Source organism: Lepidochelys olivacea (genome assembly GCF_965140295.1).
Source record: "Lepidochelys olivacea isolate rLepOli2 genome assembly, chromosome: 1".
Classification (NCBI taxonomy): domain Eukaryota; kingdom Metazoa; phylum Chordata; order Testudines; family Cheloniidae; genus Lepidochelys; species Lepidochelys olivacea.
In genome coordinates, this window is record NC_140411.1 from 156,862,312 (window position 1) to 156,934,400 (window position 72,089).

General features: G+C 41.8%; 1 protein-coding gene across 1 annotated transcript; it reads right to left on the bottom strand.

Annotated features, from left to right (window-relative positions):
- Positions 1-2,619: 2,619 nt before the first annotated feature.
- On the bottom strand, positions 2,620-31,805 carry NDP (norrin cystine knot growth factor NDP). The gene is made up of 3 exons (XM_084625572.1): positions 31,558-31,805; positions 19,469-19,824; positions 2,620-10,333 (listed from the first exon to the last, which is right to left on the bottom strand). The coding sequence occupies exons 2-3, from the start codon at positions 19,640-19,642 to the stop codon at positions 10,106-10,108; spliced, it is 402 nt and encodes a 133-aa protein (XP_084481698.1). The 5' UTR covers positions 19,643-19,824; positions 31,558-31,805; the 3' UTR covers positions 2,620-10,105.
- Positions 31,806-72,089: the final 40,284 nt, after the last annotated feature.

Here is a 72,089-nt window from a genome sequence, read left to right on the forward strand (position 1 = left end):
TGTCACACACGTTGCCCAGAGTCATGGTCTTTCGGAGTAGGATGCAATTAATGGCCCTACACACTTCCTTGAACACGCATCCAACAGTAGACTTTCCCACTCTGAACTGGTTAGCGACTGATTGGTAGCAGTCTGGAGTAGCCAGCTTCCACAGTACAATTGCCACACACTTCTCCAATGGCAGGGCAGCTCTCATTTTCATGTCCTTGTGTCGCAGGGCTGGGGCGAGCTCATCACAAGGACCCATGAATGTGGCTTTCCTCATGCGAAAGTTCTGCAGCCACTGCTCATCATCCCACACATGCATGATGCTGTGATCCCACCACTCAGTGCTTGTTTCCCAAGCCCAAAAGCGGTGTTCTACTGTGGTCAGCACCTCCGTGAATGCCACAAGCAATCTTGTGTCGTAGCTACCATAGGCGCCAACTTCACCACTTTCCCCTGGGTGCTCGACCCCCCCCCCGCCCCGGGTCCCACCCCCACTCCACCCCTTCCATGAAGCCATGCCCCTGCCCACCTCTCCCCACCCATTCCCCACCCCCATTCCAACCCCTTTCCCAAAGTCCCTGCCCCAACTCCGCCCCCTCCCTGCCCCTATTCCAACTCCTTCCCCAAATCCCCACTCTCGCCCTGCCTCTTCCCCTCCTCCTCGTCCTCTGAGCATGCCACGTTCCTACTCCTCCCCTCCGCCCCCCCCAGAGATGCTGTTGGCAGCAGCCGGGTGGGAAGCACTAGGAGGTAGGCGGAAGAGCAGGGACGCGGCACGCTCAGAGGATGAGGAGGAGGGGGGGTGAGGGGAGCTTGGCTTCCAGTGGGTGCAGAGCATCCACAAATTTTTTCCCGTGGGTGCTCCAGCCCCGGAGCACCCACGGAGTCAGTGCCTATGGTAGCTACTACGAGTGGTGAGATCAATGTCAAACTCCTCTTGCTTCTGTAGTTTAAGGAATAACTCCACTGCCTCTCATGACATGTTAGTCAGAGCGAGCAGCATACTGGTCAACAGTGCGGGATCCATTCCTGCAGACCGAAGAGGCAGAGCACGCAGTACACAAACCGTTGAAAGATGTCACCAAATGCAGATGGAAGCACAGAGATTGCTGGGACACGAAGCAATGCATCATGGGGTATTGGGACAGGACCCAGGATGCCCCGCGACCCCCTCCACCTTCCCACAACTCTTAGCGGTGGAAGAGGAAGAGATGCTCTGTGGGGTAGCTGCCCAGAGTGCACCGCTCCAAATACCACTGCAAGTGCCACAAGTGCCATGCTATTGTGTAGACAGCTGACAGTGTGAACACACAACAGCGGTTTCCCTTCTGCACTCTCTGAGCGGCACTGTAACTTTCAGTGATGTAACTCTGACAGTGTAGACATACATTGAGACATACAAACTGAGTTAAAGCCACTTTAATTCTAAATAAGAGTGTCCACACAGGGGTCCAAAGTGAATTAAGCGAAAGTGAATTAAGAGCACTTTAATCCTAAATAGGATCTTCCATAAAGGGGTTTAATATAGTTTAACTAATCCACTTTGAAAGTTAATTCAGATTAGCTTTCCTGAATGCCTCCATGTAGCCAGGCCCTTAACGTTAATTCAGTTAGGGCTTGTCTAGGTTTACAGTTAGTGCAGGACAGACTGGGGTATAAATTTACACCACGCAATGACTATCCATGTGGAACCGACTGCTCCAGAGTAAAAGTTTCCTAGTGCACTTTGATCTACCCTGCTTTGAAATGGGAGTAGATCAAAGCACACTAGGGTACTGTTAGTACGGGGCAGCAACATCCACGTGGGCAGTTAGTATGCAGCACACTAGTGTAAGGTAGATTTACACCCCAGTCTGCCACACATGAACTGTTCCTCTAGAAAAGCCCTTAGTGTTAATTAAGGAATCTTCTTGGGACAAGTCCCATACTCCATGTTCAATAGAACACAGAACACACTCTTATTGTCCCCAAATACACAGCCATTAATAATAAACTAAAGGAATTAGAGATCACTGTTCCTCCTGTGCCATCTTTGCCTTCCTATGGTTATAGTCAATGGGGAAAGAGCTGCACTTTTTAATATCACACAGGAGTTTAGATGAGGCACGGTTTCCAAATGCCCAGAGCAATAATTTTATTACAGAAGCAATAAACCATGCAAACATCCTGAAGTTATTAAAACAAAAATATCTGTGAATTGACTATAAGGAAGTGGACTAGAGAAAATATAGATTGTGAGTGTACCCACTAGGGACATGAGACTTCCTACAGGGTAAGAGTCTAACTCCTTTTCTCACAGTAAGTAGTGCCTTACTTCTTGAACAACTCACCTGCTTTCATTGAGACCGTTCAATAAGTTAGGTACTAGAGAATGGGAGCAAGGTTGCCCGGATTTGGCCCATACTGAAATTCGATGGATCAGAAGAATGGCTTCTACACTGATGGGCACACAAAGAGCCTGCGTCTCCTCTCAAACATCAGAAGTAACTGGATTAAAATCAGTGGAGTTATGCGGTTTAAAAGCAGTATGAGTGAGACCAGAATCCAGACCCAGTGAGCCGCCAAAAAAAACCTGCAGCGGCAGCTCTTGTGTAGCCACAGGAGACGGTAAGAAACTAAAATAACAACATATTTGAAAAATAGTTGGAGGCCTTCCTTTATCTATAATAGTTTAACATACAAACACCTTCCATCACAAAAAAAATCACAAAACAGGTTTTCTACTTTTACAAATTGTCAACAGAGCACACAAAACATTTACTGGTCTATTGAAATAAATACTATCATCTCAGTGACTGCGTGCTCAGGCCTGCCCTCCTGTACCCTGCTACATGTACATTATGCTGCAGCCATCTTGCTATGGCAACTGTGAAATTCAAACTTTATAGCCTGCGAGATTTCCCATATTTGAAACCTCAGTGCCAAACAGTGATGCTCCTGACAGGATAGTATTATGCACAAAGCCACCTCCAGGTGACCCAATCTGGCAGGTGGTTTTGGTCGTGGCAAGTCATTTTGCTCATGCAGCATTTATAACTCACAAAAGTGTAATTATTCTTTTTGCAAAAGCTCCTTAATTGTCACATGTTGTTATAGCTTTGCAACATATCTGGCAGATAGCAATACAGTATATACATGTAAATGTGTTATGCACATAGATCCATTAACCTTATTGGCGTATGTAAACATCCCTCTTTCCAAAGCATTTAGAGCATTGTGTTTATATGGATCTAAGTATTTTACGAATGAGCATCAACATTAACCTCTTGCTCCCTAAACCAAAAGGGTTTGAGCTGCCTGAGGTTGTATTGCTCCCAGATCATGAGAATCTGAGCCTCATGTTGCTCAACAGTGACACCCGCTGGTCATTGAAGCAAAGCATTGATAGAGCTAAGAGGGAGCTGCCGAGAGACGCCTCGAAAGAACAGACTCAACCATCTAAAAAATTCAGTATTACATATAGCAAGTCTCATTTTTAATGTTACCAAATTGCTTCTACATAAAACAGTGAACTGAGGCTGATTGTTCTTAAGAATCTTACTACTGCTGCAAAATTACAATATTGAAAACCACATATTGATTTCATATTAAAGGAATGGATGCTTTTATGTTTTCAGATGCTTTTTCTATTTGAAAGTAGAGTGCAGACAAAAGAGCCTAGTCCTGATGGAAAATTAGAAAATCATAAAATCCATGTAGCGCTCATGGTTACAGATAAAGGCAAACTGATCTATCTATAGACTAGCTCTTTAACTCTTCCTAGAAGAAGAATATTTGTAAACAGGGGCATCATTTCAGCAAAATTCTGGTGGGAGGCATTCTATGTGATTATGTTATACCCTGCAAAGCTGGGGCTGGGGGGGGGGTGGGAAATGGAAAACATAATGAAGCAAATAGACCTATGAAAGTTGAGGGGGCAACTGCCCCTGAGTCCCCTAGCAAATGATGCTCTGGTTAGTAAATTACTCAGGGAGTTTTATATTTTTTTTAAATTTTGTTTTTTAAATGAGCCATGTTGTTATTGGTTAATTTTGGTCAGCTGGCTAAAGGAAGGGTTGATTTTTGTCACAGGTAAAAGATTTATGGTGTTTCTTTGAAATCCCTTTTAAATTCCTCACAATGTTCCAAAATGGTCTGTTATCAACATTGGTATTTCTGGAAGATGCATTTCTCTGTGACGCCCCAATAGGAATGCTTATTCCTACCAATAAGACCCTTGAATGCTGGAGTACTGTCTTCTGATTTATGTAAAGCAGCTTTCTCCTAGCACAAATCACTGAAGGGCCCATATCTGTACAACACCCTGCCTGGCTAAGTAATTTGGAGGCTGTTGATTACCTGTCCAGAATTTCTTTGAGCCACATGTAAAGATTTTGACCCATTCCTCACAGAATACCAGGGATAGACTCATTATTCACATTTCCGACCACCCCTTTTTGCACTTGCACCATATAAGAAGCTGACCTACAGCTAGTTTAAAACACTCTGTATAGCATATTTGTAAGGGCACCTGTTACATCTGTAGTAGTGTAATATCTCTAGTAAAGTTGTCAATCACTTGTGCTGCACTAAGTTTTTTGTTTCAACCTTTGTGTTTCAAACATCTATCGAGTCAAAAAAGGTAAGAAAAATACAGGAGCTCAATATGCTCATGGTGATCTGTTTCAGTCTCCTGCTGGTACTCTGAATTTTTTAAGCTGTTTGGATTTTCTGAAAAATACCTATGCACAGAGCTAGAGGGCAAGTTCCCTGCTACGCAGAGCTCTCTTTTCTTTAGGGCCTAATCCCATTCCTCTCAAACTGCATTGCAAACCTTCCATTGACTTTAGTAGCATAGGAAAACGGCACTGAAATACACCAGAAAAGGACACACCAGCATTCTAAGTAGCTCTTCTTCCCAAATCAGATTCTAAAAAGCAGAAGTAGTACTGACGAAAGACACACACAAGAGCAGGAGACTGGAATATTCCATTGCTGCGGTAACTTCTATTTTTTATTCTTCTTGCCTGTTCACAAAAACACATTTAACTGAAAATTATACACCTCCGTCTGTGTGTCAGTGCAAATCTGCTAGAGTTGCCCTGTCGCACACCTGTCTCTGAGATTATAAAATGTTTTAATTTGTTATTTGATGGATAGTAAGAAGTGCTCATTTAGGTCCTGATCTGAAGCCCCTTAATGTCAATGAACTTCATATCAGGCCCCTTTATTGTACTTAGCATTGGACAAACAGCAGACACAGGCACTTGATTATGCCAAGCAGAGACAGACAGGCTCAAGGGCTCTTATTTGTAAAAGTTCTCCATGCTCACAAGCCAAGGAAAAGTGTAATTAATGTCCCTGTGGACATCTTCAGGAAAACAGTGAGCTCTTAAGTTAATTGTTATTATTTTTATAGGGACTGACCCATCCAAAGCACTTAAACATGCATGTTACTTTAAGCAAACGAGTGGTCCCATTGAAGTGGGGCCATAGTACTCAACATATGCTAGATTATGGTATTTTTATTCTGACACGTTACAACTTCTTTTTAACGGGGTCTCTGATATACAACATTGGCTTATAATGCACTTCTTACACATAAAAAATCCTGATGAAGCTGTTTACTATAGTTCTCTTCCATGCTTCAAGTTTGTGTCTTTCTCTGTCTGGGCTCCATTAGTAACTCATTTTAATGCAATTAGCCCAATTCAAATTGAACTATAGCACTGCTGATACAGTAGTATATGGTTTTAAAAAGTAAACTAGCATGATGCTGTGTACTGCACCATGGTAGATGTGGATACAGAAGAGATTGTTGGGGGTCTGATTTTGTGGCCCACACATTAGGAACATGATGAAGAGAAAGGAAGAAAGGGGAGGATGAGACAGGAAAGCAGAGAGAGGTGATGATGGCCTTTGGTTGTAGGAGCATCACTTGTTGGGCAAACCACAGAATGTTCTTGGAGGAAGCTGCCCATCCTGCAAGTCTGGTGGATCCTTCTTCAGTAAGGGTCAACCTCAGTGGAAAAAGAAAAACCACACAGACACACACATTCAGATGCTGAGGAGAGGACACTATTGCAAAGAACCTGCCCCTCCTCCTGCCCCTCAGCATTATCTAGACAATTGTCCCTTTCCCTTTCTGTTCTCAAGGAACAACATTATTATAGAGGTACTTAGAGTGTAGTCAAACCTTCAGAACATATCAGAGATGTATCAAGTACAATCTCATGCTAAGGAAAAGTCATTTAATTTTCATATTTTCTCACACGAGTCAAATCCTGTGGTCCTTCATGTTCAAAGATGGTTGCTCTATATGGGGCACTTGAATCCATATTGTTGCACATAACTGATGATTTGTGTACTTTGTTTAGTTGCCTAAAATGGATATATAGGTGTCAAAATATGGATTTAGGTGCTAAATTTTAGGCACTCATTTAGTGACAGCTACAGTCTGGCTGTAATGATAACCCCCAGGGATGTTAGAGGAGGAAGAATGAACTGTATGACCTTTTTCTTTCTAAACATCATTCAGCCACTGAGTTGTCATGAAGTCCACTATTAATAATCATTTCAATTGTCTAGGACTGGACAATTCCCATGCTACATGAAAACTGGGCCTTCGGCCCTTATCTTCTGAAGTCAATACGAGTTTTACCTGAGGAAGGGCTAAGCAAAAACTGAGTAAGAACTTAAAGATTTTGCTCAGAGTTTGTTATTTACCAATTCAACTTGCTTGCAAATAGGGTTGGCGCCTTCAAGTCCCAACTCTGTTATATTTATCTGACTCTGTAATTAAGTAAAAAAAACTTGAATTGACTCACAATTATTTGCCTGGCAACAGATTTTGAGGTCACAAGGAGATGACTTCACTATAGGATCAGGAGAAGGGGAAGGAATTTTGGGTGTGAGAGAAAGCTTTTGTTAAACCACAAATATCTTCTGAGACCAACTGTCGCAATAATAGCTCTTGCATTGTGATGGAAAAGGGACACAGGACTAAATATATCCCAATTTTTTCTCTCACTATAAATATTCTCTTTTTTCTAAGTTGGCTCTGGTGTGAAAGTCTTTCTTTAAATCCTTCCCCCTGCCCCCTTCTTACCAAAGAGAGAGAGAGCAACAGCACAACCAATGACTTTTTCAATGAGGTATTATTCATCAATCCAGTCCTGTCTAGCTTGAGACATTGGCTACTGTACAGTAAAAGCTCCAAGCAGCAGATCCTCAGCCTGTGTAAATTGTCAGAGCTCTAGTGTCTTCAGTGGAGCTAAGGATCTGCCCCTTGATGTCATGTGGTGGGGGAAAGGGGAGAGACACTGAATACCAGCAGCTGCCCTTAAAATTTTTCCAATACCTTTGATAACTAAATAACATGACTTCAGCTCATGCAGAATTCTCTATCTTAAGTACAGGGATACTTTGTATATTTTGAGGTAATAGTATGTAGTTATCAAAGACAAAACTGAAAATGTATTAGGGCAACCACTATAGTTTTAGATTATTAATGGTTCAGATAATCAAGGGGATTTTCTACATAATTAATATGGAGACATGGTCCTGTTTTGGATAATGAAGCATTTTAGGTAATGAAGCTTGGACACACAAAAATGTTCCTGAAGGAGGAGGGGGGGTCTTGTACAAACTAGTTAAGTGATAATACTCCGTACACACTCCTATCTGTCATGTTCAAACTATTCATCAGATATGAAAAGAATCACCATCAGAATGAAATAATGAATCACATCTAATGATCTCATTGTGGTCCTTCAGGCATGGTCCTGGCATTTGACTATGAGCTACACAGCTCGTAACAATTTGATTCACGCTTCATCCACAGCTCTAAGAGTTCTTATTTTAAACTGGCCATCAATGACAAGATACTCTCCAGCAGACAGGGGATACTCTTTTCAGTCTATACCATCTATCTATCACTAATATCTATAAGTGTCTGTGTACATTTGGCCCCAATCATTTTCTATTTTTACTGAATTACATCCTGCTCCAGAATTCAGCTGAGTATATGCCTGCCATTTGTCTCTACTTCCCATAGTGCTCCTGGGACGGTAATGGTCAAGGACATTGGATCTGCCTGGTCAACCACAATAATGCATATGTAATCCATGGAAATGCTCACTTCCCAATTTCAGGCCACTTAATCTGTTTCTTTATATTAGAGAAAGACCTTGGGGAGTCCTTGAGCATGCTCAATGGAATTCCTGTGATGTAATTGCCAAAAGCCTGGTTGCTATATATGGCAATTGTTCAAGACAGATTAGATGGTATACAACAGATGGGCTGTATTCTGGACTTGTCTACCCACTCCCAACCTCTGCCCCTCCTATTCATTATTGTGCAATGACGTTCAGATTACTGCTGGAGTAACACTGGACTTTATGCATATTCCATGTGGGTGTCAGTGTGGATTTGAAGCTGGACTGAATCATGGCATTATGAGCCATGAGCTCTCTACTTCTTTGGTTTGACTATCTCACATGGAACACCTGTTTAGGTTGATCTGGGTTCAGGGAAGAGATTCTGTAGCAGGTTGACTATCCTACTCAGTATATCGCCATTAAAAGGAGCCAAGATCCAAATAAATTTATGTAGTTTCCATGTTGTGGAAGGCTATGGGTATTTATTGTTCAACTGACCCTCCCAAAAGCTAAATGTTTAAGAGCAGGGCCAGCTTTAACTACAAATAAAGTAATCTGTACCTTAGGGGCACCGTTTTTGAAACTTTGCAGAGATGACCCATGCCTTCCGATGCGGGGGGAGGGAGGTACAGTGAGGGCAGTGGCTTCAGCAGATGTTACTGAGCATGCTCAGTCCATGTAAGCATGCTCATTTGCTCAGTACAAGCCAAGCAGCAAATTGGGGGGCCATGTGACCCCCCCACACACACACACATCATCTCTTTTTACATGCCAGGCAACCTCCTAACTCATGGGCTAGGCCTATTTCCTTGTCCAACAGTGGTCCTAGAGGGGAAGGCAACTGGTGGTCGGATCCTCCCTTGCAGAGAAGCAGCATGATCCAGTAATTAGTACACAGCTGGGATTCAGGCTCTGCCAAGGCCTTGTTGTAGGCAGATCAGTTAACTCCCCTGTGCCTCAGATTCTTTATCTTTAAAACAGGGATAGTGATACTTACTCACTTTGGATGAAGTACTTTGAGATCTATGGATACAAATTATTCCTACATATTGTTATTATTCTGGCAGCTCTGGGATCTGTTCCTCCTGAGGCCAGCCCAGTTTAAGAAGAGATTCTGTTTAAGAGGCTCCATTTTTAAATTGTAAACCAGTACTTAGTTTCTAGTTTTTAATTAGTGCATTTTGTGACAGCTACAGTCTGGCTATAATGATCACCCCTGCGATATTAGAGGAGAAAGAATGAACTGCATGACCTTTTTCTTCCTAAACGTCACTCAGCCACCAAGTTGTGAGGCAATCCACTACAAATAATCATTTGAACCGTCTAGAGATGGACAATTCCCATGCCTCATTCGCTATCCAGTTTACTTTTCAATTATTTATTCATAATTTCAGCTAAACCACAGTTAAAATTGTCCAGAACTTGTCTGCCAGATCAAGTAACATATATCCCTTACCATCAACGCAGTTCATTTTAAAGGGCAATATAACTAAGAGACGGAGAATAAAATGACACAATAAGCAGTCATATGCAGGAATGGAGCGATTCTGCTTCCAAATGTCAACTTTTGTAGAATATAGTACCTCCAGCAGATGGACCCCCGTTGTTCTCTCTCTGTGTCTTTATTGTTCACTGGCAAAAAAAAAAAAAACTCCCATCAGTCCTTATTCAAAACTCCCAGAGCAGAAGAAAGGCTGAGCCTGAAAATATACCCCCCAAAGTATCCTTTCAGGGGGAAAAAAGGGTTCATGTCTCCAGGGTTTTGTCTTCAGCACAGACCAGCAGATGGATGTCTTTGTTTTCACAATCAGCACAATCCAGGGCCCTGGTGTCTTTCATTTTCTACTTCTCAAATCCAACCCAGCTTGATGAGTCCTGGTTGTAGGAATACTTTAATAGTGTGCTGGTGAGCTCTCAGTGGCTGCGATTGCTTTCTGGGAGCAGTGTCCCCCCCTCTCCTCATTGCAACTGGTGTCCCCCTAGGAGTTGCACTCTTCACAATGGCAGGATAGGATGTAACGGTACGTAGCAGTGAGCCTCATGCCACCTGAGCAGCGCAACCTCATTGCTTTCAGCTTGGAGGTCTGGGGCCGGCAACAGTGGCAGGTAGAATGGAATGGTTGTTTTAGGACTGTGCTGAAGGAGACCATCGGCTCAGAGCGTGATGTCTGACTGCAGCGTCCCTCGCAGCGAGCCAGCAGCACCATCTGCAAGTTAGAACAGAGAAGAGTTAGGAAACGTACACACTGTGTTAGTGTGTGGCCAGGGAATACAGACATGGAGTTCAATCAAATGTAATTGAATTGAAGTGTCTCAGGATTAACTGGGAAACACCTGGTGGTGGCTCTTGACTACCTAGTATGATGCAGAACAGTAATAATGGACTATGTCCAGTCCAGATTGTTCAATGTTAAGTTGTATTTTATGTACAGTCGTTTAGAAGAAAGCATCATCAGCGTCCTTGAGTTCTGGACATCATCATCCATTGGGGATTTGGGGCCTGGTCTTCAGAAAGCCAGGGCTTGTGTTTCAAATACAGTTGTATGTGCAATTACTGCAACTGTGCCTTGGCCTGAGCTCTCTGAAAATCAAGCCCTGAAATCATAACTGACCAATCAGGTCGTGACTCTTAGTTGGCTAATATTTAGCATTTCTAGTTAATAAAACAGGTGGTCACCACAGCTAGCTTTTATGGTCTGTGCATCCCTTAGAAAAATAAAGAAGAATTTCAACTTTCTTATTTTTTAAAGTAAGTTTCCAGACCTTTTCTTTGCAAAGATCTCCTTAAAGAGGTAAATCAATATAATGTAATGAAGATATAATGTAATGAAAATATAAACCAATATGAACTCTTTGCTGGGTTTGAAAGCTTATCACTGACTTTTCCTAACAATATTAAAGGCCCACTGGTCTTTCTCTTCTTCCACTGGATGAACTGTGAATAGACGAAGACATGTTACAGACCTGGAAAGAACTAAAGAGCTTCCATGGTGATTACCCATTTATTTCCCTTCCAAACAATCTGCTGTCCAGCTGTGGAGAAGAGTAGAAACTGTGTTAGGCCCTGTCTAAAGGACAAAAAAAGGGTGCTTTTTAAAAGCATGTTAGCTAACTCGAGTTAAGGGTTATTTCAAACCACAGTACAGTAGTTAACAGTTTGTGTAGACACAGTCAGTATTTAACAACTTTAAACCTATACCATGGCCAACCAGCATGATTTTACAGCTGGTAATTGCTATGCTTACACGAGGTGTTTCAAACTAGATCAGCAAACTTCAGTTAGCCAAGACAGATTCATAGATTCCAAGGCCAGAAGGGACCATCGTGGTCATCTAGTCTAACACAAGCCATTGAACTTCCCAAAAATTCCTAACTTTGTCTAGCTCCAACTTCCAGCCACCAGACTGTGTTATACCTTTCTCTACTAGACTGAAGAGCCTTCTGTTATCAAATGTTTGTTTCCCACGTAGGTATTTATAGACTGCGATAAAATCACTCCCTAACATTCTCTTTGATTCGAAACAGATTGAGCTCCCTGAGGCACGTTTTCCAATTCTTTATTCATTCTTGTTGCTCTTTTTCTGAACCCTCTCCAATTAACATTTTAAGTTTAATTTTTTCCCCAGAATCCTGAGAATGCCTAATTGTGCCACTATATCTTTTATCTGATTGCAAGAATTCTTTTTCAATGATTAATACAAAAGCATTTCAACTGAAATGTTACATGATCCATCATGGGATACATTACCATGTGGTGAAGAATAGCTGCAAATGATGGTGTTCTTAGCATGGGAATGTTTATACATTTTTGGCTCCACTGTCCTAAAAAACAAAATCTTTAATCTCACCTCTCTCTGCCTAATCCTGCCGGTGTCACCAGAAGCACCAGAAAACAATGGAACTGGGGAACGGAACTGGGGACAGGATAAAGATTACACAACATAACTGCAAATCAGAATTTTTCATGTGCTCGCAAGAAATCTATTCAGAGCTGACACTAATACTAGTCTTCCACAAAAAAGACACTTTTTTTCAATAAAACTGCATTGTAATTGTTTAGTTAGCTTAATACATTTAACATAGTGATTTTAAAACAAAGCATCACATCACACTTTGCAGATCTTACCATTGCAAAATTTTGCTCAGGTATCAATGGAAAGATAGACTTCCTAGTGCATGGTAATTTTTAAAACTATGTTTTTCCTTACAGCCCCTATTTATAGATTACAGTGTACATTTTAAGAGTGGCACTGCATCATGGGAATCATAAACTTTGCTGGAAAAAAAAGTAATCAGAATTCACATTTAGATGGCCTTTTAAACTCTTGGACTAACCTGTAACTTAACCGACTCCTCTTAAATTCCCAAACAGCACCAGTATATTTTGGCAGGTGTGCAAATGAGCTGGAAATAGCATGTACTTCAGAAGCTTTGCTTTGCCATTTAATCAATTGCAGCAGCTGTTTATTGCACTGTATACTATAGTGAAATAGAGATTATTACTCCATTAAATAATTAGTAATGATATGATGGCACAGCACACTAATAGAGTAAGTATATATTTAGTAGAAATATATGGGTGTTTTATAACCCAATATCCAGGTGTGAGTTCTCCTCCTCCCCTACATAACCATGTACATGTCATATTTTAATGCTATTCCGGAAGTACTGGGGTGACCATATTTCCCTATGCTGAATATGGGACACCTGTAAATAAATAAATAAATAAATAAAAATGACTCGTATTCAAGTGAGTTCAGTGGCAATCAATCAGAACTACACAGTACAAACATTCAAATTAAAATCAAGTTGACTGAGCCCCTGTTAAAAAGAAATACTGTGTAGTTGGATTCTTTTTATTTACCTTCTTATCTTTAAGGCTTTAGGGTTCACACGAGGAGGAGTGACATACACCCCTTAAATGCCCCACACACACATGAGGAGAGGAGACATACACACACTCCTGTACACCTCTCTCACATGGGGGGAAGGGGGTGATCGACCAACCCAAACCTCCCTGCCTGGTGCTTCCTGCCGTCCACACCTGGCTGGGCCCCCTGGACGGACCCGTTTCTCCTGGTGCCTGGTGCCATGTCTTCCTGAGGCAACACGTGGGGGGGAGGGGGCACACAGGGTCACATGCCCCCTGCCCCCGGATTTCTGCAAGGTTCACACCAGAATGTGGCCAGCAGCAGCCTTTCAGCACTGTGTGGGATGGAAGGGACTGGAGCTGCTTCCTGCCGCAGGGGAGGAGGACAGGGGGAAGGGATAACCTAGTATGTATCTTTGCAGAGCTCATCTCTTCCCTCCCCCCACCCTCTGTGTGGCTGGAAGCAGCTTGTCCCTTCCTGCCCTCACAGTGTCGAAAGGCAGCTAATACCTCCAGGCTGCTGCTGGCCACCGACATAACCTAGCTTAATCCAACTACAGTGTGGGCAGGAAGGCTGCACTGTGCACCAGGGCCCAGGGAACCTGACTGAAGGGGCTTCAGTGAACCCGGCCAGAAAGGTGGCTCAGCAGGGGAGGGTGCCTAGGGGATGGTGCGGCCCCATGTTCCATGGAGGCAGGACCCAGGGTGGGGGCTGAAGTGCTAAACCCCTGCCCCAGTGGCTGCTGTGGAGCCTGAAATTGCTCCCCCCACCCACCCCCGCCACTCCAGAGCTTAGCTGAGGGGCGGAGAGGCTTCCCCGTGCCAGCGCTGTGCGGGGCTTTGGCACACACAGGGCTCGACTCCTCCTGGCCAGTGCCCTGGGCCAGAGGGTCTTGGGTTTTCCTGGGGTGCCGGCCCAGCCAGAGGCAGTGGGGGAAGGAAGGAGCCTGCTGGCCAGGCTGTTGGTGAGCTCAGCGCTCTAAACGGGGGCTGGTTCCCCACACAGCACTGGGAATGGGACGCGCCCCGCTGGGGGGGTGGGAAATATGGAGGAGCAGCAGAGCGGGGGCGGGGGTGAAGGGGCAAAGCAGGGAGAGGACAGCAAGAGGGGAAGCACATAAAGGGCCGATGGGTAGGCAGCCAAGGCGACACGTAACTGGCTGCTGCCTGGCGCCTGCCCACACACAACAGCCACTGCAGCGTGCAGCCAGCGCTGGCCAGAAATGGGATGAGGGGGAGCCCAGCTGGCCAAGAGCTGGCACGCAGAGGGACTGTGCTGAAGGACGAGCAGGGGGAGTGGCCATCCCCTCGCGCTGCAGCTTTGCCCCGCCACCAGCCTTGCATACCCACCCCCATCGTTGCCCACTGGACAACTGGATCTGGCCAGTAGTACTGATGGGCGGGGGGGAGACAGAAAATATGGGACAATTTGCCCGTTTTTAAGAACAACTCAGGACACCTGCAGGAGGGCTTAAATACAGGACTGGCCCTTTAAAAACAGGACGTCTGGTCACCCTAGGAAGTACAGTACCACTTTTCTAATGCAATATAGGAATGACGGGGAGGATCATGATTGCCCCTCTGTACTGGGATTGGATGAGCTAAGCAAAAACCCCATCCTAACTTACAGTCAGCAGAACTCAACTATTCTGAAGGTTGGTTGCAAGGAGCGGGAGTAGTTCTTATAACAAGTTCAGAGATAATTACAAAGGGGCCTAGAGCTTTTCCCTAACGCAAACCATATCCTTTTTGGAATTCAAGCTTTTATTAGTGGTAGTATTTCTCATTTGCACATTTCCCGTGACTGGCTGGGCCTGATGGTGGACATGCTGAAATATGTGTCCTAATTTTACGTCCATAGTACTTCTGGCCTGGCATCGAGCTGGGATTACTGCAAATCTCATGGGATCTTTTTCCACTACCACTATTATCTTAACCATACACTAAAAACTCTTCTTACAGTATGTCTGTATCCAGCCTGGCCTCATTATTCCCAGATGTCACTTGCAGCACTCTTTTGGCACATCCAGAAAGAGTGCCTTATGACAGTAAAGTAATTCAGGAGGTACTGATTTAAGAGTCATTGGGGATTCCGTGCCTTAGGGTCCAATAAGTCTTGGTGGCAGAGGTAAGATGGAAGCTAAGACTGGTCAGGGAATTCAATTCATTATGAGCTGAAACAAATGCTTTGCTTTAGGTCAAAATAGAAGAACCTTGTCTTTTAGGGTTGAATAACCTTCTAGTGCAGGGGTGGCCAACCTGAGCCTGAGAAGGAGCCAGAATTTACCAACTTACAGTGCCAAAGAGCCACCGTAATATGTCAGCAGCCCCGCATCAGCTCCCCCCGGCTCTTCTCCCAGAGCCTCCTGCCACCGGCAGCCCCGCTGATCAGCGCCTCCTCCTCCCTCCCTGCACCTCCTGATCAGCTATTTAGTAGTAGCATGCAGGAGGCTCGGGGGGTGGGGGGGAGCGAGGGCACAGCAGGCTCAAGGGAGGAGGTGGGAAGGGGTGGAGTGGGGGCAGGGCCTGTGGCAGAGCCAGGGGTTGAGCAGTGAGCAACCCCCAGCACATTGGAAAGTTGGCACGTGTAGCTCCAGCCCTGAAGTCGGTGCCTATACAACGAGCCACATATTAACTTCTGAAGAGCCGCTTGTGGCTCTGGAGCCACAGATTGGCCACCCCTGTTCTAGTGTCTCTTCTTGGTGTCTCTTCTACATACTGTATTTAGCATATTACTATGTTAGTTTCTCAGTCCCGAGGCCTGTGTTCAACATCTGGTTGAGGTCACAAGTAAATGGGATTTGATCAACTGAATTGCATTCAATGGACATATTAAGTGTCACAGAAACACCTTCCAAATGGACCCAACTGGCAGCCTCGAAGGTGAAAACAAAGCACTTGATATATTTTAGGACATAATCCTGCATTAGCCCAGAATGGAGAAGAAAACCTAACAGGGATTTTCCATCTCTAATTTTGATGATTGTATGATGCAGTAGCAGGGTAACACAGATCAGGATATAGGCCCATTAGCAGAACTATGCAGAAAAGGAGGTGTGCAGTGGAACAAAGCCATCACAGAAAAAAGGACACAAATCTATGGTTGAAATAGATTATCCGTCTGTGTTCTACAAAGAAACAGTACAAGGGGTAAAAAACACACACAAAACACACAGCTAATCCAACAGAAACTCAGTGTTTCTACACTAAATATAAAGAACATACCATACCTATATATTTCAAACTACTATTTTATCAGACCATATTTTAAGACAGATTCTGAGGCCAATCTGCATAAGGGAATCTAATACTGTGCTAGTAGTGTATGGTAGCTTCAGAATAGTCACTCTCACAGTAGCAATGTCCTGGATCTACAATATCTTAACAATATGAGCTGGTTGAAAACCAGTTTCATAGGAAATTTTCTTTTTTATTCCATTTTGCAGGGTTTGAAATGGACCCATTTTCCAGCTTACGTGAAAGTTCCCACAAGATTTTTATAGAAACTTTTAAATTCAAATGTTTAACAAAACCATTTTCAAAATTATTATGGAACTTAACGATTGCAAACAAAATTTTGATTAAAAAATAGATGAAGATGTCATAGAAGCTTTTGCGAAATGAAAACTTTCAAAGATGTCACCAATTGTTCCGCAAGAAGTTCTGTTTTTGAAGACTCATTTTTCATCAGAAAACCTTTTTGTGCCAAAATAGTCCCCCCAACTCTATTAATAGTTAAATAATAAATCTATTAATGAGGCCAGAAGAAAGCAGCACTACATCATCCCAGTGACCGTAAATGCATTATCCAATTAAAAGGGCTGGTATCCCTAAGGATTTAGTGTGAACACATTCCATTTACAATCAGAGAAATCAGATAAACTTTGCAAGATCTTGGACTGAAACCAGTATTGTCAACCTCAAAAATTGAAAAATCATGAGTCACAGCCCTGCCTCCCTACAAAAAATCATGCCATTGGCTTAAAAATAATGAATTTTTCTAAATTTGCCTTTTGATTTCTGAGTCTTTACAGTATACTCACTCCACATTGGCTTTTCTCTGCCACCTGGAGGACTAGAAATTTTTGCTTTCAAGTGAAAGCAGAGATTTTCGTGTGGTCTCTCATCTCCAACATTGGGGATTAAGAAAAACGTCACAATAAAATTGCAAAAGCTGGCAACATTATGAAACTCATACATTCCAATCCAGGATGCCCACAGGGTAAGGGCATAGCAGAAAGAGACACCCAAGCAATAATATAATGAAAACTGCTGGCTCCTTACTGGCAATGGAATTAATCCTGGTGGGCTCCAAAATCCCTGCAGCACAGGAAAGGGAAGGACTGCCAGAGGGGACATGGCTCAGGAGGGAATTAAAGGCTGTGAATGAGCAGGACTAGTAGGCAGGAGCAGCAGCCTAGGAGCTGTGGCTGAGGCTGGGCATTTTAGGTGTTGAAGGGCTGACAGCCTGGCTAGGAGGGACAAGTAGAAGCTGTGGCTGATGGTTAGGGGACCCGGGGACAGGCCTGAATGAAAGGACTAGACTCTTTCCAGGCGATCTGCAGGCCAGTATGTGATTGCCTCCAGGAGAGGGACAGCCTGATCGGAATATCCCCAGCCCGAGACCTGCGGAGCCTCACCTTTATACTCCTGTGCTGAATTGCCCTACAGGCTGAGTTGGGAACCTGTTGTGTTCATCTGAGGAAGTGAGCTGTAGCTCACGAAAGCTTATGCTCTAATAAATTGGTTAGTCTCTAAGGTGCCACAAGTACTCCTCATCTTTTGTTTGTAACTTGAACTGCACTTTGTATTTCTGGCAGCCCTAATAAAGCAACCCTTTCTTATTCATTAGCAACTGTGGGCATTTATGGAAACTCACTGAGGGGAGAGCTTGAAGGGCCTCTTCTCTTTTGTTGATCCAGGGAGCGGAGGAGGCCATTCAAGCAGCCAACAGAGAGCGGGGTGGTCAGCAGAGCTGGGTGAAAATTTTTGGACAAAATTTTTGCCAAAAAATGCAGATCTGGGTCAATCTAAACATTTTGTGAGTTTGTGTGGAATTCGCTAACTTGTTTCAGTTGAAAAACGAACAACAATTCTGAAAAAAATTAAACACTGACATTTTCAACATGACGTTTCTGTTGTTTTATTCAAAATGACTTCTTGTTTTGAATTTTTTGGCAATTTTATTTTTCAAAAAAAGGTTTAAAAAAGCCTCAAAAACACAATGGAACATTTCTTTTGACACAATTATTCCCGTTCCCCGTCCCCCCAATTTTTTGGTTCAGTCAGTGAATCAAAAAAATCAGTTAGTCACGCAGTTCTAATGGTCAGACCATTGGCCCCATGTTTGAATGCGCGCTGTGCTAACTTTTTCGAAGGAAATTAGGACAGGGAGAAAGGGATCAGTAATGGTTCTCTCACTCTATGTCTTTCTTCGTGCCTCACTTATAATTCATGTCAGAAGCTAATGTAGACTATATACAGAGGCTAATATAACACTTTGGCTCAAAGTTTTCCAAGCTTGAAATTTCAAATGAAAGACAGAAACATGAGTGAATGCAAAACAGCCTAAGCCAAAAGTAGTGATCCCTCTGAAATTTGGTGGAAAAGCAAAATTGAGAGGTGCAAAAATCACGAGAAACTAAATATTAAAAAAATTTGAGTAAAGTTTTTCAGAATCTTTTTCATTACTTTTATATAGCTTAATTCTTTACCTCAAGCACAGCCTGTCAAAATGCATGTCTTTATGCAATCCATATTAACTGAGCTTGACCCAAACCAAAACTGGATCAGAGTCTGTAGGAAGTTTGGACAGTGATGATATGACCTTCACAGCTAGACCCCTCCCTGTAATGGGCTGTGTCAAAATCCTGAGCAGTGTTAGCTAGTGGTCAGAGCACTGGACTTGGACTCAGGAGACCTGGATTCTATTCGTGGGTCTGCCAGCAGCCTGCTGGGTGACCTTGGGCAAGTCACTTCACTGCTCTGTGTCTCAGTTTCCCCATCTGTAAAATGGGGATATTGATGCTGCCCTCCATGATAAAGTACTTTGAGATCTCCCAAGGAAGTTTCCTGGTACAGTCCCAACACCAAAGGACAGTTCAGATCTGGATGTGAATTCTGTGGCTCAGGTATCTGTCTACATATCACCATTTCTTCTCATTTCTTCAGAATCAAATATTCCCTCTGAGTGGAAAGTTGAAAGGTGATCTGAGATTCCAACCTTAGGAGCACTGTACAAGCAACTCAGCTTCAATCTTGCTCCTTTTAAAAGTGAATCTGATAACTATTTTGCACAAGTTCACATACTATGCTGTTGAGAAAGCACAAAACTTCTGATCTAAGCATTCAGGTTCCTGCTCTACGTTTTTTGGTACTAATATTTCACATCAGAATAATAATTATTATTAGTTGGTTTCAGAAATATTCTTGATAACGAAGTCCTGGTATCATATTTTAAACAGGTACTTACCTTTGAGTTACACTTGTACAATGGATGACTGATGGAATCAACATAATGATGCCTCATACAACGACCTGGGTCTGAGTCAGTCATGAATGAACTGTCCGTTTTACTGTCTGTGTCTCCCATTATTGCAAGAAGAGAGAGCATGGAAATTGAAGCCGCTAGTACATGATTTCCCATTGCTGAAGAACTTCTCAATAATAACAGCAGAGGGAGGTAGAGTATTAAAAGAACTCTAAATGCTGGGACTCAGTTCCTTTCAAGGCAGATGAAAAACCTGGTTTAAGTCTCTTGGTTGTCATTGTTCTTTTTAAGTTGGAGTTTTGTTGGGGTTGTAATCCATCAAAGAATCTTCTATGTGGCTGGAACAAAAACAACATAAATTACAGTCCTGACCCCCCCAAAAGCCTGCAAGATAAAAACAAACATAAATAAGGCTCACAGGATTTCTGCTAGCCAAAATATTTTTCACTGCATGAACATCATTTTCACTGTAGGTACAGTATACGAGATGATGACGGAGAAGTTCAAGGCCCTGTTACTTTAAGCACTGCTCTATCATTTTAATAATGATGATATTAACTTTCATTATCACAAGTAATACCAACGCTTTTTACTTTATAGTGTCTCCAGTGGGTTCATTTCAATACTGATGGTTTGTAACACAATTTAGGATTTCTGCGAATGAAAGAGCCTGCCTTCACTTAAAATGCTGAAGGGCATATTTCAAGGGACTAAAATAATCTATCTTCTGCATTAAAAGATGGAAATTCTGGCTCAGGTAGCATGTGAAAATGTATTTGGTGGTCTCATCCCCGTCTCTAGTGGTCAGACATCCACATCAACAAGCCATCACACAATTTGGAATAAGCGTCAGTCTCTATTCAAGAGAGGCCTGTGACTGGAATGGAGGGATGTTGCAGGTCAAAGCTGAGGTTACATTAGCAGTGTGCTCTCAGGGTATGTCTACACGGCAGTTAAAAACCCCTGGCTGGCCCATGCCAGCTGACTCGGGCTCACAGGGCTTGGGCTAAGAAGCTGTTTAATTGTGGGGTAGATGTTCAGGCTCAGGCTGGATCCCAGGCCCTGGGACCCTCCCCTGCTGAGGGTTCTTGGAGGTGTGGGTCCCAGAGCCCAAACTCCAGCCTGAGCCCAAGCATCTACCCCACAATTAAACAGCCCCTTAGCCTGAGCCAGTTGGCATGGGCCAGTCAGGGGTTTTTAATTGCAGTGTAGAGATACCCAACAGGGAAGGTTGCAGAGCACCTACCCACATATCTGGTTCTGGTTAGTGGTCTTAGATCTTCACTTTCATGAGCACCAAATTCACCCACAGAAAGGTTTAATTTTTTTTACTTGTTTGCTCATCTGGTTGCGCTTCCTGAGCTTTACTCTCTCCCTGCCATTACTTAAGGAACAAGATCTGAAAAATACATTGAACTGCATAACCTCCAAGTACATCCCAGTGATGCTTTGGGAATACATATCTGCAGATGAAGTCACACAGATAGCCACATGGTCATCTGGATTTCTGGTCCATGTTGGAAAATAGGAGAAATCCCCTGGACAAGAGAACATAGCACCCCCACCAAAACTGTCTGGAACAATGTCCTTACAAGGTAAGTATGACACTTCCCTAAACTTCTCCATCACAATCCCTTGAAAGATCTGTTATGGAGCCAATAGTCTTGAGCTGGCCATTTAATTTTATATTTATTAGAGATATAACCTGATGGACTAAACATAACTTTAGATAGCAAAGGAAGCTGGTAAGCAGCATTAAAATAGGTGGACTTTCTGAACAGATATAGTTGATGTGATAAAAAAAGTATTTCTCACAGAGCTTGTTGCCCATTTGATAATATAACGTGGGTTTTTATTGCCTTTCTGCTTTGCTGACTATTTTGTTTAAAGGATGTTGTTAAAAAGATTTCAATATGAAATGAAATTGAAAGGCATCGAAGAACTGCAGAACTAAGTGTTTGTGTGTAGTCTTAGAGGCTGCTTTTACACTTTTGTAAAGAAAGGCGAATGCATAGCTGTGGTAAGCTGTTCCAGAGTTTATATAAGTTTGCAGCCAATGTTCTTCAGGCTAAACCTGGACACATGAAGTCTCTACCTACAAAGAAATGTAATTCTAAAATGTGAAAAATATTAGTCGGGCTATTCTTGTATTAGATGTAAGGGAAAAAATGCTTTTTTGCTTTCACGGCAATGTTCACTTGCTGATAAAGAAAAGGAAGGATAACTTTAATGTAAACTTGCATATGTTACAGACACCAACTCTTTCCCTTGCCTTGAGATATTTCCCAAGCAAATGGTTTTCAGCTGACGAGAACTGACATTGAAAAAGAGATATTGTACAAGCAAAGAAAAAATTTAAAACCCTAAAGTCTTTAGGAACTCAGATTTGTTTGTGAACTGTCCTACTGATGTCAATGAAACATTTGCCGAGAATTTAGCAAGATATGAACGAAATCCAAGACATTGAGCTGATCCCTGCATAGAATAGGAATGTGCCATTGTTTGTCATTAAGATGATCCCTGAGCATTATTTATCATAAAGAATAGAGCACGCAGTCTTTTACTCTTCTTCTTAGCTCCCTCTGCTTACCTAACATAACCAAGCTGGCCAATATATTGTTCTTGGAAAGGTCTCTCTCCAAAATAATTAACTTGTATTACTCACCCAGAAATTCCCTCTCCACCCAAATACATTTACCTCTAACCCCACACCCCCATTTGCACCCCCAGTAAATATATGCCCAGAGGGCCTCAATTTCCACTATATGGGTCCCAACACATTTCCCACCTACGAGCTGCCTTCCATGTCTTCACATTGCTTTGCATGTAGAGTGGTATGACTGTTGAAGTTAATAACTATGGCTAAGACTCAAAGTCCAGACTTGATTTGTGAAGGCCCATCTCCCTGTTTTTTAAGAGATGCTTGGAGGACACAGAGACTAACTAGAAAAACACGACTCATGTAAGCCAGTATCATGGAAAGTAATAGATTGGAATGAAGGGGGAAAAACAGGAAAGGAGAAAATCTGTTAATAAAAGGATATTTTAGAATCTCCCTCCACATTGTCCACACAGAGATCACTTACCTGTAACTGAAGTCTCCTGTAGTCATCAGTATACACAGACCTAGGCCCTCCTGTGTCCAAATTCAGCAGCCTGCATGGAACTGTTCCCTACCCCCACCTTTTTGGGGCCCCTGCATACCTTTCTGTCCTGGGACAGGATAGGCAGGGGACAGGAAGAAGAGGCCTACACATTATTTGTACCAACATAGTACACTATCCATGCAAAATGGTAATATAGCTCTCAGTTTGTATTAATATAGCTCTAATAAAGTGATAAAAGGGGAGCAACTATCTTAGGAAATCCTGGAGACACAGCTACACTGGAACAAGAAGTTACATTTTAATTTGGATGTATGTAGAAGTACATATTTTAAAAAACAAACTAAAGCTATGAACTCATACCTGAAAAATATCTGATTAAAACTAGTTTTCAATGGAGCAGTCAAAAGCACTTCTCAATAAAGGCTAGTTCCCTGCCAAATTTAAATTCCCTGCTTGTAGTATTACAGGACTTTGGTATTATTCCTTTTAAGAGTTTGTGAGCCTTCTAGTGGCACTCAGTGTGTTCTAGGTTTTAGAAGCTGGCAGAACGCAGCCAGAGCAGCAGTTTGTATTCATATTGAGGCCTTGCATATTGGGTATATTTAGTAGACACAGTTATTTGGATCCCATCATGCCATGTGGTTCTTTCATTTTGAGTTTGTTGTGTACACAGCAAAAGACAAGACACTACTCAGAGTTGTGTCAACACTACAGCTGTACAGAAACAAAAAATGTCACAACATTTTCGTTATTATATAAAAAATATATTTTTCACTGTTCTTATACTCAGAAATGATGCACTGATTTTGGTCAGACTTTTTTTTTTTTTTTTTTTAATGACTTACGGGCAATTTTATTAAGCCTGGAAAAGCTTACATCAAAAAGATTAAAGTTTTGGAAAGTTATAAACTCCCCAAATCTGGGTGAGAATGGAACTAGTTAGGCTGTCTAAATTATATAATATATAGTTTATATAGCTATAATTATTTCAAGAGCGAGGCCAGTTAAATAGGCATTATCAAGTTGCATCATAATTCATTCTTTTAGGGTGCAATTCTCAGTTCCCATGCAAAGAGCAATTAAATGGGCTTGGGATTGGAGGGAGAGTGAAATTATACAGACGTTGAGATAGATAGAAGCAGGACATGGGATAACCATACCCCTTTCCACAGTTGCTGTTACAGTCAATTAGCCCCCAGTAGTGGCATAGCCCGTTGAGCCCCCATAAACTGGATTTGTGGCTAGTTGATCTATGCGGCTGATAGACTTATAGAAGGCCCTCCACAACTCTGCACTCCAACCTGCCCTGTATGCTCCCACAGTGAGCTACTGGGACTCAGCTTTGTGATGGCTGCAGAGTCCCCAGCTGCAGCATCTCTATAGCCTTACTCCCACCACTGTACTGCTGCACTTGGTCCTTCTATCACCACAAGGGGGCAGCAGCAGCAGAATTTCCCCCTTACCAGATTTATTCTTTCAGTAGTTATCCACTTAAGGTGGGAGTCATTGCATATGTCTGCTTCCGTGAATATGCATTTATATTTTAAAATATTGTACTCAATCCTGCCCTCCCTTAAATTGATGGCAAAATGCCCATTGACTTCTATGGACCCAGAGAGTTTTTTTTAGTTTTATAAATAGATGATGCTGTCCTTCCATTTATTTATTTTTGCATTTCAAATTGTTATGCCCTACAAGTCTCTATATGGTCAGGGATGTGATCCTAGCAGTGCAGTCAAAACCCCTGTCCTGTGTTGGAGTCAAATTTTAAAATGCCCAATGAGGTCATCTTAAATCAGCTGTGCTACACTCAGCATGAAACAGGTGAATATATAGAACTGACATGGTATAAAAAAGATTTCCATTCACAACTTAGATAGTTTTTCGCCCCTACCTGAAATGTATGCAAATACCAAATTAAACATCTGAGGCCAGATCCTTGCTGGTGTAAACCAGCATCTCTTCATTGATGTCACGAGGCCTATACTCATTTACATCAGTTGAGATACTGGCCCCACACTGACAAATGGCAATCCAGGATAAATTTTGGTTGAAATCCCTGCCTCATTGAAGTCAATGGGAGTTTTGCCATTTATTGCATGGAGCAAGGATTTTACCTATTGTATACAACATTTCAATCAGCAATACTCAGCCCTCAGTGGTTCAGGAACCAAATTAGTGATCAATGTTACCCAAAAGAACCACAGTAGTGTGAATTCATAGTTTTATTTACTATATATATATATAATTCTCGCCGCAGAATAGCTGACCGAGTATCTATTAACTACAGTTGGTTAATAATGAAATCACATTGCTTTAATATCATGGGCTGCAAAGAGCGGCAGGACACACATTAAAGAGGCACTTGCAGCTTGCAAGACTCAGTCTGAGTATCACTGCTTTTAATAATGCACATTTGTTTAGACAGTCCAAATGTGAAGGTCATATCTGCTGATTTCTGCCCACTCTGCTCTCTGTGACTACCCCTGCTCCGGTTTTAATAAACAGATTTCATTTTCCTCGGTAGTCTGCTTTTCAACATTCCTACCATGATTTTGTTTTTAATATATTGAAGTTGGTGGGCCTGATTCTCATTTGCACTAAGGCCACTTGACAACTGACAATGCCCTAGCCATGTAAAGGGCCGTATGTTGGGTATAAATAATTTACTTCCATTTTAACGCCCTGTAATACAAAATGGCCTTAGCGTAACTGAGAATCAGGTCCAGCAACTGTAGAAAAAGAGGCTACTCATTTTAAAATACTTTTTAAAGCCCCCTGCTATGGAATGATGAAAATGTTAGACACATTAAAGCCTTTTGAGCACTGTGATTTTTGAAAGTCCGTCTCGGTATCATTAGGAATCTAGTGAGGGATACCGAGAGCCTCAGTCTCCATCCTCTTGTACCAGTTTGAGTTCAATGCCACCAGCAGAAAACCAGTGTAATGGAATAGTGAAAAAGGCACAAAGGCTCAATAAGGAAAAGACCACTAATTGAAAAGCCAGAGCAGAGAAAATAAGAGCTTGAAAGACAAATAAAGACAGGAGAAAGGTAAATGGGCTAAAGGATCGTCTCCTCTAGCAAAGGAAATACATCTTCTAGCAGTACTGCGACGGTACCATAATTTTCATCGTACCAAACAGTAAATGTAGAATGCTGGGCTTTTAAAAATGGGAAGAAATGATGGACTCTAATGCTGAAGATTCAGAAACTTGAATGTTATGACAGTAATTGAAAGAAACCTCACAGATTTCATTTTCTGATTCAAGGCTTATCTGCTATTCTAATATTGCAGTTCAAAATACCAGTGCATACACGTGGACTAGAAACATTAACGACACTGTCATATTACACTGAGAGGAGTGAGGGAAAAGTGAACAGTATTTGCAGCAAATATAGCACAGGGATCCCCGTGCTGCAAACACACATACACATAACTGTATGAACATGAGTTGTGCCATTGAATTTAACAATACTACTACCAAAGACAAAGTATAAGTGTTTACAGGTTTGGGGCCTAGTGCCTGAAGTGGGCCAAACTAAGGTGAATAGCTCTGGAACCAGCTGAATAGCATTCTTTTTAAGTTTGCAGGGGTATTGCCCATCCTTTAGTTGCTGTGGGAAACAGATACAGTCCTTCGTGACTGCAGTCTTGAAATGGTGACCAGAAGTGGGTACTATGAGCTGGCACACTGCCAGTGGACAGAGCCAGACAGAAATGTAGAAAGGGTTTTAATATACTCCCAAAGAAAACCATTGGTGGACAAAAGAGGGGTTGTATTTTTACCCTTTCCCTTCATGATGCCAGGAGTCTTTAAATAGATTCCCCTAGTGACTTGTATACAATAACTCCCATTACAGCCCAGGAGCTGGTCGAGCTTTGTGGCAAAGCCTCAGGCAAGTGCTAATTTTGATAGAGATGCACTAAACTTGTATACTTGTATTATTCTAATTTTGAATGAATTTGGGGCAGTTTAGTAAAGGGTGATCCAGCTCCCACAATGAGGAAAAGTAAAGGGAAGAATACATTTTCACACTTTTTAGTACAGAGGAAATGAACAGCATCATTTATGGGTGAAGCTCGGTGCATAGGATTGATTTTTTTTTTAATAGGGAATTCTAGCCCTGCATTGAATACACTTCTTTACAATAACTCAGACAAGTGTCTGTTCTCCTAGTGAAAATATTCACATCCAAACTTTTACTTTGGCTTTAGTTTCTATAATTGCCTCTACTTTAGTCTAACAGCTCAACATAATATTTGTACAGTGCCTCTCACAATGGGGTCCTGGTGCCCCGAGGGTCCTGGGTGTGATGGTAATACAATTAATAAATAGTAATAATAATGTCATGAAAAAATACTGTTGACAGAGTTAAAAGTTGCCCTGAGGCCTAGCACTGCTTGACGGCATTCAAACATGTGTATGGTTTATTTTGGAGTGTTACAAAGAGATGGGAATTTCTGATTCTATGGTATTTATTAGGCTAGATGCCTGTTCAGAAAGATGTGATTTTATTTATTTATTTTTAGATTCCGATCTTTAGTTATTAGCAGCCATCAGAAACACCTTTTCTTCTATCCTCTCCCTAACATGTTCGGGTCCAAATCCTGTACTCCTTAATACTCTCAGTCCTTATTCAGGAAAAATTCCCATTAGTGTCCATAAGAATTTGACCAAGTGAATAAAAAACTGATTAAGAACTGCAGGATTTGGCTCAGGATAGCAATTCATGCATTGTAATAAGAGGACCATCTAGTTCCCACTCAATTTGAATCCCACTGCTATGACAGTGATGCAAGTATCACTGTCCTGGTATGTTTAACCTTTGCCAAACCAAAGCTGGAGCATTAACTCCAATCCTAAACTCCCATGTCTTAAAGGGCAGCATAACCCACACCGCCTCTACATTGCCACTCTAAAGTGGTTTACAGCTCCGTTATAATACGCATGCAGATCTCAGCAGCAGAAACCTTAACAATGATTGATGTAAAAAAACACGTTACTAGAATAATATTGGTCTTGTGGAATTTCTCATAGCTGTGTTTCCCTTATATCAGCTGGTCTAAGTACTCTTGCAGACAAATGGTGTGATACCGGAAGACAGACTATGTTGCCTACAATAGACGGGGACTCTAGTCAGATATACCACGCCGTATAAATCCAGTAAATAGGATGAGAGCTGATGGTGTTTAGAAGTGGTAGTACCAGTGCTACCCGAGTTCTATTTGAATTGGATTATGTGAAAAAAGAAGGAATATATAGACTGCCAGCTGCTCAAAGGCTTACTACAACCTTGCTTTTATTGTTCTGCTAAGTTAGAGATGGGGCATCAGAGGGATTCCAAACATACCATTACTGAGAAATGTTAATATGTTCCACACTGACACAGATAAAAAGGAAATAACAGCTGATCAGAGTCAGAGCAGGAGACAGCACCTCTCAACATGCGTGTACAGAATTGTGGGAAATTAGGACAATCCGGTCATCCGCAGAGAGACATGTGAATGAATTAATCTGATTGCATCCAAACTTTTATCCAGGAATTAACATGAGTTAGAATGCAATAAGCATCCAGTGGAAAAGTCAGACAACAGTAAACAAAATAACAAAGGGTAGAGAGAATTTGAATTGGGCACTACTATTCACTCTCACATGAGCCAAGAACAGGAGGACATTCCATGAAATTGAAAGGCAGCAAATTTAAAACTGATGAAAAGGAAACACGCTTACAGCATACAAACAACATACAACCAGCCTGTGGAACTCGAGTCCCCAAGGTATCATTGAGGCCAAGAACTAAGAAGGGTTCAAGAAAGTTTTGGCCATTTATACAGCTAATGTGAGCATCCAGCATTATAATAATAAAGATTTTTAAAGACTTTTTGGAAGGATTACAAACCCTCATGCTTCAGGGCATAAACCAACCTTTAACTGATGAAGTTAGGAAGAAACTTTCCCTGTCGGCAGGTTATTACATAGCTGCTCACTACGGAGTTTTTGATACCTTCCTTTGAAGTAGATGGCTCTAGCTTCTGCCAGAGACAGAATACCCAATAAACTGGGCCAGTGGTCCAATCCAGAATGATCATTCCTATGGTACTAAAACCAAGAGTGCCAATTATCTCCCGAAAATGGCCAAAGTGCAAGGTATTAGAGGCACAGGGACTTTCAATTCAATTCAATTTGAAAAATATGTTTGTTTTTTTAAATCTACTATAACATTTGTAAAGATAAATGGCCTGATGACTTAACAACAGCACTGCACTGCAAGCTCGTGTCAGAGACATCCAGGTTCAGGAACAATCTCAAGCTTGTCACTTCCTCGTTCTTTTCAGAGCAGATAAATCAGAGAGGTGATGTGATCAGACCTCAGGGGATACAATGAATGGAGTTGACTACATGAGCACTTCTTGTTGAATGAGTCATTGAGCGTGCCTTACATCCCTCCCACCTAAAGGAATGGTGTTGCAATCCCACCAATCAAAGTAGAAGGCAAGGATAACCTGGTGATTTCATTGACCCCTAAGGCACATCTGAACCTATGTGGGTTAGACCGACTGCTACTGTGCAGATTACCCATGCTTAGATGGCTGAATGGAAAACTACTACTATAAACAGTAAACAGTACTGGATATAATGAATGGTGATATTGCTATGCTATCCAAGCAAGGGTAATTTACATACATGCATCTGTTTAAAAATAAGTGGTGTGTGAAAAAACTGAATTCTAAGAAGCAGCACTGGCAGGCGATGATCTGAATAATGATCTCATAAAAGAGTGGCACAGTAGCTGGCTGACATCCATAGTTAATTGGCTTCATAATAATAAAATTCCATTTTCATTATGTAAACTTGTAGCAACAAAATCTATTTAATCCCCTTTATGTTTTATCTGAAAGATACTCAATAAGATATTTATCCTAGAACTAAGATTTCATTATTCCAGCAAGAGAATGTCATTTTATATGTCATATGGGCCAGATTGTGAATCTCTAATTCAAGCTGGTAAGCAGCTACTCACCAAAGTAGTTTCATTGAGGTCCATGGAGCTATTCATGTGCATAGCTGCTCATTAGCATGAGTCACAATCTGAGCAAAGTGAGTAGTACTAGCAATGAAAAAAGTAGAGTCCACGAAAACAAGTTTTTCTTATAAATAAGGACAAATGCCAGAACAGTATCTGTTATACCCACATGTAGTGACCCTAACAGGCATCTGGGCTGCTTCCATTAGGAAATCATTACATGATGCAGCACTGGTATGAAGTGAATTTGTACTTACTACTCTGAAACCTGTTGTTTTAATTTATCACTTGAAATGTGCTCTTTAGTTCCAGTACACACTGTCCCTTGCATGCACCAGTTATGACAGGTTGCATTGGAAGTTACTACAAATTGCTAATAATACTTGGCAGCCATATGACACTCTTCTTCTTTAAAAAGCAGTACAGATATTAACAAATGAACCTTCCCAACACCCCGATGAGGTAGGTACCGTAGAGCTGTACTATTATGCCCTTTTTTTTACAGACCAGGAAATTGAAGTAGAGAGTTTAAATCAGCTTCAGAACGAGATTAGAATTCTGGCCCCATGTCCCATGCCCTAATTGCCAAACCACCTCTCTCTCTCTCTCTCTCTCTCTCTCTCTCTCTCTTTCTCTCAAAAATGAATAGTCAACCCATGTAAAACACTTTTCTCACCCAAGCTTTCTTTGCAGGGCTGCTTCATGAATTGCAGGTAATTTCATTAATATAATTAAGGTGAAAATGGAATTCCACATTTTCAGCTGTACATCTCTGTTAGTGTGATTATTGCTATTTAATCTGCTGATTTCAACCTTCCCAGAATTCTTGCGCTCACCTGAATCTCCGTCGCTACGTGGGATTTTTTTCTTTAATCAAGTTCTAATTGGACTTTATCCATTACAATGGACGCCAGTTATACTGTATTCTGATATATTATTCGGTTCACAGCTATAGTCTTCTTTTGTCCCAAGCACATAGACAACAGTTATGTTCATGCTTCTTACAGTGACACTCTTCTTAAAGAGAAATTTTACCCTGCAAAGCAATGATTTCAGTGTACTGAAAGATCCTTTATACCTCCTGGCAAGCGTTTTGAGGTCTTGTAGATTGTCACTGAAAGCAGTGCCCTGCCTTAGCATCCTCCAATTGGAGCTACTGAACACACATCCACACTGCATTATTTGTTGTGCTGAAGGGGTAAGCTGACTACTAAATATACCCCTCTGTGCTCCAGCCAAGACAAACACTGTGGATTTCCTCGTCGCTTTTAGCCAATCAAATATGTACATTAAATCCATCCTAATCCATAACCAGTGCTATGCAATCCATGGCAAAGCTTCCCAGAAGTTTGGTTAAATAATAATGTGCAAATTAAAATTGCCCCTGCAAAGCATGACACACAAAGCTAGAAATAAATATTGCCTATTGTTTCAAATTATTCTAAGCACTCTGGCAGATGACTGGCAAGAGAGCAGCATATATAAGTAGTAATAAAAGTAAACAGTTCCATTTGAAACTAGCAGGCTTGCCTGTGTCCATAGAGCTCTATTGTAATGGGACAAAGACAGTCCTGGAGATACTATAGTTCTTTCTATGAATTCAGGACAGAATCGAGTGCCTCCCTTCCTCCCAAATTCATACAAATGAGAATCAATGCAAAGTTACAGAAAGAAACGTATTTGATCATTTTATCCAAAACCACAGTACACTGCCTGTTTTTCTTCCCAGAGATTTCACATAGGCATCCTCAGACAGACATGTAATTAAGGAAATAATAATAAGATGATGTAGGTAGTAAAACTGAAGTCATTTTTTAAATGAATACACTTTATTTCAAACATGCTATTTGGAGAACATGTATTTGTCAGATAAATAAATTAAATGCTCAGTTTAGTAATACCCAAAATATGAGTAAGTGCTTATTTGTGTGCTTACCTTTGGAAAATGTGCCTCTCCTTCCTTCCCTCACACTCTTCTGAGAGCGAAAGAGAGGTCCTGTTACTTCCAAATGCTTTTGTTCTTCTGTCCCTCTGTCACATGGCTTGCCTTTTATATTTGCAACACACAAAAGTTAGGGCTGTTGTTTGAGCGAGAGCGAGGGAGCGAGAGAGGGAGAGAGAATGTCAAATGGAAAAGTGCCATTGCAGTCATATATCAATCAGGCGAGCGGCAGCAGCAGCTCACTGGCAAATGGGAATTCCACAGAAATGTGAAGCTCTTGTTATCTGAGAAATCACTGAACACCACCAGCCAAGCTCGCCTCTTCAGGGACTTCTTATTGGAGAGCCAGGAAAGAAAAGTAAATGCACTTTTTCTCATTTAAATTCAAGCGCTATCTTGTTGTGGCATAAAAGGGAGTGCAGTAAATGTCCTGAATTTACTTCCCTCCTAAATGAACGTACAGTAGCTGAGGTAATACAATGAGCATGAGGTGTAAGATAATTAGAGCTTTGCAATACATAATTTGACAACTTAAGCCTCTGTTTGTGTTTGGAAAACATCCACAAGACAATTGAATTTCCCTGGGTTTATTCATTATCCTTTTTTTTTTTTTTTGGCCAAAAATATTTTTTTTGGAATTTTTTATTCTATGGACTGACTCCAGATATTCTAAATTCAAGCTGTGTGTTTTTACTGCAATTGGCCAGATAAGTCACACTGTGTTCTCTGATTGAATGAGCAGGCAAGTATTTCCAAAATAAATACATGTGTGTACCAATCTAAAATTCAGTTTCTGCAAATAATCTTCCCTGCAATTTTGAAATTTGCCCTCAAATGCTTGCATAAAGGACATAAGCATTGCCAAAGTGAATTTATTTAAAATTGCAAACAAATATTTTCATTTTTTAAAATTTTCCATTATTCACCCTCTTCTGAAGAGTGTAACCTTTGTTAAATGAAAAGGAGTACTTGTGGCACCTTAGAGACTAACACATTTATTTGAGCATAAGCTTTCGTGAGCTACAGCTATGCTCAAATAAATTGGTTAGTCTCTAAGGTGCCACAAGTACTCCTTTTCTTTTTGTGGATACAGACTAATATGGCTGCTACTCTGAAACCTTTGTTAAATGGTGATTCTTCAGTCTGTTTTGTTTAGGCATTCTGTCTGAGACATGCAAACATAACCATTCATTCCCTGAGAGACTGAAGACAGATCCAAACTACTGAAAAAATGACACAAATAACAAACGCATCATAAATTTGTCTAGTTACACTCATTTCAGTAGTTGTGAAATCATTGTCTTGCCTTCCCCTAAGGTAAAATATATGTTTCATTCCACTGCCACAGAATGTTAGGTTCCCTATTATTAATCCTATGACATTACAGAAGTACAACAATGCACAATAACAACAAAGCTATCTTGCTAATTAAAAATAAATTGATAACTTTGGCTATGGTTCCGGAGCACACCTAACCATTCACAAGATGTACCTGATCAGAATCAATGACGATAAGATGGATGGAGTCCTGAGTTGATAGTGTTTAAACACTAAAGGAAAGTTGGGATTTGATGGATGTTGTTATTAGCTAAATGTCTTATGCTGTAGAAGATCAAACAGCAGATGGAAGTTATGCCTTAAAAATAGAATAATCTAAAAGGGGGATGATTGATGTATGAATAAGCATCATGGCAACAATAAACAGTATTTGGCTTGATTTTCCTTGGAGTCAGATTTGGCTGGAGGTTAAACAACAAATGACTTTAGCTTTATATCCTCAGAATTTGAATTTCAGCCTGCTTTTTGTTTCTTATTTGTTCCTTTCTCTACATCAGCCCATCATTTCTCTCTGATGCCTTCTTGACAATTAACATGTGTGAACAAACTCTGTGACTCCCTCCCAGCTGTCGCCAATATAGTTCCATTGATTACCTCAGTATGGGAAGATGGAAAACATACCCTAGAATCTCTATCTAGAGCACCTCTCGTTTTATATGAGTGCTGGTACTTCAGTGATGCTCAGGTACCTCAATTAACCTGACTAGAATAGATTATGTTGTTTTCTAAACCTACCATTTTTATTTAATATAGTTCTTATAAACTTGTAAAACTAAATGTACTCAAAGATTTTTCTTGTTATTGTTGTCAGATCTATAATACAAATTCAGGTCTCTTCAGTTTTCCAATGGAAAGAGAGTGGTACAAGTTTCCATGCTCTGGCTGCTTGCCACAAAGGAATTGCAATATGGAAGATGAGAAACTATTTAAATATTATAAGAATGAAATCTTTCATGAGACATCAGAAACTCATGAGACAATCATTACTAAAAATAACTTTTCCTAGATTCTTGTTTCCTAGATTGATGTTATCTTGGTATGGAACCTTCATGTATCCTATAGCAGAGCCTATCTACATTGACTGATAGTTGTCTATTAAGTGCCATGCACACTTATGGTATTAAGTAAATAATAATAGGGGTGTCAGTATTGCTGACATTTTTCACCTAATTTTTAAAAAAAGTTTCTAATTTTTCACCTCCAATTTAGCATCTATTTCTGGGCGCAAATGAGAACATATTGACATTTACCTACCTACCTGACCTTGAAAATCATGTGGTTAAGACTCAGTATATGATAATTTGCCATCCCAGAATTGCATTTCTAGATGATTGCAGGGACAAAATTAGTAGCACAAAATTAGAATCCCCTTTAAAAATATGGTCCATATTTGTTTACAACTCCTAGCTCTTCATGACCATCAATCATTGGTGCTAGTCCTACCATATAAAAAAGGAAATGAGGAGGAAACAAATTAAAAAGGAAGCCTCAAGGACTTGGGGATGCATTTCTAAGGGTATTTAGGCACCTAAGATGCAGATGGATGGCTAGTAAGATTTTCAAAAGCACTTAAGTAGGTTAAATGCCTAATGCCCATTGAAATCTATCTGAAAAAATTGGCAATTTAAGTCCTGATCCTGCAATAAACATTCTGGTGGTGGACGCTGCATCCATACGCAGTCCCACTGACTGAAAGGATTCTGTCTACCCGGAGTTTCTTGCAGGATCAGGGCCTTATTTTCTGTTCCGGTACATTCTTCTGTGGCATATTCTTGTACTTGTAATAAACAACTCATATTAACCTATAGAAAGTCATTATTTCAGAATTGCCTATAGTACAGTAGGGTGAAATCCTGGTCCCCACTGATATCAACAGGGCCAGGATTTCACCTTCTGTGCCACAGATTTATTGTGGTATGCATTCAGACTTCTACAGACAAATCAATTTGTTTTTAATGTCAAGTAGTCTCCTACGTTGCCATTCCAAACCCTTTCCTGTGGCAATTTTCCTCTCTCAGCTGTAACATCTCTTTTTAGTTATGGAATTATTTCTCAGAACTAATACCAGGTGTGCTCAGATGGCAACCATTCATCTTGAAAGACGCTGGTGTAAGCGCCGGAGCAATTCAGTTACTCTGTCATGCTGCAGCATCACGAGTGGCTAAAAAGTCCAGTTCTTGAGCAACCGTTCTTGCCACAAATAGCTCAGGCACAAGGCGCAAGGCCAGAGGATGAAACCTGCATGCTACTAGTTTGAGGCCTACTGTACTCTCCTCTCTTTGCTTTCCTCTTGTAGGCTCTTTGACTCCCTGGCACAGTGCAACACTCCAGCTAGCAAAGCTGCATCTTCTCAGCTTGAGGTGTTGACGCTGAAAGTTTTCAATTTCTTCTTGCAAATGCCCCTGAACCTGAGGCTAGGTCAACCCAGTGGCTTTGGAACATCTGCAAGTTCTCCACACAGGAGATCCTTTCGAATCTGTCCAATGTCCATCCAATGACAAAGCCAAAAGAGACATCTGTATTTGAGAGTAGGGACTAGACTTGGCAATTTTACTTTCTCATGGACTTTGTTTTGTTTCCTACTTGATATTTAGAATACAGCCAACATAAAAAGGTGGAAGGTGTTTAGCCTTCTCTCATGCCTGCTGCAGGTAGTCCAGGTCTTGCCACCATACAGAAGAATGCTCAAAATGCACATCTGGTAGACCTGTTTCTTGGTTTTCAATGTTATCCCACGTACACACTTGGTCAGTTAGCCGAACGTGGTCGCTGCCTTTCTGATGTGAGAATTAAGCTAGTCATCTAGAGATAAGGGATCCAATACAGTTGATCATAGATAGCAGAACTTGTGCACAACTTCTATCATGGGGTTAGCTATTGAAATCACTGCAGCAGTCAACACACCTTGTGCCATCATCATTGTCTTCTTTAGACTGCTGCTTAAGTCCAAATTCATCACAAAGTACCACAAAGCTATTGCAAAGTTGCTGAAACTCCTCTTCACTGTGTGCGATAAGCACTGCATTGTCACCAAAAACCAACTTTCTTATCAGCAGGTGTTTGACTTTGCTTTTTTCTCCGATAAGTACAATTTTGAACAGTTTTCCACCTGATGTTGTATGTCAATGTACACCCTCAATGCTAGGTGAAGCAGCGGAGAAAAGAATGAAGAGTGTTGATAGACATGCCTGTTTGACACCACTGTGGATTTCAAAGTTGTCAGATTGATCACCATCATATTAGACTGTAACCTTCATGCCATTATGGAAGGATCAAAATCAGACTGTGGAGGATGCGGGGTGGGGGGAGGCAAACAATTCTCTATAGCAATTGATGACTAGTCTACAGCCATAGGTTTTAGAGCCCAGAGAATGGAAGGATTCAGATAACTAGTTATCAGTTGAGGAGCCTTTCAACTCTAAATCACTAATTCAAATCCATCCTAGGTCAATACTGACTCAAAGTTTTTCCCAAGGTGGAATATATGGAATCAGTATATTGTTGGTGTTTTCTTTCGTTAGAGAACAGCAGATCTCTACAGCATCCAAAGCACCATCATAACTGTTGTTAATCCATACACTTATTGGTTGCATCAGTAGAAAGGCCAAGAATTGGACAGATATACAGAGCCGTTTTTTAAAATGCAGAAATTCACTTATGCCAAGAAAAAAAATGCATGCCCAGAAAATAATGTGTGTACAATTGGTGCAAGCATTTGAAGATGGCAGGATATAGACGGGTAAGACATGTAGTGGAGTGAAATACTGGTTTGTTATTGAATTGATAAAGGGTGGATTGGGTTAGGGTTCTGAGGTTTGTTTAATTTGTATATCTAAATAATGGCAGGGCACGCAGTGCTCTTGGATGGGCTCTTTTCTATTATTGTTATAGATCCAAATAAATAAATACAATAACATTCCACATCTGCACTTGTACATGCAACTGCTACGACCATGTATACAAGTCAGATGTTGGCAGGTGTAAATATCTAGTTAGGAACCTAGATAATCATGTAAAAGTTGTATCATTCAGTTTGCACTCTCATTTAAATTGCAGTATAGTTGCATGTATATTCAGATCCCCAACTGCACATGAATTTTTGTGTATCCAATTAGGCCTCAGTTATTTGTACAGGCCCACAGGTATGCATTGAACGTCTATGAGTTTCCGAGGGGAGACGTCTACTTTTCAAAACTTCGGTAGAAGAAAGTGTTTTGAAGAATTTATTTAGCTGTCTATACATCTCCTATTATTCAAGGAATAAGATTGCCCTGGATGACACTGGTGTGAAAGTTGGGTCTGTTCTTACTACTGCTTTCTTAGTACAGGGGCCTGTATTGCTACAAAAGTCAAGAATACCTATTACCTTTTCCAGATACCTGGAAACTCCACCTGTTTCTCACTTATAATTCAGACCCACTTTCACTAATCTCCTAACTGAGATTCCCTTTGAAAAGGAGGCTCCATCACTTCCAGAAAGAGGCTTTTCATTTGCTGTTTCAGACAGGAACAAGGGAGTCAGTTATTCACACCTTGCATGGGACATGCTGGCCAAAGGATACAAATGAAGATCTGGGTGTTGGTGTGTAAAGACAGATGGAGCACCCTCCTCACTAGGCCCATAATGTCTATGTGATGGGGCGGGACTCACCCTGTGGCACCGCCTGCCGGTCGTCCAGGGAATTAGCTCTTTCCAGCCCCGGAGCACCCTCTGCTGGTGTCCTGCCATCGCTGGCCCACGTGTCCCTTCCGGACCCCAGTGCCCTTTTACTTGGGGTGTTGCCCCCTTGCAATACCCCCACACGCTTCCTGGGTCTCCCCTCCCTGGGGATCCTCCCACATCCTCTATGCCCACTGGGCCTCAGCCTATGGGCTACTGCCAGTCACCATCTAGCCCCCTTTCTCTGGGGCCAACTGCAGTCTGTACAAGCCAGTCATCATAGGCAAGGGAGGTTTGGACCGGCTGCCTTCCTCTGGAACCCAGTACCTCTGTGGGGCCTTGAACAAGGCCCTGCACACTGGGGAGTTGCTGGCCTGGAGCTCACCAACCCCTCTGGCCTTTCCCCAGCCCCGCCTCACTCTAGGTACCCTTAGGCTTCCCCGGCAGCTAGGCCCATCTCCCTCCTTGGCTAGAGGGAGACTCCTCTCAGCTCCTGGCTTCCCTAGCCTTTCTAGGTTGAACTGCTGGCTCAAACTGAACCAGGCAAGATGGAGGTCATGCTAATCAGAAGGGGAAAATGTCTTGGAAAACAAGCCAAGTTGCTGACCTCCCTTCCCATCAAAGGCCTCTGTCCCCCATTTGTTAAAGTCAGGTTCTTTATTTGGGGCTGAAGGTGAAGCAAGTGTCTTTAGCTTGAACTCAATGCAGCAGTCTGCCTCCTCAGTGGGACTAGCCACCATGAGCACATCACCCCTGTGGCTCTGCATCTTTGACTGGCTCCCAGTCTTCTTCAACTGCAAATTCAAGACTTGGGTCCTAAAGTTAAGTTCCTAAAGCCATATTCAGGAGCCTAATCTTAGGCACACAGATTTCAAATGTTGGCCAATATTTCTGTTATATAATGATTACGATTCCCACATTGATCATTGTTGTGTTATTCATTTAATGGGGGAAAGAAAAAGGTACTGCATGTCTATGAATAGGGGACTGAGACTTCTACAACCTCACTATGCCACGTTTTCCCTTCCACTATTCAACTGATGTCGCCTTCCTGAAGTTACCATGAAATAATCAAAATGGTGGAGGCATTAGTATCAGAAAGTAAAATCACCATTCCAATCTGTCCAGGACTCTGTTTCACATGGTTGCTGCACATACAAAACCATACAATTCAACAGAAAACTAAAATCAGCCTCAGTTAAATAATTCAGGTTAAAATTGATAGCCCATTTGCACTGCCTACAATCATTGACATGAAGTGCTATTGGAGCAGGAAGTCAGTGATTCTTAATTGACATTAAATGGGAACATCTTTATTGTCAGCTGATATCAAGTGTGCACACTTGTACTTAATGTAAAATAATTAGAGGAAAGGAAATGTCTATCCTTTAAGTGAGTTGATATTATAGTGTATTTATTAATATTATTTAGACTATTAAAAATAATTGAAATTAAATTGTCAGACTTCCAAAATCACACTAGGCATATATGTGTGTGACCTGTGCATGTGAATACACACTGAGCCTTTGCCCTTCAGGTACTTGTACACACACATATGGCCAGTAAGGCACACTGAGAGAAATCTTGGCCCCACTGAAGTCAACAGCAAAATTCCCATTGACTTTAATACAGCCAGGTTTTCACTCACCCCTTATTGGCTATGCATGTGTGCAAATTCACAAAGTTCCGATCTTGCAGATGATCATGCAAGAGATTAACTTTATGCAGGGAGAAGAACACTGAGGTCAAATGGACTAAACACATGCATAACTGTTTGCAGGATCAGGGCCTCAATTTGTGTACATCTTGCCTTTGCACACATGAGCTTGATATGCTCAAATATTTGCACATAATGGCAAGCTTGCAAATCTGTCCCTTAGTGATTCAGACTATAGAAGATGACATTGTGACTCAGCAAAGCTTCATTGATTTCAACAGAATCGTGGAATTTTACACCAACTGAAGACAATGGCCATTGTTTTCTCTGTGACTGCTGGATACTCTTATACCTATAGAGGTGAAAATCATTGAACTCTTTTGGAGTATTTCAATTTATTCAGTCAAAATAAAAATGTGAACTTAATTACTACATCATAATATAAGCCTAGAACAATGTAGAAGCTGTTCTGAGTTTCATTTCGAGTGAGTGACCTTTTTTGGCAGCTTGTCCAATTTTTATGAGAAATTTTCAATTTTCAAAGAAAAGGAAGAATATCTTTCCTTTTGACACAGAGTACCTCTCAAACTGCAGCCATAAATCAGAGACAGGCTTTAGGAAGAGAACCAGAATAAAGACTCACGTGACTATAAATGTAGGTATCTTTGAACTTCAAAAAAAAAAAAAAAAAAGCACTTTAAAACAAGGCCACATGGTTGCTTTAAAAAAAACCAACGTGTTGTGACTTTAAGAAATTAGTGGGTTTCCATCCTTTTTGGCTTCCTAAGGGGCCAATCCTGTGAGGAGCTGTGCATGTCTTGAGAGGTTCTAGGGGCCCTCAAGCCCCATGACAGTTAACATTAGGACTCCTCGGTATCTCCCACAAGGTGCTGACCACTGTGCTGGAGCTAGCTCTAAATCCCTCTCTCCGTGAGGTGCACCGCAAATCTCATAAGAAAACAACCCATTTCAAGTGTTCCGTTAAGGACAACTAAATACATACACTTTCAGTATCCCAGAGAGGAGATGTTGAGGTAAAAGCTGCCCTAAAGCTAGTGTAGCTATTCAGTGGAGGATTCACCTAATGCAGGAGACTCCTCTGGTGGCACGGAGCCACCGTAGTAGCTCCTTCACCAGCCCTCATTCCTGCCTCTGGTGTAGTGGGCATGTGCAGGGAAAATGGGGCAGAGCAGGGGCATCCTTGCAGCTCAGTGATCCCAGGATACTGAACAGTGTCCGGTGGGTGCTGTTTAATTTAAACATAGTTTTGAGCAGCTCTGTACCCTGGACTGGATAAGAACAGATCCGGTCCAAAGATCAAAGGGAGTGCAAAAAGCACATGTTATCCTCCGCTCCTTCTCAGATTTGCCCATTGTTCCTCGGGCTCAGCTGAGAAACTGGCCCAGTGTATCTAAAAACGTATCGGATACCCCCTCGTCTGAGATTAGATCAGCAGCATTTTCATAGTAAATGACATTTTTCAGAGTTTTATAACTTGATCTTAAAATTCGCACCAGACTAAAGCTTGGAATAAAGTGTTACACATCCAACACAAATAGTTTGATGAATATAAAAAAAATGTTTTTGAAGTGCCACATTTTGCTCTCCTTATTCAATGGGAAATCTAGAGGATAAGGTGAGCAGGTTTTGGCCTTAAGGCTGAAAAACAGTTAGGACTAGATATACATCTGGTGTAAATCAGTTTACCTCTGTTGAAGTGTAATACCCACTTGAGATTTGCCAGTTCTTGGAACTCTGGACTGAGTGGAGTCCCTACCCTACTGACTACAAAAAATAATGGCTACCACAGCTGTTTGACACCATTTCCCAGCAGGCTTGTAGTCATGGGTGGGGGCAGAATGGACTAGGGATGGGTCTTGGGACCAATCTTATTTAACATTTTCATTAATGACCTTGGCACAAAAAGTTGGAGTGTGCTAATAAAATCTGCAGATGACACAAAGATGAGAGGTATTGCCAGTACGGTGGAGGACTGGACTATCATACAAGATAGCTGGATGACCTTGAAAACTGGAGTAGTAGAAATGGAGTGAAATGTAAATGTGCAAAGGGCAAGGCCATGCATGTAGGGACTAACAACAAGAATTTTTGCTACAAGCTGGGGACATATCAGTTGGAAGCAAAAAAGGAGTAGAAAGACTAGGTGTATTGGTCGATCACAGGCTAACTCTGAGCTGCTGATGTGATGCAAATATGAAAAAAAGGCTAATGGCATCCTGGGATGCATCAGGCGAGGTATTTCCAGTAGGGACAGGGAAGTGTTAGTACCATTGTACAAGGCACTGGTGAGCCCTCACCTGGAATACTGTGTGCAATTCCAGTCTCCCATGTTTAAGAAAGTTGAATTCAAACTGGAACAGGTGCAAAGAAGGATGACCAGAGGAATGGAGAACCTACCTTACAAGAGGAGACTTAAGAAGGCTTATTTAGCCTAACAAAACAAAGGCTGAGGGGAGATATGATCGCTCTCTATAAATACATCAGAGGGATAAATACCAGGGAGGGAGAGGAGTTATTTAAGTTAAGTGCCAGTGTTGGCACAAGAACAAATGAATATAATCTGGTCATCAACAAGTTTAGGCTTGAAATTAGATGAAGGTTTCTAACCATCAGAGCAGTGAAGTGAAACAACCTTCCTAGGGGAGCCGTGGGGGCAAAAACTTAACTGGCTTCAAGAATGAGTTTGATAAGTTTCTCGAGGGATGGTATGATGAGACTGCCTATCATGGCGTGAGGCTCATCTGCGGCTGCTCGTACCAATAGCCCCAACAGCCGGTGATGGGACCCTACATGGGGAGGGCTCTCTACAGCGAATTCTTTCCCAGGTGTCGGGCTGGCGCTCAGGGTCTAACTGATCGCCATATTTGGGGTCGGGAAGGAATTTTCCCTCAGGTCAGCAACCCAGGTTTCTTTTTCACGTGCCTCTACAGCACGGGGAACGGGGCACTTGCTGGTTTAAACTAGTGTAAATAGTGGGGGGAGTTTTGTAACTTGAAGTCTTTAAACATGATTTGAGGACTTCAGTAACTCACCCAGAGGCTAGAGGGTCTATTACAGGGCTGGGTGGGTGAGGTTCTGTGGCCTGCAACGCGCAGGAGGTCAGACTAGATGATCATGATGATCCCTTCTGGCCTTAAAGTCTATGAGTCTATGAAACTCCTGCTGAGGCCAATGGGGATGTTTCTGCCTGGTGTGATACGGACAAGCAGTTTGCTGGGCCAGAGATGAGCCAGGGCTACTCAGCCCTTCAGTGGCAGGAAACAGCCAGACTCAGAGACAAAGCCACTAATGTTAGTTTCAGCTTTGAGTTTGGGAGCTGAGGGGGAAGCAGAACAGCTCAGGGAGTCTCTGATTAACTCCCCTCCCCACAAAAGGTGACTTTGAATGGCTGTGGGATCTAGTGCATGGGTCAGGCAGTTCCAGCCCTGTGGAGACCAGCGGCCACAGTAGCAGAGATCTGACCTGGCACCAGCTACTGAGAACCGGTTGAGACTGCCACAGGACTCCAGACCAGAGATACAGGAGAGGACCCTGCCCGTCCCAGGGTGAAGACTCTGTCAGAGGACCCTTTTTTGTTTAAGCCGGCCAACATTCACAGGGCTGCAGCATTCATCTCCGGAATCATCCTCAGTGTAGCACCGACCTGGGAAGGTAGAAAGGAGGGAGCTGGGGGTTGGGGAGAGGTGTGAGTGGTGGGAGAAGAGGAATTGGTTGATTTGTTGATGGTTTAGTATTTATTAGTTAACCTAAACCTTTCCCAGACCCTATTTTCCTGCTCCCACTAAAGTCCCCGCTTTGTTATGCTGTTATTTTGGGTGTGTCATTTCTTTGCTAGGGTTTGTGTTGAAGTACTTTGTTGTTTCCCGGGTACTGGGTTTTATACTTCTTGCCAGCAGTGATAGCATTGTTCATGCACCCTCGGGCACCGTGAGGAGTCACCTTGAGAGGAGGCATCAGGCTGCACAAAAACGAACCCAGGACCCATCCCTTGTGAGGAGAGGGGAGAAGTCACTCCAAAGAGCAAGGACCAGGCAGGAGGTTTGAGCCACACTTTATGAGTGGGGCTACACAAGTCAGTGGAACTTTGCCAAATACACCAGCTGAGAATCTGACCCTTTGTCTATACACAGATCCACTGAATGATGGTATTTTCAATATAAATTTGCCTAATAAATCAGAATGAAAGGAAAGGAGCAGTTATACTCTTTGGGTAAGACAGACCCAGATTTACCATGTAAGATGAGGTTTATCATGGCAGATTTGAGAGGAAATCATAGCAAGATCTAGGTTTCTTCAAAAAGTTCAGAAGCCATGGGCATCCTAATAATAGATATGGAAACTCATTCACATGTTTCGTACAGCTGGTTGGAAAATGAAATTTTGTTCCATGGTTACATTCCGATATTTTGGGGGAAAAAAAAAAAGTACTTTCCAAATCAGAGCAAAAAGCCAAAGTTTCAAAATTCCTGTGAGGTTCATATTCTGAAAAGTTTCTATTGACCATGAAAAATGCTTTGTTTCAATAATGTTGAAACATTATAATATTAAACATGAAATAGGATATTTTAATATAATATAAAAGTCAAGATGTAATTAATTACAATGACAAAAAGCTAAAGCTAACATTTTATCTTATTGAAACAAAATATTTCAGCATTGCCAAAACAAAATAAGAAATTCCAAATCATTGCAACTCTTTCCTATCAAAAATTTCTTTGAAATTGACACATTCCTGCAAAATGTTTCGATTTCAATAAAACTGCATTTTCTGATGGAAAACTGTTCACATAAAAAGTATTGACCAACTCTAATGTTTTGTGATAACAAAACTACAAGTCAGATCTCCAGCTGATGCAAATCAGCACAGTTCCATTTACTTCAATGGGCCAGTTTACAGCAGCTGAGAATCTGGCTCCATATTCACAGGCGTATCCAAATCACATTTCCATGTCAATTGTTTACATATTAAAGAAAAGCTGTCCTATTTTCATTAAGCATAGCAGCCTCAAACTCCTTACCATGCATGAGCATTAACACATCTCTAAAAACAATTGCATTAATTAAAATTGCCAGTTCTGATTTCCAGCAAAGGCAGCCACCTTGCTAAAATATGTATGTCATTTGTGATGCCGGCATTATGACGGCCCAATGTAAGCGACTATAAACCTGTTGAAGCATAATTCCTTGCACAAGGAGATGCACACTGATCAAGAAGGTTGTTGATAACCTGGAGAGGATTCAGAGAAGAGCCACGAGAATAATTACAGGATTAGAAAACATGCTATATAGTGATCGATTGCAGGAGCTCAATCGGTTTATCTTACTAAAGAGAAGGTTAAGAGCTAACTTGGCTACAGTCTATAAGTACCTACACAGGGAGGGAACAAATATTTAATAATGGGCTCTTCAATCTAGCAGAGAAATGATTGGAAATTGGAACTAGACAAATTCAGTCTGGAAATAAGGTGTAAATTGTTAATGGTGAGAGTAATTTACCATTGGAACAACTTTCCAAGGGTCATGGTAGATTCTCCATCACTGACAATTTTAAAATCAAGATTGGATGTTTTTTAAAAAGATGTTCTCTAGGAATTATTTTGGGAAGTTTCATGGCTTGTGTTATACAGGAGGTCAGACAAGTCCCTTCTGGCCTTCAAACCTATGGATTTCTGAATCAAAAAGTATTCCATCAACAAGGGCTGGTGGGAAGTCGTGCCACTAGCTTTGATGTTGTGAAGATCATCTGAAGTTTTCTTTATGCAGATATTTTCTAAAAGAAAAGAGAGCCAATCAGAGTATCACAGGAGTGGAATCAGAGAATATTTTCATAGGAGGCATAAAAAAAATCTCAGTTATGAAGGGGATTTAACAAGGAGAAATTACTTCTTCCATAACAACTGTTGTTCCCAGGACCTCGAGAGTGCCTTTATTTCTAAAGCTCAAAAGACAAGGACTTGTTGAGGTTGACAAGCCAGGATGACAGTTAAAATGGTAGGAAAAGAAAGATTACAAACTCTGATAAACAGCTATAAGATCCACCTAAGACTAGAAATCAGAGAGTGAAAAATAAAGCAAATAAAGCTAGCAATTTGTTCATGTACAAAAGACACAGGTCTTCAAACACAGCCAGCACAATCTCTCCAAACACAAGAGAACAGGCAGGAGAAACATCAGAAACAACAGAAAGCAAGCTGCAGCGCTCATTCATATGCACAGCTCATAACAGTCTCTCTCTCTAACTCCTCAGTTACAGTTGCCACTCAATTAGTAATAAGTTCTAAAAGATAAAACCTGTTTTCCTTCACCAATGTCAAGACAGGCAGGGGCCAGATTAGACAGGAAGTAGGAAAAGCAGTGGCTGGTGCTGGGGAAGGGGAAGCCAAATGTTATGAGCTCAGCACCCTCCATCTCTGGGACTTGCATAGGCTGCAGTGGAGAGGCGATGGGAGTGAGAAGGATAGCCATTGCACAGCTTCTGAGCAACCCTGCAAATAGCAGCTTTTTAACTTGGTGCGCAGGCATTGTTGACCTCAGCTCAACTTTGCTGCAGTCAGATGGTCTGCTGCTGTCAGGATCCTCTACACCTGATGTGGGGAGTGCAAACAGGATTTGCCCTGGAGGGCTAAATCTTCCTCTCAGAGAAATCTGACCTCAGACCTCCTAACTCCCTGCAGATCTCTGCACAAGCAAGGCAAGCTGCCACGCTAGAACATGGATCTTCTTGTAGGTTTAGAGCACTTTTCTCACTTCCTCCCCAAATCTGAATCACGAGGGAGTTTTCAACTTCTCTTCACAATGGAAGAAGCAGCTGTCATATTAGGATTTAGTCGGGGGCAACTCATAACATTCAGGTTCCACTGCAACACCTGGTGTCCTCATGCCCTTCCAAACTTCGCGCTGTAATGCTGTAACTTGTCTTGGTGTGTAGTGCACGAGAGGGGAGTGTCCTTCAATGCTGCCCAGCAGTACCTGTTTGGTTCCAACTGGTGCAGGCACCATGCCGTTCTTTATGAGGTGGGGTTTTGCTGTAGAGAACCTCAGAGGTAATCTTAGTAACTGCAGAAATAGTAGTAGTCTGTATGTTCTGGGCTTCTCTTCATTCCTGTTCTGTGCTGCACGGTCTGTGCTTTTATATCTGGGCTTATGACATGACGTCCTGTCTTCAAATAGCAGGCCCATGCTTGGTTCCAGATCTCCTCTAGTAGTAGCAGTAGTAGGAGACATGGCAACAGCTTGTGAATCTAATTTAAAGTCTCTCCAGAGTTATCTCCTCTCCTCTGCTTTGTACAAGGGGAAAAAAAGTCTTCTCAGGACTGATCCAGCCATCATGCTGAAAAATCTGATCAGGGCCCCACAATGTTAGACCAGTACAAGTTGATGAAAATCTGGCACTGTTAACCAGGTGTATCAGCCAACTGCTCTCTCCCCCATGATTGAACGTACCAGTAAAAAAACAGCTTCAACTGCTCTCCCCCAGGCCGTTCATCAGGACTGTTATCACCAACAAAATAGTGAATGCGATTCTGATGTCCAGATCCACTAACTGAAAAGAATATGCAGTTTTAAAAATTAATCAGATAGGCTCCCACTTGTGATGTGACCTGTATGGCCTGTTCAAATGATTGCTCTTCCTGCCATCCAGGAAAGGGTGAGTAAATGGAATTACTTCATGTTTTAACATTTCCAATGGAATGACTTCAGTGACCATCCCTTCCAATGGAGGTCCAAACACCCCATTGAGCAGAGGTGCTGAGCATTCAGTACTCCCAGTCACTTCAGTGAAAGCTAGTAAGTCTCTCAGTGCTTCTGAAAATTAGGTCACTTATTTAGTTATCTAAATATGTATTTAGGAGACCAGTTTTGGACATCTATTTTTGAAAAACTTGGTCTGTGTTCAACCACTTCACTTCTGTTTCCATTCAAGCTGCCCCCTAGATCAAATAAAAAGAGAGGCTAACTTCTCCTTCCCTCCCTTCCTGCATGCTGTGATATTTTCACACAGAACAATACATCAGACACTTCTAAATTACACTAAAGCACAGTGTCAGTAACCATTAATGGAGATTACTCAACCGTGCCAAGTCAGCTGCTTTTTCCAGTAGATATTGCTTTTTTTAGTCCTTTCTGCTGGGAAGCCCAACCTACCTATTGTTGTTTATTTTTTCTGGTGCTGGGCTCCAGAGTTGATGCAGCAGATTTCATCTGAAATCAGAGTCATTTTTGCATGTTAGGAAATTGTCCAGGCACTAACATGCTTAAATGTCATCTTCTGTTTCTCTGATTTTTCTTGTAAATTACATTATCCAAATCCAGATTTCTTCACAAGACAAAATTCCAAGCTAATATATTTCATTTGTCCACTTTTCTCAGATTTCCGATTTCTGACGTTCAAGTTTGAAATTTGCTGTGAGAATGCCTTCGGGCAACCTCAGAATGGTTTATCTTGTTCCTGGGGTTCTGAGAATGAACTGTTTTGCAGGGGGAAAAAAACACAGAATTTTATTTATTGGATCCCTAATTCTCAAGCATCCAATGTCAAATTGTCATTACCAGCCCAGCTTGACATTTTCTTTTGACATTTGAAGATTAAGTAAGTGATATTTAAATTAGACGGGACCAAGAGACACCAGACACCAGCCAATCCACCCCTTCTTAGGACTTGTCACTATAAGCAAAACCATAGCAATATATTGGAAATATGGCATGGAATATACATATGTACAAGAGACTACAGTTATTAGGTAATCTCCTGTTTTAAGCAAGAGACTCAAAATATTCTCAGTCAATATAAGAAGACTATTTCAAGTGAGCAACTGATTTAATGGGGCCCATGTGTAGTTGCTTAATTATTATTGTTTTGTATTTGTATTAGGTTTCTATGTGTATGGGATGGATAAAATAGACATTTAACCATTATTCTTGGAACTATTTATGATTTTGTTTACTCTCACATTTTAACAGGGATACAATTACAGATGCCATTTATTTGTTTAAAAAATTAAAAGGCAACAATTAGATCCACCCTTTTGAGGAATCTGACCCATAATACTCAGCTGCAGCTTTACTGGAAAAAAAAAACAAAAAAATTTACTGGAAAAAAAAAACAAAAAATATTTCACTCTACAACTGTCTCTGAGATTCACTCAATTTTCACTTGCAAAAGCAACAGATGACTGTTTACTTCTATTTATTCATTTACATTTTTATCCTGCTGCCTGTGGCTATGAATGCATTGCAGCAAACTGATTAGACTATACATTACCTGCATGAAAACATCTTTGCAGCTTTCTTTTAACTCAAAATTCCTATAGTACATGACAAATAAGAACAAATATATGTCACACTTTAATTTTTTAAAAAAGCACAGGTTGTTTTTATTATAACCTAGATTTAACATCAAACCTGAGCCAAGCCTTGGGGGCTTATAATAAGAGAACTACAGAGAGACCACGGTGATCTGATATAGCTTAAACTGTTTAGTAGCTTGCTAAAAATACAAATAGAAAGCAATGATAGCAGTATTGTCAAACTGTAAACTGTCTAGTGGAATGCGAGAATTATATAAAAAACCCATGATCCATATTGAAATTCATATATTTGTTGAATTTGTCAGCAAAGGGTCGGGGGTTGTTGATTAAATCAAGAAGAGGCATGTAAACACAGACTATTGGAAAGGGCATTCCATGTGGTGCCCTTTGGACAGGACAAGAAGTTGCAGGCTAAAAATAAAAACAAAACACCACCACCAAAACTTATTATATGAATCCGCAATATTCTGAATATGCAAAATGTTAAGGGAAACAAACATCAAAAAGTCAGTTAATCTATAAGGATAACGAAAGGCAGATTTGGTCTGTTATACTTTGGTACCTTTTGCCTTTAACACATCTCAATCTACAGACAGTAGAGCCTACACAGGTAATATTGCCGGAAGGCAATGCCCTTACGAAACCTGTGGTGCCTGCAAATTGCAGCTGATTAGCCTAATTCCCTATCAAAAACTCTCATAGTATGTAATATTATACATGACTGGATAAACATAAGTGCGGGGGCATGTCGGAAATATCCAACCTGGCAGGCTACCCACTAGTATTACTAAAGACAAGTAACAGGGCCCTTAGTCAGGAAAGCATCCCTCCTCAAGAAACCATTTCAACATGTGTTTAAGTTAAGCATAGGCATAAGTGCTTTAATGAACTGGGGCCAGGTTAACAACACCCAGCTCCTATTCGCCCAATCACATACACGCTTCCTTCTGACAATAAACAGGAAAGGAGAGGGGTAGAAAATGCACTTAACTTGCAGTTGACTTTGTCTCTTTAATGGGTCCATTCTTAACCATTTCTATCCTAAGCAGAACCACCAACATGTAGCTTTTACTGTGGCTAGATCATGAATGCTACACTGACAGCGGTTTACATCTGGCATACAGGTGTTTGATTTTGGATTTGCTACCAGATGGCTTTTTTGGAGGGAACTCCCAGAGCTGGGATGCAGGAACAAAGAGTGGGGAGAGAGAGAGGTTGATTACTATTCCTTACTATTATTACCTCTCTCTTAAGTCTTATGTTGTAAAATGCAAGACAAATGAGAGAGAAATAGCATATCGGATGTTTCTAAGACGCGAGTGGTGCAATACTAAATGCACTAAAAAAGATGCTGGGAACCAAGTAAGAAAAAGAACATCAGTACTATTACAATCTATATGTGATCATACCTGCTGGGAGATCAGGGTATTGGCTGTAGCACTGCCAAAGGTTGGCTCTTTATTCACCTTGGCCATATATTCTGCACAAGTGTCTACTGAGGGGCGCCTTGCACCATGTTTTAAGTAAAGATAGGCAAGGTGCCTGAACACTACATAGGAGTGTTGTTATGCATCTTCTGTATACCCTGAAGAGTCACCAGCATGGTAATTGCACAGAGCTTCACTTCAGCACTCAGAAAATTTAGCGGTAGCCAAGGGAAAAATCAGGTGTAGGCAGATTATCAACTACTCCATTGCATTCTCCCTCCCTTGGCACGAATTAGGAACGTACACTGTTCCTGCTTTCTACTCCTCATGGTCTATTTTAAAATATATTTTGGTCTTTCATCATATTTTTCTATTATAGTCATGGGAAATTAGCGGAGTCCTCTGCACCAGGATCTAAAATGGAGCAGAGGGGTTTAAAGATGTTTGAACGTAAAGACACTGGCCCACCTGGTAATGCAGCAGCAGGCACAGCAGAAAGGTGCAAACCTAAAGGCTGCAAGGAACACGCAACTCCCTGTATCATGTTCTCTCCCCCATCAGATTGCCAGAAACCCTGGCACAACAGCATAGATAGTAAAGCTGTGGAGATGAGGAACACATTCTGTAAGTACCAAGGACAAGACACAGGAAAGCAACCCATTAGTCTACAGCTGAACTAGAGATCCCAGGAGGCAGGCATATTAGAATCGAGGCATACAGTGTAGAGGAGCATCTTCTGTGCATGGGCAGAAGAGTTTCATAAAATTGGAAAATTATTATTTTTATCATTTTGACAGACATTGATGTTTATTTTTAAGCATTTTTCTCTATTTTTATCCATTTCAATTTTCATGGTTGTACAGAATCCTGGGAGGCTGGTCAGACAATAATTATTTAATGACAGCATCCACTGAGATTTAAAAAGTTAAAGCTTGACAACTGGTGCTTTAATGGCTGTAAATACCACATGTCAAATATATATAAGATAAATATCCTTGAATCAAACGCTAACAAAAATCCAGTCCTTCCAAGACTATTCATAAGCAACAAGTGATGTGACAGGCAGAGCTGTTGGAAAAAGTTCTTTACTAGGCATGCTGAGTGGCCAATATCATATGCTCATGTAATAGAGTTTGAGAGCAGGCAGTCAGGCCTCTGCACACTTGAGTCCTCTGGTTCCACACCACAGTAGATCCCTCCTGACACCTTGCTCTCTTTCTCTAGTTCCATTCATCATAGGACTGGAAGGGACCTCGAGAGGTCATCTAGTCCAGTCCCCTGCACTCATGGCAGAATTAAGTATTATCTAGACCATCCCTGACAAGTGTTTGTCTAACCTGCTCTTAAAAATCTCCAATGATGGAGATTCCACAACCTCCCTAGAGAATTTATTCCACTGCTTAACCACCTTGACAGTGAGGAAGTTTTTCCTAATGTCCAGCCTAAACCACCCTCGCTGCAATGTAAGCCCATTGCTTCTTGTCCTATCCTCACAGGTTAAGAAAAACAATTTTTCACCCTCTTCCTTGTAACAACCTTTTATGTACTTGAAAACTGTTATCATGTCCCCACTCAGTCTTCTCTTTTCCAGACGAAACAAACCCATTTTTTTCAGTCTTCCCTCATAAGTCATGTTTCCTAGACCTTTAATCATTTTTGTTGCTCCTCTCTAGACTTTCTCCAATTTGCCCACATCTTTCCTGAAATGTGGTGCCCAGAACTGGATTAGTTGAGGCCTATTCAGCGCAGAGTACAGCGGAAGAATTATTTCTTTTGTCTTGCTTACAACACTCCTGCGAATACATCCCAGAATGATGTTCCCTTTTTTTGCAAGTGTTACACTGTTGTCTCATATTCAGCTTGTGATCCAGTCTAACCCCCAGATCCCTTTCTGCAGTCCTCCTTCCTAGGCAGTCATTTCCCATTTTGTACGTGTGCAACTGATTGTTCCTTCCTAAGTGGAGTACTTTGCATTTGTCCTTATTGAATTTCATCCTATTTCCTTCAGACCATTTCTTCAGTTTGTCCAGATGCTACAGGAAAGATGACTGCAGCCCCTCCCTGGGCGGATACAAATGCTGGACAAAAGGAAAACAAACAAGAAGTCAGCAATGGGTGGAGGTGACTGAATGAGCCAGGGCAGATTGGTTAGTTGTGTATGATGGCTGATACAGTGTTTTACTGTCTTACCCTTGGGTCTCATTAACTAACAGATGCATTCCTTGTTTACAGCAACAATTAACTAAATGGGATTTTAAATAGCAGATTCAAGCATAACGTCCTCTGTCTGTGTGTCAGTGCTCACTCCTCAGTCACTGGATTATAAAGGAATACACTCTGTTTTAGGGGAGTAAAGGGGCACACAGACAGAAACGCCACAGTATTCAGTAATCAATAGTACCCAGCTGCAGCTTCTTCCTAGAGTTTCTGAGAGTAACTCTAGGGTGTTTGCAAAACCATTGCATATATTCTGTGATAAACAGACTCATCCACACCTTGGAGTCTGATCATTGGAAATATCTCCCCCATCAGGCCTATGGCACAGATCTGCTCTGCTGCAAGGGAGGCCCAGGAGCACTAGTCACAGCTTCATTGTGCCAAGACACTTAACGCACTGAAGCTTTCTTTGGTTGCTCTTAAATAAATGAGAACAAGTGCTGCCCTTTCAAGTAAGTTCTAGATTGCCTGGTGCAAATCAGGGGTTCATTTGCACGTCTCACTGCCGCAGGCATAGAGAGCGTAATAATGTTCAGTTGATGGTAGCACGTCGTTTTTACTTCCGGTGCCATGTGGATTTGAACACGGCAAAGGTTACCCTCTCTGCCAGGTGGGGGGTGGGGGAGAGACCTTTGTCCACTACCATGATGACATATCCTAACCAAGTTAGTAGGAAGCTGTGCTCAAAATGGTTCCTCCTTTCAGCTGAAGGACATTGTTTCAGCACCACTTCTGGGCAGGGAGCCCTCAGTAGACTTTCTCTAGAGGGGGTGGAGGATGAGCGTAAAGAAGGAGAAATGCAGCATGTCAAATGAAGCTGCGAGGCCAAAGACCCGACACCCGGTTCTGTGCACGTGCACACACACACACGCTGTTTAGTTCTTGGATTTTGGTTCCTGAAGGATGTCAGCCAGCTGCTCAATTGCACGGGGTTATGGAAGCCACATAGTCAATGAGGTTTCCCCTGACAGAAAAAAATACCAATACAGTAATGCATTTGGAATACTGTACTTCACACCCTTTGTGTATATACCCTTCATACCATGACAGCTCATCTTGGCCTGTTGCTGAAAAACTCAGCCACACATGAGCTTTGCTACGAGGCCCAGTGTCAAACTGAGCAGCTGTGGATAAACAGTGTTATGTTCTGTAGAAAAGGCAGGTGTGATTTAATCTTATAGGGATGGATGGGCACCTTGCAAAAAAAAAAAATAGTTACACTCCTCCCAGAGCAGAACAGGGACCAAATTGTGAATCTGGTCCCTGCTTCCAGCCCTGGCTCCAGGGGGAAGAACTTGGCCCAGCCCTTTGCTGACACTGCATTCTCCCCTGCTCCTGCTAGCCAAGCAAGACTGGCTGGTGCAGATGGGGACAGACCCAAAATTCCACCCATTCCCCACATTTGCCTTCCCTCTTGCACAGGAAGGAAAGGAGCTTGCCAGCAGTGGCTGCTCTCCCGGCCAACTCCATGCACTGTGTGATGATGGGGCCTCTGAACAACCCTGCGCTGGTGCCTTACGTGGCTCATGACCTGTAAAAAAACAACAACAAAAAAGCCTATTCTGACTGTGGAAGAATGGAGGAAATGCAAATAGCAACAATCCTCACTGTCCCCTGATTTAGTATTGTGGTCAGTGAAATACCAGCTCTCAACAATTCGCTCGCACGTAAGGGATCGGAAAACAAGTCAATTGCCTAATTTTTATCAACAGATCTGTTTTCTAAGTACATTAGCCAAGAACACTGCAGTTTTCATAGAAGGGTCCACAGGCCTGTCCATAAAAAAAACAATGTTGGCAAGTCTAGACATGTGAATCATTAATATATGGGAGCTGCACCAAAAATTGGGCCTGATTCACCACGGTGTTGATGTCAATAGAGTTCCCCTGGCTGAAAGATGGAGTAATGCCGTGATGAATAAGGTCTATAATCTATACTGAAAGCATCAGGCACACCTCGACATTATATAAGGAACACAATAACATATTAATAATAATCAGTATTTTGGGGCACATTCCCTCTAGAGAGATGACATTTTTGCATCCACTCAGTCTTGATTGCAGTAGATTGATTGAAATGTATGGAGAATGTGGTGCTCCAGTTACTCTTAGGAATGAGCCTCTATCCCGGATGAAGCAAAAAAAGAAAAAGTAATCTGAATTTGCATCTGTATTAATGTTTGCATAGGCATGCCTGCCTCTAACCTGTCCGTATGCCAATACTAGACCTGCCAAGTCCAAAGCAAATCTGTAAGCTTGAAGGACTCATTTTCACGTTCCCCTGTGGAGAATGGGAAAAAGGGGGCGGACAGAGATGGCCAAATTCTCTGTTGGCTCAGTGTGTCGTCCCCCCACCCTTGTGCCTAATCTCCATGGGACAAGTGGTCTGACTAGTCTGCTAGGTGTTGCTCTCGTTTGCAAGCTTACAGCTATTTTGAACTTTACTAGGTCTATGGTAGATAATAGAATTATGCCAGCAGAGAATTTGGCCCAGAAAGTGCACTGGTTTATAAATCAGAATCAAAAGGGCTGTTTTAGATATACAAACCACTTGGAGATAGATTACATGCTCTCAGACTCTGTATCCCGTGTAAGTAGATCTGTGGGGAATCACTTCTTAGTTAAGAACACATTTTACTTAATGAGCCACTAGTAAAAGATTTGTATCTGCTTGGACTCCAATAAAAAATGTCATATCTTGGATCTTGAGTGCTTTCACCAGATAAGCAGCAAATCACCAGACCAGAAACATTTCTGAACAACAGATATACCACCATCCAGCTGGTACATTGTCAGGCAAGGCACACTTGCAGCTCTTCTACTGATGCTTTCAGAAAGGAGAAAAGATTCCGGTTTCTAACAAAAAGCTGTGGGCAGTGAGCCAGCTTTCAAGTCTCTAAACCCAGAGAATGGTTAAAGGCTGCTTCTCTGAGAGAGACGAGACCAAGAAGTATGGGCCCGGACCAGACAATGAGAGATTTAACCCTTTGGGGTGCTGATAGAGACCCACAGAGAAGATGAGCATGCCCTAGGTGAATACTAAAATTCACTAAAGATGCAGTTTCTCTCTTTAAGGAGCTGACAATGCTGGACTTTTTTCAGTCCTGCCCTCATGCAGTGAGTTCAAGACAGATTGGGACGTGATAGAAGATAGCCATCAGTGTATGAACGTGCAGTACAATGTCATGGCAAACAATGCTATTTGAATATAGATAAACATTTTAATAGCATCACTCTACATAGCTCTTGTGCAACAGCACAGACAATACCATACACAGTTTCTGGTCCCTACAGTTTAATAAGGGTATAGAAAAACGTTGAGAAATTACAAAGAAATTACAAAATGATACGGTGATTAGAATGTAAGACAGACAATAAGAGCCTGAGGGAACTAAATGTCTATAATCTAGGAAAGGTAAGGCGCAATGGGGACTTGAGCTGAATCTATACATACCTTCAGGAAACATACACACAGAAAAGGAATGCTTCCGTCTCTGAAGGTGGCACAACAAGACACAATGGTTAAGAAAGGAAACCTAGATAAGAAGCTATGAAAATGTTCTTCTCTGAACGTTCAGCTGGGTAGCATTAAGGGAAGTGACCCCAGGATTATTGCCACAGATATTAAAAATCAGGCTAGACTTGGCTCTTGTCTCATCCCATGCCTTTCCCTGCTTTGACATGCCTGCCCCAACCTCTCACCTTCATCATTTTCACCCCCTCATAATTTCACAATTTCTGTCACGCTGGCACAGGCCTGCCCCGAGAACAATCTTCCCATTAATGGGTGAAAAGCATCCTCCTTCACTGCACTTTAAAAGCTCCTGAAAACTCACTCTTCTGAGGGAGTGTTCTTTCTCCATTGTCCACTTGCCCCTCTGTGATTGTCTACTGAGCACTTACCTTTCCTAAAGCTATGAACTGATAATAATAACAAATGTTATCTGGCAATAACAGTGATTTTGGGCTAAATAAATACAGACATTAATAAACTAAGACAGGAAATGATCATTCTTCTTTATTAATGCTGAACAAATAAATTATGACAGAAGCCTATGCAGAGAGCCTTGCACCATAGATGTCCATACTCAACTTTCTCTTAAGAAAGACAGAGGAATCAATTTTAGTACTGCCAATGCAGCAAATTTTAGAAGTGTCAAATTCACATTACATTACAATTTCAGAGTAACAGCCGTGTTAGTCTGTTTCTTATTACATTACAATGTCATTTAATCACTTTTTAAAAAAAGTAATTAATAGAATAAAATTTCCAATTACCAAAGAAATGGGCACAACCAATAGTCAATATTTATTCTGTGATCTAATATTAGTATGTCAATTGTGTCATTGCATAGGACAAGGGGCATTATGTCAGTACTGTATATTTTTAGCATAGAGCCCTGACAAAAAATGTTTCTGTTGCACCTTGTATTATGCACTATGGTAAGTTTACCAATGGTCCAATTCATATAGAAAAACTTTACCTCTGGGTAAATTCCAGAGCACAGGTAAAAATTTAGCATTTTTGGAAATCAAATCCTAGGTATAAAATGAGTTTGCCTAGATCCAGATGAGTGTTAATGAGTGTGAATGCCTTTGAGAGTAATGTGGTGTTTTATTATTATTATTATAACATATGTTTGTCTTTTAAAATAGCAGTTGTATAGATATAGCACATAAAACTACAGTAAGGTGGGTGATGGATTAGGAAGCTGAGGGAACCAGGATAACATCAAGTAAATTACACTCTCTCAAATTCAGAAATAAGTTTCAAGTGAACCAGGCTAATTCCACCAGTGGTGAAGGGAAGGATATTGCATAAACGTTTTAGGAGAGTCAAGTCCCTGTGACATTTTTCGACAAAGTGTAGCGTTCTCCTGCAGTTTGACTGATCAGCATGGAAATTATTCCAATATCAAAGCATTACACTTTATCCTGTACTGATCCAGCCCTAATTAGAAAAATTCAGCACTCAGATTTATGTACTGGAACTTGACTCCAATATTCTGTAGCAATATTCTGGTTTTTTCATCAACAAGAGGAAGACAAACTATATGGCTATCAATAGCCGCAAAGTAACCATTAGCGTGGACAGAGAAACATTAATAGAAGTCAATCATTTTACCTGTTTAGAGAGTGAGATGTGCAACAATGGTGACACCAGGCTAGATGTCAAGCAATTAATATCAAAAGCAGCAAACAACTTTCATAAACGTGAAAAGATTTGGAAAAGCAGCATGATTGGCCCTGACATAAAAATATGAATGTTTAACCCAGCATCATGTCTATTCTATTTATGGAGCAGAGTAATGAAAAACTAGAATGGAAATTGGTAAGAAGATCAACTCATTCCAAAGTAAATGCCTTTGGAAGATCTTCAGAGTCCATTGGAAAGAGTTTCTTGCAACATCAGAAATTCTAAGCAGAGCAAACCAATCTAAAATATTAAATATGGTAAGACGATGATGAATAACATATTTAGGATACGCTTTAAGGTTGCTGCCAACATGACTTCTGTGGCAAGTGGTAATATGGACACCACTTGGAAAGAGAAAACCTAGAGAAACTTTATGTAGAACAATAGAGAAAGAAGCCAAATCCATCAACATGACTCTCAAAGTCTGAACATCCAAACACAAGACTGAAATAAATAGCAGAATCTGGGGGTGTAGGAGAGGAAGAAAGAATAAGATTCAGAGCAGTCCTCCTTTCTAAGAGAGCCTATCTGCTGTGTGTTGAAGGGAAACATAGTCCGGTTTAGGAACACACAGTTGCCTGAGGTCTGCCCACAAGAAAGGATCCTGTACTTATTCATTAGGTATTGCTTATTGTCCTTTAGCAGGTTTCCAGTTGACAGGACAGTGCACATATCTAGACAGATGTGAATTAATTTTGAGAGTGAGATTTCATGCAGTTTTAAAATTGAAATCCAAATACTTTATATTTGTTGCTTTCCCTTCATCCACTCTTTTAGAGCAAAGACGATGGCCTGGGTTTATTATATAGCTTTCTAAGAGTGTGGGAGAGACTAAGACACATCCTCTACACTCCCCCAATGTGGCTTCCCAAGTTCACCACTCAGAGGGGGCACAACAAGTTCAGGAGAACCATTCCATCCCCCATTCAGGTGGAGAGAGCATAGGCGGATAGGCACACAGATAAGATAGAGACTTGATTTTGCCCCTCAAAGTACCAACCAGCACAGCTGAGCTGGTGCAGGGGGACAAGTAGTCTGCTTACTGGTAAAGGGCAGGAGCTGATTACCTCTCTCTGAAAGCAAGCAGGGAGGGAACCATATTAACTCTGTAATTAAGTAATCAGATTAGTCTGTTAAAGTATGTTCTTTATAAACCCATGATCCTTATTGTTCAAGGTACTATTATTCTCTAGATTTTAAATTATTTTTTCTGTTAATGTTTGATCCATTAATTTACTGGGATAGAAATTCAATTTATATTATGGTAATTGCCAGGATCACACTTCCCTCTTTATTTTATTTTTGAAGATTGGTATTTCATCTGCTTAGCTCCAGCCTTCCATTACTTTTTCAGTTTTCCATGACTTTGCAAAAATAATTTTCAACCACACAATGAATTTGTTTGCTACATCTGTTAATCTAGGATGTATAGTATCTGGACTGGACATATTGTACATGTTCAAAAATTTATATACTTTATCATTTGCTATTTTATAAAGTCTTTCACACTGACTAAATAGCTAAATTTCTTGTCTCTGTTATTCTGGAGGAAGACAGATTTTTAAAAGTTCAATATTTCAGCCATTTCTGAGTCCTCACTCAGGTCCTGATCCTACAAAGAGCTTCATGCAGGTGGACTGTGGAGCCTGATTGATTTCAGTGTGGTAGTGTCCAGGAACAAGGGTCCAGGATCAGGACCTTATTTTGCATAAAAGGTATCCATGAAAGGGTAAACAGTTTTCCTATGCCATGTTGTGAGAATATTTCTCTTCCTTATCCAGTCTCCAGACTTGAGGCAAGCACTACAGCTATATACCATGAACTAAAGTTCTATTTTACGATGGGATAGTAGGAACTTAATATAACTGGGACTGCAGCTGATTAATCATAACTGTCTTACAGATACCATGTGCTCTCTGCATCTCTTTGATGCATCCTTCTGTCGTCTCTTGTCTTGTTTAGACTGTAAGATTTGGGGGGCAGGAACTGTCTTTTCATTATATTTGCCTCGTACAATGGACCTCTGATCCCAGAGTGGGGTGTCTAGATGCTGCCGTCATAGAAATAATAATGTAGAAGGACTGAGCTTCAGAAGGCACTCAGAACAGTTGGTCTGAAAATGGAAAAGAAATGGCATTTGTTTTGTTTCTGATTTATATCAAAATGTTGTTTTCATTGCCATTTTCTGGGCAGCTCTATTCTTTATTCTAGAATGGAGTCAGACTGCAGAATATCATCTCACTCAGATATTGCTATAGCCCGAGGCAAGTGCAGACCTTCTCAGAATTCTCAGGACTGGTCTACACTAAAAAGTTAGGTCGACCCAGCTACATCACTCACAGGTGTGAAAAAAAGCTGACCCAACCCCTGGAGTAGACAGCGCTTGGTTAATGGAAAAATTCTTCCATCGAACTAGCAACCAGCTCTCAGGGAGGTGGATTACCTCTGCCGACAGAAGAACCTCTCCCATCAATGTAGGTAGTGTCTACATTGAAGCACTACTGTAGTTGTCCCACTGTACTGTTTCACATGTAGCCAAGCTCGGTTTTTCCTAGAAACCACCAGGATTCTGCTGTAAATCTGTATGGCCAAAGATGTGATCCTACATTGGATGAACATGTCATTCCCATCAAAGGAAATGACTGGCTCCACAGATCATCTGCACTTCTAAGCTATGTAAATGTAAGCAGTGTCAGGATGGGCTCCACCCTGACATCTGGTGGTGAGGTGTGGCAAGTTGTGGAAAAGAACTTCAGGGGCCAATCTCATTTGCCTAGGCACTCCCACCCCGCCTAGAATGAGGCCATAGCTGCCCAAATGGTCACTTTGGCTGCTGTGGGATCCCCAGTGTCTCTGTTATTGGGGCAGGAAGAATAAATTGTTATTACCCTGATTATGGGAATCAAGGACAGGGAACTGTACTTGGCCTTTTGTTATTATGGAGGGACTCACCATCAACTTAGTAGCACTCGCTAGGCAAGGGTCATGGGTTCCAAAACTCTGTGAATTGAGAGAGGCTGGGGACAAGTATTAATAGTTGGTGGCATGGGCCCCTTGGTGAGGGCCTTACACGCTAATTGCACTTCCCCCTCTCTCCACTGTGGAATATCAGAGCTAATTTTGATTCTATTAGGAGTCTAGTTACAGGCTGCTGAGCTCACTTTGGGCTAATGGTGCACCAGCACTGGGGCTCCCCTACTATAAGCTGAATTCACCTAAGAGCTGAAATTGCTGAGTGTTGTGTTAAGTAGTGGGGGAGGCTGAAGATATATTGTGGGACGCGGAGCAGTTTGTGGGATGGCAGGAGCTGCTTGTGGGCCGCGGAGCGGAGCCGAGCGAAGCAGTTCGTGGGGCGGCTGGCGGAGCGTAGCAAAGTCCTATGGAGCTGTGGGGTGGTCAGCTTCAGATCATGTAAGGTGCCCCTTACCTCTCTCTCTCCCCTCCCCCCATCTCCACCGAGGTTGGGAGGTAAAGCTCTGCAGATGAACTTTTGAACTCTGGGGCTGCCCTGGCCAGGGACAGAGACTTTTGGGTCGTTGGACTTTTGGGACTTTGGGTGATTTTGGGTTGCTGGACTCAAGAGCCAAAGGGAAAGGACACGCCCCAATTTGCTTGGGGTGGGTTTTTTGCTCATGGGTTGTGTTATGAATCCTGTTGGTGGTGTTTCCCCAACGTAATGCCACATTATTTCTCTCTGTTATTAAAAGGCTTTTTGCTACACTCAGACTATGTGCTTGTGAGAGGGGAAGTATTGCCTCTTGGAGGCGCCCAGTGGGGGTGGTATATATTTGTCCCAGGTCACTGGGTGGTGGCTCGAGCCAGTTTGCATTGTGTTATTGGAATGGATCCCCTAGATATTGAACCTGGCCCTTGTTGCTGCCAACTCTGACAGGCAGAAGGGTTACATAAAGCATCATGTATTACCACTAATACACAATTCTGGGGTTGTGCATCTCTTTGGATGCCTTTAAAAGGTTTCTACTCATAAGTAGCAAAAATATCCTCAATTAATCGAAATACCCTCCACTTTTTTCTTCCTCAGGAACAAAACAGCCCCTGCAGATGAGGCCCAAATAAAAAATATTACCAGGATTTTTCAAAACAGAAAAGAGGTATGTGATATTGCACAGTATCTGTTTATTCTACCTCCCATCTTATGTGTTTGTTTCTTATAGCTGTCCACCATTTCAGACCAAGCCAAAGATTTGATTAGCATTCTCAGAATCCTGTTCCACTGTGTGTGGGTACTACTACCACAGGACAGAACCAATAAACAGAGAGCATTGTGGACCTCACAGTCCATGGATACACCCTGGATTGAGCAAAAGCAAACAGGGATGACATAGATCAGTAAGGTTAGCCAAACAGCTCAGGAGTCACAATTAACACAGATGCTGTTTCTAATAAAGTCCTTTCATCCAGTTGATTAAGGTGCTATATAAAACTCCCTTTGGGGTATGGCAGAATTCCTTTTACATTCCTGGCAACATCTCTGCACTCAAGTGGTGGATTAAATATTCAGGATTATGTAACAACTGTTCCTTGCTCTCCTTTTTGTGAGCTTGTTTTGTTGTGGTATTATGCTCCTCTTGTGCTTCATTTAATGGTGCACAGAGAGAACACACTGAGGCAGATCCTCACTGTATACCGGAGTCATTCCACTGAAGTCAGTGGAGCAGCATTGATGTACACCAGCTGAGGGTCTGAGCTTGTGCAATGTACTGATGTACCAAAAGGAAATATGAAGCTGACAGATAAGTTAATCCTCCAGTGTAGGTATCCTTCTGTCTCCATATTACATGTCTGAGGAAAAGGCTTAAATCAAATGGTGTCACAGATATCTTTGTGAAAACTGTAAGTCAGGCCATTAGTTTTTAATCAAAAAATAATATAAATTGCAGATAAAAAAATCCTATTAGGTCATCTTTTCCTTCTCCTTCTACCACAGCTCTTTTCCCGACAATATATATAAAATATTACAGTATAATATGCATTATACAATAAAATATGTATTGTGTAAAACAATATGCATTATACATTTTTAATAACCAATTGATTAATTTTCATTAAAATCCCATAACTGTATGGTAACTTTCCATTGCATATCACATTTCATATAAAGGCATAGTCATGGGTGTATTCTTTTTTTTTTTTTCTTCTTCTTCTTCTCTAGGACCTGACTGAAATACAGTTATGACTAAATTCAAGGTGACCTGTAAACAGAGCTGGCCTTACCATAAGGCGAATGGAGGCAGCTGCCTCAGGTCCCAGATTGTGGTGGGGGGTGCCACTAGGACCCACAGTGTAGAAAATTGTGTCTGGTGCTGGCGCATATGTATTCTCTCTGCTCTAGATGCACAGAGATGGTGGAGCGCTGTGCTGGAGGAAGGAGGGCACAAGAGACATAACAGGCAGGCAGGAGAAAAGGTGAGAGGGAATAACAGAAAGCAGCAGGAGCTGCAGGGAGAGAGAGGAGGAGGAGCCTTTTATGTACCTCTCTAGCACCCCAGGAACCTGGACTGATTAACACCAGCTTCTCAGAGAGCTTCCTGTTTCCTGCTGCTTCCCTGAACCCACTTGAGAAGAACAGGCAGTCAACTGAAGTAGTAGGAGCCAGTTAGGCCCTTAAGATGCGGATATCTTCCCTCACTCAGGCCCTGCTACCAGCCTGCTTATTTGTCCCCTTCAATTGAGTGTTGAGAGCCACTATAGCTGGCACAGAACAGCAGTCATAAGTGAAAGAAGAAAACACCCCTCTGGGGCAGCATTCTGTTAAGGAAAAGTTAGCATATGTGCATATGTGACTTCATTTTGGTTTGGGGCCCACCATTGTCTAAAAGCAAACACATCATGCACCAGGAGGAGTGTTCTTTAGATACTGCATTCCTGTGAAAACCCACCCCCCCTTGTTTCCAGCCTGTCTCAACTCCCAGTTTCTGTTCTTTGTCTGTTCCTAACTCCCTGCCTCCTGGCCTTGATGCAAGCCTCCCATCCTGATAAGAAAGGCTACTGGTGCATTGCTTTAGGACCATGTTGTGTAGTTGAAGTAATGGTTTAGCACGGGGGATGCACTTAGCAGGGATAGGTGGTAGATAAGGAAAGCGTTTGTCTATTGGCTAAGGTTTCCGATGCACGAGGCCAACATGCTTTGCTAAAAGGTATATAATCTCTGTATAACCTGCATTCGGGGTCCCCTCCTGATTAGCAGGGGGGCACCATGCTCGAGAGTAATAAACTTAGTATCTTTGGGAACTCTGCAGTTGTGGACTTTGTTCATGTGCCTCAGCCTAGACTCGAACTGTGCGTGACCTATCGGGTATAATTCGCAGCAGTTCTTGTGCATGACCTATCAGGTGTAATTCGCAGCAGTTTGTGTGAGTGACCTGTGAGGTATAATTCGCAGCAGTTTGTGTGCGTGACCAGTGAGGTATAATTCATAACAATTCAGAAAAAGAAAGAAAGCAAAGGAAGCTTTTCTATCTAAGCAGGAAGGAGTTCTCCTGAGATACATAGACACGAATGTTCACAGTGAGCCTTCTAGCCACAGTGAGGATGTGAGTAGTGAGGAGATACCTGATCTTCCAGTTAGTCAGAGTGCAGGTGACCTGGTAGCTACTGCAGCATCCATATCTGCTTCTCAAATGGATGTAACCATGCACATTCCTGAAGAAAAGTGTAGATAAGAGAGGAATGTGGTGGAGGTGCAAGAAACAGCTGCTGCTAAGTTTAGTTCCTTAAGTCTAGATGATCCAGGACTGTGGGACAACTTGAGCAGTAGCCTGAGGGACTTCCTTGTACTGCATGGGCCACAGCAAGTGAAAAACTTCATGTTCCCCAAAGACAGTGAAAATAGAAGTTTCCATCCAACACATTGCTGGCGTGACATCCCCAATGGTGACAAAGTGGAGAGTCCATGGCTTATGTACTCAAAAACCCAAAATGCTGCATACTGTTTTTGTTGCAAACTCTTCCAGTCTAATGTTCCAGCCACATTGGGTTCTACAGGAACAAAGGACTGGAAAAATCTGGCTAGAAATCTGGCATGCCATGAGAAGGCAGCAAGTCACCACAGAGCATTCCATAGATGGAAAGAGCTTGAGATGAGACTAAGGTTAAAGGCCACCATAGATGATCAGCATCAAGAGAAGATTGCATCAGAGTCTCTTTATTGGCAAAATGTTCTGAAAAGGCTCATTGCCATTCTGAGAATGCTTGCTACCCAAAACCTAGCACTACGTGGCACTTCAGATCAGCTGTATGTGCCAAACAATGGAAGCTTTCTTAAAATTGTGGAGCTGATGGCTGAGTTTGATGCTGTTCTCCAGGAGCATCTAAGAAGAGTCACCACCCAAGAAATGTACACACACCATTACCTGGGAAAAACAATTCGAAATGAGACCATTACAGTTACTGGCAACAAAAGTCAAAACAGAAGATTGTGGCAGATCTGAAGTCAGCAAGATATTACTCTGTTATTCTGGACTGCACACCTGACATCAGCCATATGGAAAAAATGACTTTAACGGTGCGTTTTGTAACAACAACAGAACCTAGTGAAAATGTCCCTGCAATGGTGACTGTCAGAGAGCATTTTCTAGAATGTATTGACATTGATGATACTACAGGAGATGGTATGACAAATGTGCTTCTTAAAAAGCTGGAAGATAACGGGAATTGCGATAGCTGACATGAGAGGTCAGGGCTACGATAATGGTGCCAACATGAGAGGAAAGAAGAGAGGCGTGCAGACACGGATCCGTGAGTTAAACCCTCAAGCTTTTTTTGTCCCATGCAGTTCTCATTCATTGAACTTGGTGGTCAGTGATGCAGCATCAGCTTCTAGTGAGGCTGCTGAATTTTTTAATGTAATTCAAAGCTTCTATGTATTTTTCTCTGCATCAACTCATTGATGGCAAATTTTGAAGCAACATCTGGGAACATCTTCTCTGACACTGAAACCACTGAGTGCCAAACGATGGGAAAGTTGAGTGGTGGCGATAAAGCCTATCAAACACCAAATTGAGATGATAGATGATGCCATAGTTGCCATTATGGAGGATAATGCTATGACAGGAACTGTTTGTGGGAGAACAGTGGCAAAGGGAAATGGAATCACCAGAATAATACATAGTTTCAAATTTCTGTGTAGCTTACTGTTGTGGCATGACATACTGTTTGGAATAAATGTTGTAAACAAGAGACTCCAAGGTGTTGACCTTGATATATCTGGAGCAGTAGAACAACTGGACAAAGCAAAGTCTTCCCTACAGTCTTACTGGTCAGATGAGGGATTTCAAAACATTCTGAAGAGTGCACAGAAGTTGGCAGAGGAACTTCACACTGAAGCTATTTTCCCACCCATTCAAGAATACAAGAATCACTGAAGAAGACGACATTTTGATTACGAGGCATGGGATAATCCCATAAGAGACCCCAAACAACAATTTGAAGTTGAATTCTTTAACCAGGTGTTAGATTGTGCAATACAGTCAGTTGAAGAATGTTTCATGCAGCTCAAGGAACACAGCAGTATATCTGGGATGTTGTAGGATATTCCAAAACTCCTCACTATACCTGAAGAAGACCTACACGAGTGATTTAGGTGATGAACTGAAAGCCCTTTCAAGATACATTTCAGCAGGGTCAACTCCAAAGGCTGCTCTGGAATATATGTGCACAAATAAGATGACCACCCTCTTTTCAAATGCTTTTGTTGCTCTGCGTATACTTCTAACACTTCCTGTAACAGTTGTCAGTGGAGAACACAGCTTCTCCAAGCTGACGTTAATAAAAACACATCTACGCTCCACAATGACACAGGAGAGGCTGGTCAGTCTTGCAACCATCTCAGTAGAGCATGGGCTGGCCCAAACTGTGGACCTTCAGCAGGAAGCAGTTCAAATCTTTGCAACCAAGAAGGCATGGAAAGCACCACTTTGATTATTCAAACAGCTAAAAATGTCAGTGTTTACTATGCAGACAAGAAAAGTTACATTTGCTCTTCAGGCGTTTGAAAGTTAAGCGTTACTTAAAAATTTTGAACAAGGCATTTTAAGTTGTTAGTTCTCCTTTATTGGGGTAAGTAGCAGAGCAGTACCATGAGAGGAGTAGACCAGGAAGAAGGCAGAATTGAGACCTTTCAAAGTTTTGGCCCAAGTGAGGGGGCATGGGGGCGTCATTTGAGCTCCCCGCCTCAGGTGCCAAAATGTTGTGGGCCGGCTCTGCTTACACAGGATTATTTTTTAAATTGGGCTTTTATCCCTTTTAACTTCTGATGTATAAGAAAGGCCAGAAAGAGTTTGAAGATTTTTTTCTGCTTATTTCTTACCTTAGAAATATCAGAAATGTTAGATTTGGTCTTCCTTGGTTTTGTTGGAAGACCCTCAAGGCCTTAGGGAATAAAGATGGTTTTAGTGAACTCTAACACCTTATTGGAAAGGGTGCAAGGTTTGGCTCTTTTACAGCGGCTACTTTTGTACAAAATGTTAAGTAATCATTGAAGTTCAATATAAGTTAACTAAAAACAAAAAGCTAAATTCTCTGCTGGTGTCCGTGGGTGAAAAGTGTAAATTCATGGAGTAGAACCCATTTATACCATCAGAAAATATGGCCCAAAGAATTCTAATGAGGCATCCTTTCCCCTCTCAGTCCCTCAGCTGTCACTCTCTTGGTTGTTGTGATGTCACCGTTTCACTACATCTCCAGTCATACAGGTGAGGGGTTGGAGAGAAGAGTAGTATAGGAAGCTTCTTCCTTTCCCAACCACAGTGGAGCTGTTACCTATACCTGACAATGGGGCGGGTGGGGAGGATATCACTCCAGATTGAAGGCCTGGCCAGGTTTTGATGGCCACTCCCTGCACACCTGCTAGCAGCGGGCAGAAGGCACTAATGGAAGCTAAGCCTGCTCTTTTCAAATGCAGCTGAAAGGCATGTAATGCGGGGTATATTCCCCCTGCCTGCCCTATACAGTCAGAATGCCACAGAACACAAATGTTTGGTCAGAGCAGTTCCACACGCCTTTCGCAGCCCCTCCCACTGTCCCCTTCACACACCTAGCTTAGTGCCCCAAAGAGGAGTGAGGAAACCAACTGAGCCTTTTAGTCCTGAGAGCTGTAAAACATGCCACATCGAAAGTCATACCTTACAAGCAAAGTCAGACACTATGCTTTAGAAAAGAGGGCAGCAGAAGGGTTTTTGTGGAAGGGGATGGTTAAAAGAGATAGGGACTATGATTGTTCCTCAATTAACCTATAACCTCTCAGGTCCGTATATTGTGTGCAGCACATTTTGTATGTGGTAAAAAAAGAACTTGGGGATGAAAGGTTAAATATATACAATTGTAAAGTGTTGCTTGCTAGCATGCCCCTAAAGGAGAGTGGTATCTATGGCATATATATCCTAAGAGAAATTTGTCAGGCTCATTGTATATTTATTTCTAATTCTTCAAAGCCTGTCTCTGTTCAGTGTAGACTCTCATTCAACTAATTCACTGTTACGCACAGCTAATGGTGCTGAAAAATATTACCATATCAAACAAATGGTGATTATCACATGAGAAATATTTGCAGTTGTGTGCGTCAGATATTCCAGTCACATCTTATGTAACACAGACTGAATTTAGGGAGAGTAAAGGACTGGTTTAAAATGCGATGGGTGTGCAATGGTTATATATCACATTTTTTCTTATCTTTTCACAAATTTTTGTTTTCATGGAAGATTTCTATTTTCTTGCCAACTTTTAAAAATGTATATGCACAGCATACAAATAATTGCATTTCCTTTGCTATTGCTTCAGATGATGTAAGTAGCACTAGAATTTGTTCTTTCATAATCCAGTTCCTCCTTCAATTTGATCCTACAGTGAAGTAAGAATCCAGCATTTGTGTCTTGATAATTTTGCCATGGAAATGATGTAAGTGTGATTCCACTCTGAAAAGTGACTCTCTGAAAGTGGCATGGGAGGGTTCTGTGTTTATAGTCTCACAGATCAAGGGCCCAATCCAATTTCCAATGAAATCATTGGAAATTGGATCAGGCCCATAATTTGCTTGGTTTATATATAAAAGAAGGCAGGTGAAATCCTGGTTCCATTAGCATAAATGGCAAATCTCCCACTGACTTTAGTAGTACCAAGATTTCACCCTGTGTGTATTTCCAAACTGCCTCCTACGCAACTTTTCTTGAAAATCAAGCTGGGTTCTTTCTGGCTTAGTCATCATCAACAGCTCAAGAGTCTATAAGCCGAATTGTGCTCACTTACACCTGTGGAAAGCCATCATCTTCAATGGGGTTGCACAGCTGGTTCTGCAAATGGAATTTTGTTAACAATTATTTGGATGATGTACAAACCAGAATAGACTCCAGCTCACTCTCACAGAGCTGTGCTGGCATTTCAGAATTAACAGGAGGAAAAAGTGGTAAAAACTTATATTTGTCACTAATCTCAGCCAGCATGACTTTGAATGAACACAGGGAGCAGACAGTCACTTTTCAGAGCAGAACTGCACGTTAATGTTTCATTGGAAGAATGCCCAAGGGGGAGAGTTGTGCTTGCTTAAAAACAAGTGTCAAACATGGCAGGAAAATAAGTGGGAAACTACAGCTAAAGAGTGATATGTTTGAAGGCTTCCCACAATATGACTTAAAATTAGGCTGCTAATAGTATATATTGAAGTTTGAAGGAACCTTACACAATCAAAGAGAGAAATCAGAGTAATTTGCTCATTCTGGGAGGCTCACTCTGCTTTCTCATGATCCGCGTCCCTTGTTGTCTAGTATTCATCCAAACAAGAAAATATGATTTGGGGTTTAATCAGCTGTCTTGCTTCACTTATCTGAAAAGAGACCCAGTACGGCACTGAGGGCAGCGTAAATCTCTAAACTGGTAACTGGTGAGCAGGTGCTGCATTCCCTCATGCTTCCCAGGAGGCTGAGCGGCCAACCATGGAAGTGAGAGAGCCTATTGTTCCCTAAAATTCAATGTCTCCCATGACATTATGATGAGCCACCTGTACTACCAGTGAGTTTCCCTGGCCACATGTTTTATAGTGAGTTATCACTATCTTTTAATTTTTTTGACTAGGAGGGAAATAAGTCAGACCTTAAATATGGACAGTGAGTGCTTTTCCCCTTCTTAGTGGTGATGGGTGAAGATTTCAGCTGGAAAATACTGTCCCTAACAACCTGATGTGACTTATTTTATTATTCTGATTAAATTTAGAAGCCTCATTATTTTCCCTGGATGCTGAGAGCCCAAGTCTCCGCTGGCTGTCATCTCAGTCAGTCTGTTATACCCGTGCAGAGTTAGTGCAAAAATTGCCATATCAGAATGGCAGTTTTTCACACCCACTTTCCACAGCTGTAATGCCCCAGTCCTGCAAATGTATTCCCTTATTTTTGAAAGCTTCTCCATTCAGTTTAATGAAATGTCACTCATCTGCCAGTCTTCCTTTGGTCAGACTACAGTGTATTTCATCCACGGCTTGCTATTGTTCTGACATTCACCAAGACCAACTTGTCCCTTTGCCATGGCACTTTGTAACATTCGGCACAGCCACTTCAAATGCAAACAGCTGTGGTGGCCGCCACTGTTCAGTAGGAACAGCAAGTAAAAAGTCAGCCCTAATAATAAACAAATAGAATGGATGGTTGTGTCAATAAAAACAATCAGCCATCCCAAGACAGGCTCTAGACAACAGGGATCAGGCCAAGGCTCTTTGCAGCTTCCAGACAGTCCATAATTTTTTATGCTTTTTTCCATGCTTTTTTCATCCCCGTCTACCAGGGATCACTGCAGCTTGGCAAAGCACAACCCTCTGAACCCGTTTCCTGTATCAGACACAACAGCACTGCTTGCAACCGAAATTCTCTAGTTCAGGTCAGCAAAGTGTTATTAGCATCCCCTCTCATTCAGCATCTCTGCACCATGATTGTTCCTGACTCTCTGTTGCTTCCAGACCTGAGGAGCCAGGAAGCAGGAGCCAGATATAATAGAGAGATCCCACTGGGCCACAGTGCCTTGCCGTTTCAGCTCAGGGTAGAAGGTTTAGCTGGCTTTTCATGTAAATCAATGGCCTTTCAGCCTTTCACATTGTAGATGCTGCTGTGAGACATCTACTTCATTCCCCACTACCGTGATCTGGACATGACTTACTGCCTCTAGGAGGAGCAGGAAGAAGATGACATATAAATCTTAGCTGTGGAAAAAATTAAAAGGTACTCTCAGAAGTTGTAAGTTTTTCCCCAAAAGCTTGACCAAGGAAGTAATATCTTAAGTCATAGACCCAGAGCCAGTCCTGCTTTTGGTGCTTCACAGAGGTCACGTGCTGTGTGCAGATTCTGAAGGAGAGCCAGAAGACAGGAATGTGAGCATGAACAGGACAGGACAGTGAAGACCAAGAGCAGCACAGCACAACTTGAGCCACAGGGAGGTCTGGAGTCGCTGGTGCTGTTGCTGCACCCAGACTTACAGAAGTGAGGAGAAAACAGAAAAGGACATCCCCGGACTGGTAACCACTGGCAGAGAAGAGGCTCAGAGTGGGCCGTGAGGAGCAGCACAAGCCATCACCTGGCGCCTGAGGAAAGAAAGGCACAGCAGTGAGGAACATCACATGGAGGAAGCTAAAGGAGACCTGGGCAGCAATAGCACCAGCAACCTGGAAGAAGAAGAAAAAGCAGCGAAAACTGTGGCTTGTGTGAATGTAACTGTGTAGTGAAGGAGACTGAGGGGTACGCATGGTAGAGAGGGTGATGTGAGGTGATGGAAGACTCTGGTGTGTACAGTGAAGGGTGGGGATTTTGTGTATGTTTGTTGGGCATTTTAATTAGCGTATCTGCCCTTTACCAATGAAGTGCTGCCCCCAGAGGCGTTTCTCACACCTCTTCCGAAAATTGGGAGGACTGACTCTGCAGAGACCTACAAAGTGCATTGGCCAAGACTTCTATTTCTCTGAGGTATGAACAAAAGTATTCTAACAGATGATACAATCTACTAATCCTGGAGGAGAAAAAATTGGCAATAGATACAGTGAGGTAATAGATGTTTAGTTGATGAGGAAGCTGAGGGTATGTGGAACTCATTGCCACCAGATATCACTGAAGTCAAGTACTTAGTAGGATTGGGAGTAAAGACGAGCTATGAATATGTATGGATAAGAACATCCACAATTACATTAAATAATATTTTTAAATTGTTTTGAAAGAATAAAACCCCTCTTGCTTCTGGGTATAAGCCAACCTCTGACAGGTTTTAACCAGAAATTTACCATATGGAAGATTATTCCATAACTGTTCATTATGGGGTTACCTGATACTTCCTTTAAAGCATCTGGTCCTGGCCACTGTCAGAGACAGGATACTGGACTAAATGGACCACTGGTTCAACCCAGAAAGGCAATTCCTATGTTCCTCACCCTCCCATCATCTCATTTCATTCCCCTAAGACATCAGAGCATGGACAGATCCTGCTGATGCACATGCTCTTGTGAAGAAAAGGACTGTTCACCACCAGGCCATGCTCTGGAATGACAAGTATGCAAGAATTAGTATCCTCAAATTCTCTATAAATGTTGGGGTTAATCTCCAGGGTTTACAAGGCCCTTTAAATGTGTTTTAATAAGAGAATGTGCTTTATAAAAGACCCATCTAACACTTCACTTATCAGCAACATTTAAGGGAAGGTAAACCCAGCTGTGATAATAA

Bases quoted from the DNA above. Each gene is read 5' to 3' on its own strand.
- NDP (XM_084625572.1), bottom strand. From the start codon at position 19,642: ATGGGAAATCATGTACTAGCGGCTTCAATTTCCATGCTCTCTCTTCTT. The intron at 10,334-19,468 runs GTAAGTACCTGT...TCTAACTTGCAG, and splicing joins TGTACAAGTGTAACTCAAAG to ATGGTGCTGCTGGCTCGCTG.